The 72,089-nt window shown below is 43.4% G+C and overlaps 1 protein-coding gene and 1 long non-coding RNA gene across 9 annotated transcripts; one reads left to right on the top strand and one right to left on the bottom strand.

The window, feature by feature from the left end:
• Nucleotides 1–12,945: 12,945 nt before the first annotated feature.
• On the bottom strand, nt 12,946–68,668 carry SSTR2 (somatostatin receptor 2). 8 transcript variants are annotated; one of them, XM_061615678.1, is made up of 2 exons: nt 68,648–68,668; nt 12,946–15,906 (listed from the first exon to the last, which is right to left on the bottom strand). In XM_061615678.1, the coding sequence occupies exon 2, from the start codon at nt 15,802–15,804 to the stop codon at nt 14,686–14,688; it is 1,119 nt and encodes a 372-aa protein (XP_061471662.1). In that variant the 5' UTR covers nt 15,805–15,906; nt 68,648–68,668; the 3' UTR covers nt 12,946–14,685. The 8 variants fall into 8 exon arrangements, with proteins under 8 accessions (XP_061471662.1, XP_061471660.1, XP_061471656.1 ...); XM_061615676.1 differs by having other exon boundaries at nt 68,636–68,656; XM_061615672.1 differs by lacking the exon at nt 68,648–68,668 and adding an exon at nt 44,079–44,389.
• LOC133379770 (uncharacterized) lies at nt 43,018–46,708 on the top strand. Its single transcript, XR_009761259.1, has 3 exons — nt 43,018–43,136; nt 45,648–45,702; nt 46,596–46,708. It is a non-coding gene; the product is annotated as an uncharacterized LOC133379770 (long non-coding RNA).
• Nucleotides 68,669–72,089: the final 3,421 nt, after the last annotated feature.

The following is a 72,089-nucleotide window of genomic DNA, read 5'->3' as shown; positions in this document are numbered from 1 at the left end:
GGATTTGTACCCTGTCATAAAGCCAAAACTGGTGAACTCCAAAATATTAGTATCTTCCTTTACATTACAATCAGAACAACAGAAAGTCCAGTCTAAATGTGTACTATATGTTTCAGCAGCTCTCCTTTCAGGACATTGTACAATCATTACAACACAAATTTCCATTTTCTCCTTCTAAACACAGGAGGTGGACTTAAGGGACAGAAATGGAATAACTCCCAACTACTATGGGATTTTAGATGGAGTTTATGTTGTTTTCTGTCTCCACATGTTATTGCAAACTGTTAGTTGTGGTATTTTATATGATAGCAGATAATAAATAGATCCATACAGAAAGCTTGCTTCCTGAAGTGGTTAGAAATAAATGAGAGGGCAGGAACTGGTAGAAACGACAATAGGAAACATTGATGTGACCAGATGCAGATTTAAGACTATAATCTGATTTCTTTATGAACAGTTCACATTATAGTATGCTAGGACCAGGAGGGAACAAAGACAGACAGACCAAGGTGGTTAGAGGACAGCTACAGTTTTGTTTTCCCCCATTGTGTTGTCCATTGATCATCCAGTTACTCAAAGCAGTTTGCCACAGTGCCAGAGGCTGGAGGGAAGGTATACAATGTCTTACTATAGGAGCCTTGTTTAGGGTCTTTCCCACTATAACCCCAGCTCTGTGGGACCAGCTTCCTACAGGGCTTGTTTTCAAACCAGCCTATCTGTACTGACCTTTAGATGTGTTGTGAAAGTTCTTGCTAAGGCATTTGAATGTATTGCTTGAAGACCTTTTTTCCTGTTTTTTGCAGTTATTATGTTTACTTTAAATGCAATTTAATTCATATGATTTTTTCTGTTTATGACAAGCTACTGAGAGCTGATGTTAACATAAGGAGGATTAAAATAAATAAATAAATAAATGGCAACTCCTTGTCTCTCCACTCCCTGCAATAAGTCATTTGTATCAGGTGGAAGACTTGAGTATCATGGATCTTGTTCCCATTCCTCCAACTAGGTCATATCTACACCATACATTTAAAGCACTCTTATACCACATGGCTTCCCCCAAACAGTTCTGGGAATTGTAGTTTGTTAAGGGTGCTAAAAGTTGTTAAGAAACCCCTCACCAGAGCTACAATTCCCATGAAGCCATGAGTGTTAAAATGTTATAATGGTGCTTTAAATGTATGGTGTGGATGTGAGGCAAGAATACACACATCCTAGTCAGGAACTATCTTAGGTTACGGGACTTGGCAAATTTGGTAGATGCCATCATAGTAACCAGAATCACAAAGAGAAATAATTATTCACCACTCTGCACAATCAAAAGTAGCTATAAGATAAAACAGCTTCTGAACACAATAGTAAAATACAAAGTATGTTAAAAAAAAACAGAAGAGAATGTATTGTAACAACAACCTGTTTCTTATAAACAATGCTTTGTTGCCAAAGGCATTTCAACCATGCAGCCTTCTTCAATAGTACATATTTATAGGTAAATTCATTGTTCCACAGCAGAGAGAATCCACAAACACAGGCTTATTTATACTATGTGCTCATATAATTAATAAAAGTTCTGTTGGGGGGGGAACACCTTCAATCAACAGGAGGTACAAATGTAAAATGCTCTGAGAAGAATGTCCAAGCATCCACTATACATCACTGGTGTATCCATCCACCTTCAAATACAACATATCCACTGCCTATCCTACTGCCCTTCTAAAAGTGTTGTTTATTTGCATTAGGCATTGTCTTCTGTCTTTCAATGTACATTGCATTTTACTATTGTGTTCAGAAACTATTTTATTGTTATTTATTTTCAATCTCTTATATAATTAAATATTTGCAGGATTTTTTAAACATTTGTGGTTGAGTTTTTTAAAAATGACTTTTTACATTTTGTTTCTGTGTCATCATGGCACACCTGTGTCATTTTCAAAGTATCAGAGGTTGCGCTGGAGCCACCCTCGGGAATGGCTGCCTACCTGTTCAGAATTTTTCTTCCATGAGAAGAATCTTAAATATGCACTCATGGAAACACACACACATGCATGATGGAACAAGGTTCAATGGATGAAGTAACGCCAAAGACCAATTCACAGAACCCATTCTTTGCTTGCTTCAAACCAAGCAGATTTCTTTGTTTGTAAGCTGAGCCAGCATGAGGCAACTAGTCATGTGAATCTGACTGCCAGCAGGCCCTTCACTATTTGCATGCAGTAAGTTGCATAGCCATTGCTAGATGATGATGAGCCAATCATTTTTCACTGCTTTTTGGAAAGAAGCCTTGGATCCTTAGAAAGCCCGAGCACCCAGCATTGAGAACCAAACTGGCTCTCTCAGCTGCATGGACACAGCTTTTTCTTTTTTAACCTTCCACACCTTTCTAATTTGCATATGTAATGTTAATGAGAGCCTGGCTCAGCCTTATTCTACTGGGAGGCCTGCATTCCCTGTTACTTCTATGCCATGAATAGGGATGGACAAATCCGTCAATTCTAGTTTCTCTCAATTTCATATTTTTCCAGTATTCCACATTTCCACATCATGGGAAGTTTTCTTTTTTTTAAGGCCCCATTTTAGTGTGAAATTTCCCTAATATACACATTTTTGTGTCCTATTTTGCCTAACATACACACTTTTGCAAAGTGATTTCCCCTACTATGATGGGCTTTTGAATGATATATGCTTGTTTATGCACACTTTACCCTAGTATATGCAATTTTTTACACACTACTTGGCTGGCGAACTTCTTTGCAAAATTCAGAGAAGTGCAAATTTCAAAGAATGGCTGTGCTTTGGTTTGCGTGTTGTTTCAGAAAGTGCGAATTAGTAGGTTCACCTTGAAATGTGAACGGAACTGAGTTCCTCCCTCATCCCTCAACATGAACTACTACTACTAATTGATGTGTTATATATGCCGCCAACAAACAAGTGCTGTGCAGAAATGACACAGGGTCTGCCTGAGAGGCTGAACTACACAGGCAAAACAGGAACGTGGGAGAAATCAGGGACTGAAGCTATGGGATGGGCCAGGAATCAGATAGTAGCAGAGGAGAAGGAAAAAGGGTTAAGAAGTATGACATGGTAGGGAGCAGAGTTGATGAACACCCCTCCCATGGTAGAGAATAAACCATTCACTGAGGAGCAGAAAGAGATGAAATATTACTTTACTTACCGTGTTCCCTGTAACATGCCTTGAGCCAGATGCAGATCATAAACGCAAAGAAGCTGATTCCCACCCCTGCCCCCTGTGAAATGTGTATGCATCTTTGGGTAATACATGGTGTTGCCATGGATACACATTCCTCTGATCAGGCCATATAGTAACACACCCTTTTATATGCGGCATGCAGTGAGAAGCAATGTCAAAATGCAAAAAGCTAGCACTGCTTTTGAGATTACAGATCCCCTGTCTACCAAAATCTGTTACGTGCTGGTCTGCTCTGCTCTGCTCCAATCCAATCCAGCCAGTGGCCTTAAGGCTCTTTTTGCAGCATGTTGAGGCAGAGAGTCGTCTTATCCAACCCTCTGCCCAAACACAGAGCCAAAATTTTAGCTGTTGCCCAGTGGCAGAGCATTTGCTTCACATGCAGGAAGTCCCAGGTTCAATCCCTGGCATCTCCATGTATGTCCCCTGTCTGAAACCCTGGACAGCCATTGCCAGTCAGTGTAGACAGTACAGACCATGATGGACCATTGGTCTGACTCAATGTTAAGCAACTTCCTATATCCCTATACCCCAACAGATAAGCCAATGCTATCAATGACACAATCTGCAGCAAAGAGAAAGCAGGTGAGCTGTCTCAAGGCCAGAAGAGGCAAACAAAACCAAACAAGAACCTTATTAGACATGGTTGTTCAGCAAGGTGGTGTGCTTCCTGAGGCCAAAAAGAGGTGAGATTATCACCATTTTAATTTTAATTTTGTTGTTGTATGTCACCTGGGAGGGCTGGAAGCTGCAGGAACCTCCCTCGCATTGCCTGTGACTAGACTGGGCATTTGTCAGTGGGAGGGGTTATATATTTCAGTGGTGGAGTGCATGCAGAAGGCCCCAGGTTCAATCTCTGGCATTTCCAGTTTTTTTTTTTTAAAAAAGATCATTCAACAGCTGACATGGGAGCCCTCTGCCTGCAAACTGCTGCCATTCGGAACAGACCATAGTGGGCCAGATGTACAGATAGTCTGACCTCATGTATATTCTTTTCCCCATCCTGAGTGCTCTGGGAAAACATCAAGACCTAGATCCATTCATCTTCATTTTTCTTCTCCCCTCCCTCCAAATCACAAACATTATGGGTGAAAAGTTGCAAAAGTGTTTTGGGGAGGGTGGAGGGAGAGGGTTTGTAACTGATGTTATGGGCCAGGGACAACCAACATGGTGCCATCCAGATGTTGTTAGACACCAGCTCCCATCAGCTCCAGCCAGCACAGTGATGATCTGGGATGATGGGTGTTGTAGTCTAGCAACATCTGGAGATCATATTGGCTACCCCTGTAATAGCAAATAACAGCCCTCTACAGACAGCTTTTTCCTAATAAAGCTGTTCTAAAAAATGCTGAACTTTTTTTTGCCATAGCTTACCACATCAGAGTACAATGTGCACTTGTTTAAAGAGCAGCAGAAGCATGATCAAACTGTCTTTGCTGCTCTCAAAATGTTACATCTTTACCCTAATAGCTGCGTAGAAGAGGGCATCTGTTGGCAACTGGAAGGAAAGATGCTGCCAAAGTGAATCACTTTTAAGTCCTGTTGATTTTGGTGGGAGAGAGTTAAGCATGTGCTTAGCACTTGGCACTCAAATTGATATGTCTTAAAAGTGCTTATTTTTGGATGAATAAACTGAAATTATTCAAGGGGAAATATAAGTAGCCAAATGTTTTAAACAACACTGGGAGGTATCCCACAAATCAGAGCAGTCATTCTATAGTTTTCTTCTTTTCTTTCCAAACTTAGAAAAACAAAAACAGAAAACTAACCTGGAACCAGCAAATGTTTTATCTCCATGTGTCCCTTTTAGACTTACCTGGATGCACCAAACAATAGGTTTTCTTTAGAGTCAAAAAGGCAAATTCTGTCAAAATAAGCTGAAAGAAGTGGGTGTAAAAAAGAAGAAGGAGGGGACTCATTCATATAAGGCATCAGATAGCAGTTTTCAAATATATAAAAGGATCTCAGAAAAGAAGAAGTAAATCTGCTGCTCACTGTCCACCAAGGACAAGACAAAAACTACAGGAATGGACCATGGATGTTGAACAAGGGAGTTCTATTAGTTTCAAGGATGCTGAACTTCTTCCAAGATGAACAGGTAAGTGGTAGGATTTCTTTCTTTGAGGTTTTCAAGAAAAGGTTGGCCAAGAATCTAGTAGAGATGCTTCTTAAATATATTCTTAGACAGAATATAAATATATAGAATAAATATATATTCTCTTAAATATATTCTTACATAGAATATAACTATATAAAATAAATAGATTCTATATTCTTGTCCTGTTTGATAACAGATTGGATCAGAAAATCCACTGGGTATGATGAGACTATCATCTTAGAATTGTATAAAATACAAAAATAATCTAATCTATCATGAGGTATGGTTTTAATGTTAAGGGGTGACCAAATGCAATTTAGAGGACTGGGCTTCTGGACATGTAACAGTTGAGCTGATAAGGGCATTTTGACAGCTTCTGCAGCTTGTCATGTCTCACTGGTGCAAAGTTAAGACACACCAGCCAAAATTTTAAATATATATTAATAATAATGATTGACTATATATAATTATGCAGAAGCCTATCTGGGTTACACATGTTCTATTTTAAAACCTGCAAATAACCATAAATAAAAAAGTGCATACCTCTCATCACTCTCACACACAAGAACAAAGGTATTGCACAATGTCCCCACATCAACAAGCTTGAAACAAAACACAGTGACATGCCACCCCACATTAAACACACACACACACACACACACACACACAATCGGTCTACCTTCACCATCCCAGAACTTTTTATTGAGAGAATGCCTTTGGACTTATGCTTTATATACCTCTTCCCTAATGCCTGAGCGGCCACAATTCATTCCCAGAAATCAAGGAATACATAGGAGGTCATGCTTCTTGTTTAGAGAGCTGAGTTGTCAGCCAAGCTTGACTTTGTTGTACTAATTAACTAAAAGTTTTGTTTTATTCACTCTTTACCACTGGGGTGGGGACCTGTGGTTCTCCAAAAGTTGTTGGACTACAGTTCCCATCAGCCCCAGCCAGCATGGCCAGTGATTAGGGTTGATGGGAGCTACAATCCCAAAACAACTGGATGGCCACAGGTTCTCCATCCCTGGTTTAGGTTGCAGAGAGTGTTCCTTATGGAATGCCCAACATTCACCTGTGGTTGCACACTGTAGCAGAAGATCAGGAGTGGTGGGCATGTTATCTTCCAGGAACACTATCCTATCATTACTGATCTTCTAATTCAAGAACCCTGCCCTAACAAGCTTCATAAAACCCAAGGGTTCCCTGGAACACCATTTGGAAGCCACTGCCCTAAAGAAATGATAGATAGAACTAATAAACTGCTAAGTATTCTCTTTCTCATTCAGAGACTTAAAACTCTCAGGGGCTGTTACAAATGGATGAGATGAACAGGTAGGACAGTGAATTTTTCATTAGCTTCCTAAATCAACACTGAGAGCTGGCCTCCTTTTCCTGATGCTTCCAAAAAGATGTACACTTTCATGCCTTCCTCTTATGGGACTTCCAGCTGTTGTTATTTTCAGGTAGGAGGCAACTATATACTGGCAAATTCAGCTTGTGCAATTAAAGCTATTTTGAAGCTCTTGTGCAACAAACCTTCATCTCCAAAAGATTGGACTTTTTGCAATAAGGAAAGTCAAGGGAATCACACTGGAAAATGCGAAATAACACTTGCTTTGATGTAACATCATCTAACCTCCCTGCAAACAAATCAGAACAAATGCTCAATAAAAAGGTCGACTGGAAGTGGCTTTAGTTACATCCTAGCAAGCAGTGGCAAGATGAATATGCTGTGAAATGTAATAAGGGTGTTATTCTTCTCCACACAGCTTAGAGATACTAGAGATCTGAATGTGCTTAGGACAAACTTTTCTTAGTCATTACATGTTTCCAGGAGGGAAGAACTCTACTGGAAGCTGTTCAGGAGTAAGGTTCAAATGACTGCTACATAAAAGCAATAACCACTAAGGAATCCTTTACAGTAGGAAATGGGTGGACTGTAAAACCACTATTCTCAGTCCAAACAATTTAAAATACCACCAGCACAAAAAAAGCTTTCTGGGTATTTTCAGTACATTTAGCATCACTGAAAAATCTCTATAAGCAGTGAACACATAGTGGCTCCCTTTTAGTGCTGGTTCTTAATTGTTCCAAAATGGAGATCAGAATAAAAATTATGTCAGACTGCCACAGAACAATAGCTTGGGAGAATAAACCCAGTGATTCCCATTATTTCAACTGCCAGAGTTTAATAAAAAATCAAAAGATTCTTAAATTGATAGACCTGAAAACTTCCAATGGAAGTCTTCTGAGTATAGAGTCATAGCTTTAATTGTGCAAACTGAATTTGACTCAAGGTCATCTAGCAGGATCCCCCCAGATCAGATGTTGTTATCAGAATGGACAACATCATTGGTATAACTGTACCACACAAGCCAAGAACAGGAACCTATAAGAATCAATGTAGTGAAATGTACCTAGACTGGCCACCTGCACAAGTCACAAAGAACCTGAAGTTTCAAATGAGTTACAATACAAAAAACCAACATTTGCTATATGCAAGTAGCTGATTAAAATATTGGCAGGTTCTCTAGCAAAAGATTAAACTGGCATCCTTTCCTGACTTCTGAGCCTAGCAGCGCCTGCTCTTCCATCCAGCCTCGCTTGCCAAGGCCTCTTTCCTCTTCCAACTGAAAGACAAGCCAGCTGTACTTGCATGGCTCCATTGCTCCTGCCTCCACCCCATGCCTGTCATTGAACTCACCCCCCCTCCCTGGCCATCTAGGATGTTGCTTTTCGCTTATTCATCCCTGATATCTGGCCACACAAAATCAATTGCTCATCTTTCCATTGCTGCTGGTAATGGAATATTTGGCATATTGTTTCGGTGCCTCCCTCCAGCATGAGGTCCTCCATCTTTCTCTCATTCTAGGTGGCAAATGCAGACCAAGCAATTGTTGCATGCAATATAATATGAGATATCCAACACCCTAAGTAGGAGGGCATAGCTGTGTTATTTTGGTAATCAGACCAATATTGAAGCAAACCTCTCCTTCTCTCTCCCCCTGTCCAAAGACCCTCCAGTGTCATGCCATCCACTTCATACTAAGCCACTAAAGCCCTTCTGATGCAACTTTGCGGCCATAACATTGTACCATCATCATCTAATAAAAAGAAAGCACCTGGTTTTATCAGCATCTATCAGCTACAAGATGATTTTTCATCTTGATGTAACATGCTGCTCTCCCATTTAATCCTCAGTGGTGTATCTTACTACACGGTCCCCACAAAGGCTTAGTTAATATTTACTTCCTTCAATAATGAAGATATAAGGATGCATGTCCTCTATGAAACCAAAAGAGATACTCAGATGTTTCCACCATACAAGACACTAAATATTAGATGGAGATTGTACAGTGGATGGAGGCAAAAACCCGGTATTTTCTCTGTTTACAAGAGGAGGCTGCAATGATAGTATTCCAGCCGCAGCATCACTGAAGACTTGGATGCCAAACCAAATCTGTCCTCTTTAGGAGTAAAAGCTGCCTTCCAGCTGACAGCCTGAGCATAAGGTGTGGGTGGAGAAGAGAGTGGTGGCTGAAACAATAGGGCTTGCTGCCAGTCTTGCCTGGGGTTGAGGGCTAGGGCTCTGCTGGGGAACCTGGTGCCTTCCAGATATTGCTGGACTACAGCTTCCATCATCCCGGACTATTCTCCATGCTGGCTGGGACCTATAGGAGCTGGAGTCCAACAATATCTAGAGAGCCATAGGTTCCTCACCCCATTGGAGATCTACTTGTTGCCAAAGGGTTGTAATTGAATCACAAATCACAAGTTCTCTATTGGGCTCCAAAATATCTTTAAAATTTGTATCTAGAACAGGAATGCAGAGAGTTTTCACATGTGAAGCTTAAATCACAGTTGAGCTTCTCTTCTGCTAATCTATATCTGATTGTTGTTGGTGCAGAAGAGAAAGCAGAGGGGAGGAAATCATAACGCATATGAAAGCCCTGAACAAAGACATTTTTGGGGCTTTCCATTTTTACCGGGTCAGTCAGGATCTGATTTTAAAGCTTCCTTTTTTAAAGTCACAAAAAAGGAGGACATGGTTGTTATTATTTCCCATGTTACTTTTAAAATGCACACACACACCCCGGGAAGTCAGACCTTTGCCATATGTCATATTGTTAAAAATGAGGTTTAAATTGATGTCTCCATATTGTAGGCTACTGCAAACTGGTTGGAGTATGTGTTGGAGTTAAAATCTCTTCTGTCTACCCCAATTGCATAAGTTATAGAGCAATTGCTATTCATGTCTACTCAGAAGTAAGTACCACTGAGTTCAGAGGGGCTTAATCCCACGTAAGTCAGTATAGTAGAGCTGCAGCCTAAAACACAAGGGTGAACAGGAGCAGCAGCACCTTTGGTTGTAGGATCCATGAAGCATGATCCTGGTTATGTTTACTCAGAGGTAAGTACCAGTGTGTTCAGTGGGGCTAATTCCCAAGTACGTGTGCATGCATAGCATTGCAACCTAAGAGCTGGATGCTTAGAATGCACTCCTTACCCCAGATGCTGCCTGGTGGGGCTTAACAGAGCGGTGGAACCACCACTGCATCCACAGTTAGGCTAATATAAACATGTGAGGGGGCAGCAAGAATGAACACACTAGCTCCACCCTGCAAACTTGTGGAATGCAAACCTCTGTAGTGGGGAGCCTTTCATGGGGAAAAAACCTATTAGAGGCATACAGCCTTCAACAGTGGTGGCAGAACATAAGCATATGACTAGTAGCCACTGATGGCCTTATCCTTCATGTATTTGTCTAATCCTCTTTTACAGCCAGCCAAGTTGTTGGCCATCACTACTTTTTGTGGAAGTGGATTCCATAGTGTAACTATCCACTATGTGAAAAAACACTTTCTTTTGTCTGTCTTGAATCTTCCAACATTCAGCTTCATTGAATGGACCCAAGTTCGAGTGTTAGGGGAGAGAGGGGGGGAAAACTTCTCTCTCCCCACTTTTTCCACACCATGCATCATGTTATGCACCTCTATCACATCCCACCTTACTTTTTTTCTAAACTAAGAAGGTCCAAATGATGTAGCCTGTCCTCACAGGAGAACTGCAATATCCCTTTGATCATTGTGGCTGCCTTTCTCCGTGGTGTCTGCCCATGCATTTAAAAGCCCAGATTTTCCAGGGTTCTACAATGTGCCAGGAGCCTCCACTGATATCAAGGGCTGCCCACTGCAGATGTTCACATTCCAGAGTTGGAAGATGATGAGAACAGTAATGGGGGCCGGGGTGGCACAGCACGGGTGCTCCTCCCTGCTCCATCCACCCTCACATGTTTCTGTTGGCCTGAAGAGAGCTCTTGCTTCTCTTTTTTATTATCCAAATACTTGCAACAAATGAAATAATATCCTGTAAAGAAGTGAACTCTTAACTCCTACAGAGATTGTGTTTCATCAGGCCCCTCTGGTCATGGCTCCACTTCCCTATGATTAATAATGAAAATCACAGTACAAGACAGAGGTTGTGGGAGTCACTTGCCATCTGGAACCATGTCATAATCCACTTCCCTGAGCAAAGCCATTTTGAAATCTCCAAGGTCATAAAACCAAATCATCTATACTTAGCCACCCCAAAACGTACTAACAAATATTCAAACTGTCCTGCAGACAAGCTACGCTGCTGAGGGCCAAATGTGTGTGGGGATTGTGGTTCACACAAGCTGTGACAGGGCCTTTGACAGGGCATGTGATAAATATCATCACAATAAATGTGAGGACCAGAAGCTGGCTTGTTTAATCAAACAAGCTGGCTTCTGCAGCCAGGAAACCCAAAGACTTGAACTACTAGAATAAAAAGGTACAAGCTGGACATTTATATGCAAGTGTTTGCTTAATCTGTATACATTGTTCTGAATGCAAAACTTGGTGAAGTTATGCAGAGGCATGCAACTTCTGGTCAGGAATTTGGATGGAGGAGTAAAAGAAGGAATCTGTTGGGCACTGTGGAAATGGTGAACAATGAGAGGGAACTCAATGGAATGATGAAGTCCTGCTCCAGATTGCTTTCTGGAAAGCCAGCCCACCCCTTCTTTTTCCTGTCTTGAGATTGTATTATTTGTGACCACCCTGTTTTCAAGTAGGATCAAAATCCTACTTGAAATCCCATTCTTTCTCCTCTCAGCAAGTGCAAGTTAAGATCTTGAGAGATCTGCATAAGGTGATAGATTCTGAAACTGAAGCCACCCTTAAGAGCTTCTCCCACTCACAGTGTTCCTAAATCACTAAAGTCCTCTGGCAGTGGCAAACTCATCACTAAGGTATCTTCTAGGTATAGGGGAGGCTTAAAAAAGCTCCTTCCCAAAGAGGCCTGAGGTTACAACCTAGCTTTTGTTCGTTTTTCAGGGTTATATTCAACTAACTTTTACTCAGAGTAGACTAGCAATGGGCTTCGTTTCTGCAGTAATCGGAGTTGCCATTGGATTAATTATTATTTCTGATATTCTCTGTCTTTGCAGAGAGAATGTTGAAGTAGCAACTCCACCCCTGGTTTCCGATTCATTCTTCTTTTTTCAGACTCTTTTTTTAAAAATTCGCTTTGAATTCATTGATAGTGTGAGTGATACTTTTATTGATCTACAGTGGCCATGCTGGCTGGGGCTGATGGGAGCTATAGTTCAAAAAAGTAACTTTTCCAAGCTCTGGATCTACTTACTATGTGAGCTCTTCAAATGTGTATTCCCTTTCATTGATGTCAATGAGGTGTTGATTGTGCCTGACAGACAGAAAACAGCAGGGGGGAATGAGGTGTTGATTGTAAGCAGCAGGGTGGGAGACACTGACTAGATTATCTGCCTTAATCTGCTCTGCAGTGCACTTGAAAAGGAATGAAAACAGGCAATAATTACAGAGTTCAGAATAAAGTTTGATACTTGTGGAGATTCGTGAATAAATAGCAATTATAATATCAACAATTCTCTGCAAAGCAGTACATAGATATACATATACATATATATATATACATATAAGACAGTTTTGAAAGCAACAAACAGAACTTCACTCAAGCTTGCTCTGGATCCGTATAAGGATTCCGTTAATCACCTAAAATATATATAAACATAATTGTGATTAACCAAACAGAGGTTTTTATTATATTAACAAAATGTTTCAGCTTCCGCCTTCATCAGCTGCTAACATAGAAATGCTGCTACCAAGGTGGCAGTTATAGAGCTTTGAGGATGGAATGCTCAGAGGGGCTTCATTTGCAGAAGCTAAGTAGTGGTGGTACTGTCCTCCAGGTTCAGGCCATGTGGTGCCAATGTGTCCAGAGAGTATATCCAAAAGTTCTCCCTTTTAGTCAATGCTGCTGGATCTGCTGGCATCTCTATTGCTGTTATGGAAAAGTCCAACAGGCTGTGACCCTCGATGTTAAAATGCTTTGCAACTGGTTGAAGTTTTGGATATACTCTCTGGTCACATTAGCACCACATGGCCTGAACCTGGAGGACAGTACCACCACTACTTAGCTTCTGCAAATGAAGCCCCTCTGAGCATTCCATCCTCAAAGCTCTATAACTGCCACCTTGGTAACAGCATTTCTATGTTAGCAGCTGATGAAGGCGGAAGCTGAAACGTTTTGTTAATATAATAAAAAACTCTGGTTAATCACAATTACGTGTGTGTGTATATATATATATATATATATATATATATATATATATATATATAGGATCTCGGAAAAATAAAAAGATATTGGAAGAAAAAGGAGTCAAATCATTAACGGCCACCGGGGGCACACTTAAAAATGAAACATAAAAAAGGAGAGGATCCCATCCCTAGAATAGACGCATTGAAACTAATGGCCATGACTAAGTTAGGCCTATTAATTTCAAAGGGTCTATTCTGAGTAAAAATTAGTTGAATACAACCCTTAATGCCCAGGCCAGATTCTTTTTCCCCCTTTTTTTTATACTGGCTCCTGGTTAAAGAAAAGGTGGTAACCAGAAGCAATATTAAAGCTCCGCCTCTGCTATTTGATCTGTGATGGCTATTTCACACATGCAAGACCAACAAGTAGTGAACATGTATATGTTCTCATGCTTCTCGGATCCTGGTACAAAGACAAGGGATGACAGACAAATAAATGCTATCATGGCTTTTTTCATCCTGCCAGTAGATCAGGGCTGGGTCACAACAGAAAGAAGGAAAGATAAATTTGGACCCCATCCAGGATTGGCCACACTGACTCATTTGGCAAAAATTGGCAATTCATGTTGGCGCATTAAGAAAAAATCCAAAAGCCACAATGCAGTCATACCTTTATTAAAAATAACCAAAACTTCACTGTGAGCAAGATCCAGACTGATGCAGAGTTCTGGGGAATTCAAAAGCTTGTAGCTTTGTGATGTTTTGGTTGCAATATTGTGGCTTTTGGATTCACTTGACAGATACTAGAGGTTGGCTCTGAGACTCAGATGACATCTGTCCTGTCCATAAAAGATCTTTCACTGGGAAAACTATTACACTGGAGGCAAAGAGATGGAGGTAGGACAAAATGTCATCTCTGTAAAATCATAGTAAGGGAATCTCATTACAACTAGAGACAATTCTCTTAGTCCCCCTATCAGCATGCAATATACTTTCTATATTTAATTTAAGCCACGAAGATTCCTGATCCTGTCTCTGAAGGCCCATTTCTTTAGCTAGCCCATAAACAAGAACAAGAGAACACAGTTATCATGCATCCCTCCCTCCCTCCCTCCAAACATCCCATGACCGTTTGCATTTTTTAATTTGATATAAGATGCATGAATTTAATATTTTGTCCATTCAAAGAGCACATAGAGCTAAACTTTCAAAGCACCTGTAATTTGGAAGGGGTGGTGATGGTTCCAATTATCCTAGCTTGATTTTAAAAAAAACTTTTCAGAATGTGAACTTGTGCCATACTTATCATTTGGATCAAATCTAGTTCTTATTCTAGTGTTTATGTGTCAGCTACACATTCTTCTTCTTTTAATAATTTAAGTCACATATTGGAGATAGAGCTTTTGAAATTCTAGCCCTGTGTAGAATATCTGACCTGTGAAGGATTTTTTTAAAGTTCAGATTAACTCAAATGGATTTAGCACAGGGATACTGCCAGTGCTTGATCACCCAACGTATTCAAACACGCATATACAAGTGCACGTGCACACTTATATGTATTTCTAGTCGATTACCATCACATCGTACTTCTCCTTTTGATTAATACCCTTAAAACCAGCCTGTTTTTGGCTGAGAAGCAAGTCTGTTCCCTGAACCAATCCTTCATATGCATGTACCATTCCCTTGAAAGAAGGAACAAAGGCTGTTGACCTGATTTGCTATGGACTACTGCCTTCTGTGAAGAAGCATGAAGGAGATGAGTGGACAACTGCAGAGATCTTTCAGATGCTTGTCTGAAGGTCTCCGTTGAGCAATGTCCTCTGGGTTTCTGTGGCCTCATTTAGCCTAGACTTATCCTGCTTGCTATCACTCCTGTCAGTTTCGTCCATGCCACTGACTTTCACAAGGCAGAGGACATTTTGAAAGCTCTTCTTGAAGTTGTCAGACAAGAAGGCATAAAGGATGGGGTTGGCACAGCTATTGGCATAGGTGAGGACCACTACAAAATCAAACATGCCCTTGAGGACAGGTGTCGGCTCAATCATAACAGAGACTGACGAGACATTAAATAGATAGAAGGGCAGCCAGCTAAAGATGAAAACAGCAACAACAATGGAGACCATCCTGGTGACCTTCTTCTCTGATTTTTTTCTCTTGGAAGAGCCCACCCTGATGCCAGAGGATTTGACCTTGATGACGATAAACAGGTAACAAAGGCAGATGATAGTGAGGGGTACCAAGAAGCCCAGAATAAAGGTATAGATGATGAAGGCAGCATACCAAGCGACAGAGTCATCTGGCCAGATCATGGTACAACTACTGCGCCCATGGTTATAGCTCACTCCTGCATATATCATGATGGGCAGAATGACTAAAAGGGAGATGCCCCAGACAGCTACATTGACCATCTTTGCTGTTCTTGGCTGCCTCCACTTGGCAGATTTTATGGGATGTACTACAGCAAGGTACCTATCAATACTCATAACTGTGAGGCAGAAGATGCTGGTGAACTGATTGATCCCATCCACTGTCATGACGATCCGGCAGATGGCTTTCCCAAAGGGCCAGTGAACGAGAGCCACCTGCATAGCCAGGAAAGGCAACCCCAACATAAATAGTTCATCAGCTATTGCCAAGTTAAGTATGTAGATGTTGGTAATAGTCTTCATCTTGGCATAACGGAGAATGACATAGATGACCAGAGTGTTGCCACACAGGCCCACGATGCACACCACAAAGTAGATGAAAGTGAGGATAGCATTGCTAGTCAAGTCATAGTGGTGGCTTGTGTTGTTGACAGAGGCATTGGTGGCAGGAGTCTCTGGGGAGAAGCTGTCAAACTGAGACAGCGAAGGGAACCAGAAGGCTGTCGTGTTGGGCAACTCATTCTCTAGGCCCATGGTGCAACTGCTGTCACAGTTTACCAGGTGAACAATACTCTTCAGACAAAGAAAACTGTCATGTTGATTGCTTCAAGGTGGTCCAAGATGATGTAGGAGGATCTGAAATCCAAACAGAATAAAGAAGGAATAAAGGCCATTATACTAACTTCATAGGGTTTACTGCATCAACCCACCTTTCCCTAATCACAGATCAAAACCAAACTCTTCTGTCACTAGCACCACCATCTCCAAGGGTTCTTGGATTTTCCTTTTAGCACTATGGGTGGAATGGGTACATTGACTGAGAGAGTCTAAAAGCTTCAGGGGTACAGGAGATGTCACAGGACAATTCTCTTATCTTAATGGCTAGCCCAGAGACTAATAACTGGGTCCTGTGACTCTTGTGCAAACTAGTTCTAGTTTAGGTCCAAGCAGATAATTTGGCCCACTGAGCTGGTCCTAGGGAAGGGCCATAGTTCAGTGGTAGAGCACATGCTTTGCATGCAAAAGATCCTAGGTTCAATCCCCAGTGTCTCCAAGTAGGATTGAGAAACACTCCTGCTCAAAACCCTGGAGAGCCACCAGCAGTCAGTGTAGACAGTACTTGGCTAGATGGACCAATGATTTGACACAATATAAGCCAGCTTCCTGAAAACCATGGGGCACAGTCTGGCTGCTGGTTGCTGCACCAGTCCTCCATAGCCTTTAACCACACCATTACTTATTATTTGCTTAAGTGCTTTATGGATATTCCAAGCATTTCACAATACATTATCCTAGTAATTTTTGCAACAGTCCTCTAAGGTAGGTTAGCACTATTATCAATCTCATTTATATCCAACTCTTCCTCCAGGGAGTTCAATGTCACCATGTATTTGGGGTAGGGATGGGGGAGAAATTTAATCAGGTCACATTTAAAGCTGAATTTATGAAATCTGCACTTTCTGAAAGAATATGTGAACCAAAAGACAGCATTCCTTTGAAATTTGCACCTATCCAAATTTTGTGATGTGGTTCTCCAACCAAGCATTGTTTAGAAAAATGCATATATTAGGGGGAAAGTGTCTATAAAAGTATATCAGTGAAAACAACATACAAAAATGCATTATATTAGGATAAATTGCTTGCAAAAATACTCCACAAATTCATGGCTGAATGGGTCTCCTCAGTCCAAGTCGCACATTCCAACTAATGCACGGCACTGGCTCTTGTATTCTTCCCATCTGATAGATTGCTGGGATGAGGGAGATGCTATGAGACTGTAGCATGTATAAGGCCACTTAGTAAATTGATAGCTTAGGTGATATTTGAGCCTAGACCTTTCTGACACATACTGCTAGATTATATCAGCTCTTTACCTGGCAATACTACAGTGTACAAGGGTGACAGTGCCAATGTGGTGCTGTACTCTGACCAATGTGGGGAGGGCACATTCTTATTCCCTCCTCTCCCCCAGGGTAGCATTCAGAGGCTAAAGAATAAATGCCCGAAGAAGTGAAAATAAGAAAGGGAAGATGGTAATTCAGCTACACCAAGGGTGGGGAACCTTTAGCCCTCTAGATGTTGATGATCTACAACTCCCATCAGCCCTAGCAAGCATGGCCAATGGCTAGGGATGATGGGAGTTGTAGTTCAGTAACATCTGGAAGTCCAAAGGTTCCCCACATCTGAGTTATACCAACAAAACTTTACTAAAGTCACTGCTTTCAACCCTTAAGCCAATCCATAAGCCAATCTATTCCCTAGGATCTGAGTGTCAGGGAGCAGCCTTTAGCATTTCCTTCTCCCATAACCTTTTCTCTGGTACGTTTAAAAACTAAAATAAAAACACAGTTTTTATATTTTCTTTTTCCAAGTCATGAATGATTTCATGTGCAGCAAAACCTCACTGTATACGCATATGATAGCCATTAGTTGGTGCTGACCATAAATAGTGACTAAACACGGACTAAGACTATAACGTGTCCCCTGGGAGTAAGGCCCATTGAATTCAATGTTATCTTCTTCTGAGTAGACATGTATAGGATTGCACTGTAAAAAGTAGTTCTCCCAACCACACTTTAGTTATACTGGCCAACATTCATTCAAATCATTATGTTCTATATACGAGGAGTAGACCATCACATCACCTTTTGCTATCTGTTTTTAAAGCAGAAACTCCTAATCCTTTTAGGCTGCAATCCTACTTATATGTACCCTGGGGATAAGTCAATTTAACTCAATGAGGCTTAATTCTGAGTAGACATATGCAGAACTGTATTGTTAATCCCTTTCATAGAGAAGGCATTTTAAAAACTCTCTGCACTTTTTCTAATGAAAGTGAAATGGACTGCCTTCAAGTCGATCCCGACTTATGGCAACCCTATGAACAGGGTTTTCATGGGAAGCAGTATTCAGAGGGGGTTTACCATGGCTTTCCTCTGAGGCTGAAAGGCAGTGACTGGCCCAAGGTCACCCAGTGAGCTTCATGGCTGTGTGGGGATTCGAACCCTCGTCTCCCAGGTCGTAGTCCAACACCTTAATAACCACTACACCACACTGGCTCCCAACCTTTTGTATTTATTTTTGTTCATTCACTTATATCAATTTTAGGATGGCCAGGTGGAAAAAAATAAGATAAGACTCCTGGATCTTTTATAGTTGGTTAAAATGGATGCATAAAAGTGAATTTCAGCAGGTTCAGTTTCTTGTACAAAACTGTTAAAAGGTACAGAAGCCCTCTTTTGGAACTGGCTACTCTAATTTTTCAATAATCCCAAACATTCCATTTGTCTGTTTTTATGGGACTAATATATGTAATTAACATTTTTCAGGGATCTGGATCTTCTCTTGCTTGGATCTCAGCATACAATTGGATATGGTGAAGTTGTAATATTTCCTCCTTCATTTGATTTCTTCCATCACTTTGCTCTCATCAAAGAACGGCCAGTTCCCTTACAAACACAATCGAATATGGAGTAAAGCATATGTAAACCCATTCAAATCAGTGCCCATAACCGTGCTTCACGCTATGTTAAAGCACAATCTAAATCTTTCAGATTCTAGCTCAGCCATACTCCCAGATGACTACTCTGTCAAACAATCATGTCTGAATTTAACACAGTTGCTCTTTTTAACACACCCAGTTGTAAACTACAGGCTATTATCATCTGCCACAGATTGCAGGAAATTTCATTTAGGATAACGCACTCCAAACCACACTTTGTAAGTGGGTGGGGTGGGAGCTATGGGTGCCTCAAGAGCAAATCAATTTTACTGAATTTCTTTCCACCTTCGTCAGAACAACACTCCCCCTCCTGCAACTTCAATAGTTCTTTTGAACTGCCAAGTCTCACACCAGCCTTCCTAAATCTGCACACACTGTTCAATCCAAGCATCTTATTAGCCTTTAGCCTCTCTCTTTGCCAGCATATAGTTACTCAGATCTCCGCGGATGAGCTCCTGTTGCTGGCTGGTATTTGATGTATTAATTAGAGGAGAAACTACCTGTCCAATCTGTGACAAACAGCTCTTTTGGTCTTGCAGCCTCCAATCCCTCCCCCTCAGTTTTTTGGTGCATCACATCAAATCAAATTTTGAAAGAGAAAAATAAAATAATAGTGCTGGGGGGGGCAGAGAGAGAAAGAGGGATGGTTCTTTGATTCCTTGTAGATGAAACAGTTCTACTTCCAGTCACACACACATACACATTCCTTCTCTTACTTCCAGCACAGAGGCAGCAGCCAGTTTTGGATGCTGACAGAAGAGACAGGAAAGGAATGAAAATAAAATGACTTGGGTAGTAGAAGTGAAGATTTTGTATTATATCATTATTATTATTATTATATCACAGCTCACCTTCAAGGAGCAAACAGTGTTGTACACAGCTACCCTCTATTTATAGACACAACAGCCCTGTGAGGTAGTTTAGGCTGAGACATAGCAACAGGCCTAAAGTCACTCAGAGTGCCTCAGGATGCAATCCCAACCCCATTTGCCTGTGAGCAAGCCCCACTGAATTCTGCAGGACTTATTTCTGAATAAACATGGTTACGACTGCACTTGTAACATAAGAATTTGAACCTGGGACATCCCAGTCCTAGTCTGACACTCTAATCACTACCACCAGCTGGGACTGTGGCACTCACACCCTCTTTATACAGCTAACTTGATGCTGACCCCGGAGACATGCTGCCAAGCCCAGTTCAATACTATTTGCCTTGGAAAAATCTTCCCAGTAGTATTTTTAAAGTAGAAATTGATGATGATGACTGTAAATCATTCTGCACACAAAAATATTCTAAAGATATATCCACCATAGGAGCTGCTGATGCTAACTGAAAAATCATCTTTTCCATAATAACAACCACTATCACCTGCAGGGTGTTCGGAATGCTTCACACCTATTAATACAACCGCCCTGCAAGATTGGTCACTATCCCTCTATTGCAGATGTGAGAGTGAGGCAGAGATGGAGTGACTTACCCATGGCCACTCAGCATGCTTGTGGCAGAGGAGACATCTGAGCGAGGGATTTCCTGGCTCGCTGCACTAGCTCTCCGCTGCAAGGGAGTTAAACTGAGAAAGATGGAAGTGGGTTGGGTAGCAGATGGGGAAGGCAATGTGTTCGAGGAGGGGGAAGGCAATCCCAAAAATAAAAATAAAAAAGGGCCTCCTTCATTTTACAGATCACGTTTCAGAAATGCCCACTCTTTTTCGTAGGCATGTTAGGCACAACAGCAAAATCGCCACGGACTTTGAGGTAGATGTTCACAGGAAAGGAAATTTTTTCTACTGTAGGTTTTTAAAACAGACACACACAAACAAAAGGCAGCAGGAGCCCACCACAACGCTGCTGCTTGGGCACAAGGTTCTTTTACACTCTAAAGTTGGGGGGGGACATGCAACCCAATCCTGTGCCTATGTACGCAGAAGTCTCCGCGATTTCGTCGGGACCGACTCCCAAGCAGAATGCGCATGGAGTTGCAGTCTAGTCCCCAACTCAGAAATAAATCCCATTGAGTTCAATGGAACGGATTTCCATCAAGGTGCGCCTACGGCCGCAGCCTGAATTTTGCACCATCCCCCGCCCCGGTCCCCAAGCTAAGCAAGATGAGAGGCTGGCCTCTCCAGTCCCGGTCAAGAGATGCGCAACCTCCGGACCTCCAAGGGCTGCCCCTCTTGCAGCTCCAGCCTGCAAGCGGCAGAAGTTCTCCAGGACCTCCCTGGACTGTCGACCCGAGGAGGTCGTCCAGCCTTCTCGGCTTTCCCTTCAAAGGAAGTTTCCACCTGTAGCTCTCCTCGTCGTGCTCCTTCCCCCGGCCGCGCGTCGACACCCCTTCCCCGGGAGGCGAAGGGCAGCACTTACAATTTCTGCTTCTTTTGTCGAATTCTTCCCTCTCCCTCTCTCTCTCTGCTCTCCGCGGCAGATTCCAGCATGAGCGTGTGGGTGGATCGCCAGTAAAGAAAACCCAACGAGTCCTTATAGCCGAGCGGAGAGATGCCAGGCGAGGATCCCCCTTGAAGCGCGGGCGGGCTGGTGTGGTGTCAGACCTGCGCTTGGTGCGGCTGCTGCTTCGGGATGACTCTCCTCGATGGGGCAAGCCTGAGCCCCGAGGAAGCGCGGGCAGCAGATCCCAAGCTCGCACGCAGATGGAGCTCCAAGCGCAGGCGAAAGGGCGGCTGCTGCTCCGCTGTACCGACAAGGCAAGCGGAAGCAGAGAGGCGCTGCTCCTCCCCCCTCCTCCCCCTCCCCAGCTGCCCCCGGCAATTAATTGTCCCCGCCGCTCGGCACCAAGCCGTGCCACGCTCACGCTGGGTCCGCCGTGCAATCGGGGGAAGCGAACGTCCACCTTGCGTCAGGCTTTGGTTGGAAAGACTAGAAGGGGGAGGCTTGGGGGTGTGGAGGTGGGGGGAGGCTCAGAGCGGGATTTCAGCTGCCGAGTGCCCCAACCGGGTAGCGACCGAGACCCTGTTGCCGTATCATGCATGACGAAAGGGGGCGCGCTTGGCGTTTCAAACACAGCCTACGTCTTTCCAAGCAGATGGCTCCCCCCGAGGTCTGGGTTGTTCTACTCAACTAAGTTCTAGTCCGAGTAGACCCATTGAAATTACCCTGAGCAGGAGTAAGACTGGATGCACCCCAGGTGTCTCCTAGAGAAGGAGTGGCTTAGGAAAAGCTGGGGAGCTAGGAGAAGCTCCCGGGCTCCCTCTGGCTCCCTGGGGTAGGCCACCTGTCTTTACCATTCCCAAGCCAGAGCGGAAAGAGGAGTTGATAGGATTAAGTGGAGGCTGGAACTGTAGCCCCAGGATTTGAGAGTGGATCAGCTTGGGAGGTGGGAGGGAAGCATGACCCACTCCGCCCCACCCATTCTCTTTCCAACAAGTGACCCTCTAGCAAGACCAGCTGGCTGACCAAAAGGCTTTCTAGGAGGAAAAGAGAACCATGCTGCCATCTGTGTCCTTAAATATGTGTCTTGATCTCCCCACACATCCCAGGAACATCAGAAAGAGACAGTGCCTAGGCCCTGGTCTAGAATCTGCCTCCAGCTGCACACCAACCAGTTTCTCTTCAGGGAAAACATTCTTTTCTAAATAAGCAGGCCCCAAGGAGTTTGGTTACACAGGCCTCTACTGAGTGGAATCCTGACCCAGAACCCACTAAAACAACAAAATTAAAAAGACTCCCTTAGAGTCTCTCACTCAATTGTATCTCAGACCGTCTTTGCAGTCAGCCTGCTGGATCAGCCCACATTCCCAGATTCCTCCCCTCTGCACTATGTCTCCTCTGTTATGTTGCCTCTATGAAAGATGTTTAAAAAACTGCCAAAGAGCAATGGGATTGCTTTATTACCCAAAGGTGGAGACCACCTAGGTAGGGCAAGCATTTGCCCTATACAAGAAAAAGAAAAGCCAATAATCCAGGTTGGCCTCTTTGCTTCTGCACAAGATTAATATCAGTAAGGAAGCAAATATCATGTGCAGCTGCTGCTTCTCCACCTGTAGCACTGCAGAAGTCGGCACAGACTGTAACTGAGTCAATGTTGGGAATGTGGGCATAGCAAGGAGCGACTAAGGATTGTCTATATCACAACAGATAGGTTTGCCACAGTAGTTTTACAGCAAGACACCTCTGCTTTTGAAAGTTGCAGCCATTAAACAGGCACTGTTTCCCTCAGTATAGAGACGGAGAGACACTTGACCTGCCTATCATGCAGCTGTTGAAAACATAAGGTGGCAGCCCTAATAACTGATCAGCGTGTTAGATGCGCTTGTGGTTGAGAGAGAGAGAAAGAGAGGGGGAGAGGGGGAGAAAAGCAGAGGGGCGATTATTATGTATAGGGCACCAAAGTTTGTTCCAGTCAGCAGAAGCACAGTTACCAAGTTGGCAGATGCCCCTTCTAGCACATGCTCTTTCTGTCATAAGCACCAGTTCGCTTGCAGGAGTCATTTTAGAATTGCAGACTGGGATGTAGAAGTGGGCAGAATGTTCCTTTGGTGTCTTCACACATGGCTGCTTGAGTCCTTGGTGAGTCCTTATCATTCCCTTGATTTCTACAATCTGACTGGCTGCCCCTGACATCAACTGACCGGGAGCCCTATAAAACCTCTGGATCACATAGACAGTTATTCTCTAGGCAGCCTGTTTGCCAAGAAGGTCAGTGTCCCTTTTATGTTGGCCTACATCTGTTTGGCCCTGCTGATCAGTCCTTTTGCACTGTTCGCCTTCTTTCTCTCTGCCAAAGAATACAACTCCAGTGTAGACATAGTAATTGCTTAACCTCAGAAAAATTGTGCTTGATTTGTTATTTGGGTCCCGTTTCCAAACAAGTTTCCAAAGTGGCTAACGGGGAAAAAATCACATTAAAAATCAAATATAAAGCACAGCTGCATTAAACCCACAGAAACAATTGAAGAGAGCAAAATCCCATTAGAAGTGAACTAATTGTTCAAGTGTGAATCCTTATGAAGCCAAAATGAGGGAGGTATCAGCAGGCTGGGATAAACCCCAAGGTTTGCACAAGCAGAATAAATCTTCAGAGGACAAAAGCCTTGGGGGCGGGGACCTCCAAAAAAAGCTGATGAGGACTCAGCATGCTCCATGGGCCATGAAATGCTGATTGACTGGGGTGGATATTGTAGAAGAATATCGTAGCAGAGGGTATGGCTGGCTGAAACTTGGCACTACACCAGTGGAGAATGGCCCATTAGGGAAAATGGGGCACTGCCCCACCAGGCTCAGTCTGCCCTCAGCCAACCCCATCTGCTTGCCTTCTTACTTATATCCAGTCCAGATGATGGCAGCACTGGCTGTCAGCTTCTCCTCCTTAGTCTCAGTGTTGCCCTTGGCACAACTCAGCAGGGAGGAGGATGGGAAGAAAACTACAATTAGTCATCATTGGCTTTGGCTCCACCTGCGGTTGGCCCCTCTACCTTCCACCCCTCCAGTCACCACTGCACTACACACTGCAGTTTCTTTTTCTTTTTGCAGGTCCAAATTGTCACTTACAAAATGTCTTCTGGAATTAAATGATTTCAAAGTCCACCTGAAAACCAAAGTAAGGGACAGTGCTGAACCCCCCCATATCCTCAGAGCAGGGTGAAAAAATTGCAGAAAGGCAAGTCCAGTCCCATTTTTATGATGAACTACACAATGGGGAGGGGGGGGAGATAGGCAGTGGCTCAATGGTGTGAGTAAGTTGTCCTTACAACTCTCCCATATATGTTAGCCTTTTAAAGTACCAGGGCCTTTTCCGTCTAAGGGTCCTAATACAGAGGGACACAGCTTAATGGCTAACCTTAGGTTGCTCTTGTGATGCTGATCTCCTTAAGATCTTTTCTGTTCTAGAGCGAAACAAAATATATAGCCACATTATACCACTGTTACCTGAGAAAGCCACATGTCTTTAGATATTTGATTATATTATACTATTTAATATATTTATAGCCCATCCACTGATGACAAGAAAAGTACAGCATAAAATAAATTATAATCAACTATCAATAAAACCAACTCTGAAAAACACCAGCAAACAAAAACAGCTAAAAATAGCCAAGCAGAAAAGAGGGTAAAAACAGATACTAATTAAAAACCTAAAAAGCCTGAATAAACAGAGACATCTTCATTTGGCACCAAAATGACAACCTGATGCCTGATGTAACTGTAAGGAGAGGGCATTCAACAACAACAACAAGGCACTGCTGCAGAGAAGGCGGTATTCCACCTCACCGCTGAACAAGCCTTGGCTAGCAGTGGCACATGCAAGAAGAGCCCCTCTGCTGATCTTAAAGAACAGCCAGGCACAAGGAGAGGCGCTCCTTCAGGTATTTGCGTCCCAAGACATTGTCCATGAGGTACGGTTTCCTGCACCATGGAGGCCCCCTGCTCTAATGCACATATGAAGTTATCAGTGCATGGGCCACCAGATGCACACTGTAGGGAACCTCACCAGCATGCCTGCAGCTTCCTGCCACATACGTGTTTTAAACATATGTTTTAACTGTGTTTTTAAAAATTATATCGGTAGTAGATACAGGGGTGAAAACTCAATCCTATAAGGTAGCCCTTGCTGTTGTTTGTGCATATACACATACATATCCCAATTAGAATGTAGAGAGCTTCAGCCAGAGACAGGTAAACAGTGTACCATATTTAGGAGAACAGAACATTTCTGACTCATTAATCTGCTGTGTACTTCCCTTTCTGCACATGTGTTACAAATTTGGGACACTTCCAAGTCCTGCTTCAGTCCATGAAAATAATGATTTGGGGACTGCCCTTGCAAAACAATTGGCAACCCCTTAAAAAAAATCAGACCTGAGTGCATAAGTCCTTGTCACCCTAAAAAGTACAGAAACACACCTTAATTGAGGCAAAGGTTCTAGAACTGTAACAGACACTGTGTGGTCAGAAATAGTTCCACTGCCTTAACTATCGCAAAATAGTAATGAAGGCTGCAATTCTATGCATACTTAACTGATAGCAAGTCATCCTGAAGTCAGTGTGATAGATTTCCAAGTTGACATGCATAAAATCAGGAAATTCCTGTAGATCAGGAAAGGATTCCCTATCAGGGCTTTTACAGTGTAATCATATGTTTGTCTAATCAGAAGTAAGTCCCACTGAGGTAAAGGAGACTTATTCCCAGGCAAGTGTTTAAAGGATGCACTCTTTCTAACACCGGTGTTCAAAGTCTATGAAAACAACGAACAACACATGCAGTAACTGCAGGTAAGTCCCCAGATCAGCTGGCAGGGTAGAACTGTTGATTTTTAAAGAACTGCCTCCTCTTTCTTTTAAGAGCAGCTAACTTTGCAGATATTCACAGGTGATATACTTGTCACTGGGCTATCAAAAGCTTCACCTGCTGTTTTCTGCAGATCAAGTTGCTGGCCAAGATACAACAGTAGACTAAGCAGTAGTGGACACTGTGGTGGGGTGGTGCCACTCACCTGACCTCCAGTTGGTTGTGTTGCTGCTGTTTACCAGGACGTAGAGAGGGAGGGGTGAGATGGTGCTGAGAATAGTGTGGTGCAGACATAGTGGTGCAGACATAGTGGTGGAGCCAATCCAGTGGTCCAGCTGGTGCATTTGTATTTAACCAGCCTCCCCACTGCCTTGCCCCTTCCCTTCTACCTTCCACTAAACAGCAGCAGCAATGTGATCAACTGGAGGTCAGGTGGGTGGCAGCATCCTACTGCACTTTCTGCTTAATGGGACCAAGTAATTTTTTTCTGGTCAGTGGGCAAAACCTAAAGTGGAGTGTATATTTGCCAGCAGATCTGCTGGTGGGTAGGTGCTACAGAAATAGGGAAGTTGTGGGACTCCAGCTCTCCTTATCTCTGACCATTGCCCATGCTGTCTGGGGCTGATGGGATTTGAAGTCCACAGGTTCCCTGTCCCTGACCTCCTATGGGCTGCAAATAGTTTTGTACGTGAGAAAATGCCAGCTTGCAATGTTTATCCACATGGCATATTGCAGGGCTTCTCCAACAAGGGGGTACTGGCTTTTCATAAAAGCTAGGAGTGGCACCCTAGCCAGGGATTTAATGCAGGATGTTGTGAAGGCTGCTCCAACTCTACCCAACAGGCTGGTTCAGCCACACCCTTAGAAAAGCAGCCTTGCATTTTTATAACAAGGATTGTAGAAGCTGGAACCAGATATGTTTTCAGTGCATGAGATAACTGCGTCAAGAGAGTTAAAACTGACTACACACCCTATCTGTCAGCAAGAGTTAGTTACCAGGGGAGATTCAGGGTAGAAAGATGGACTCTTCACTGAACTCCTGTGAGATTTCAGAGGCAATTCAGTAGTAGTTTTTCATCTACTTTGCTTTGCTACTTATCTAAGAAGGAAACGAATGTTGTAAAGCAAGGGCAGGGTAGAATAAAGGCAAAAGAGTCTGGGCTAGTAATTAATGCTGGGAGAAAATTGTAAGGTTCAATTTGCATACTACAAATCCACGAGATTTCAAGATGCAGGATTTCAGGAGCTCAAGGGAATAATCACTAGCATAATAAATAACCCATAAGGGAGGGAAATGACCTTTCCCAAAGAAACAGATGAGAAATAAATATCCAAACAGGGTTCAATTTATAAAAAAGCCTATGATATCAGCACCACAGGAGAGCAGATGGTGTTGCCATGAGTGTCCTAGTGAATAGAATAGGTGTACCTCACTAGATTTACAGAGGCGGCTGGTACAGCCCTTAAGCACCTGACACAAACAGCCCCTCTGTGGAAAAGCCAAGGACAAGCAATGACATTTTCTCCAGGTAAAATACAAAAGTTTACATTTACTCAGCAACACCTCTGTTGCATGGACTTTATTTGAAATGGATTCTAGCCCTCATGAAATAAAAAAGGCCAATAGAAGCCATTGGATTAGGTCATATAATGAACAGGGGAAATGAGCCAAACTTAAAGAAGCTGGGGTAATAGATCATAAATGTTAGTCCACTAAAGGCCTTCAAAGTACGATGCAATATAAAAGATCACAGTATAACGTTCACTCAAAAACACAAATAAACAAACACAAATATGTATATACATACTAGGGTTGCCAAGTCAGAAGCATCCCAAACCCTAAGATTTCAGAGGCAGGTTCTAGTGATGTTATGTGATGGCCCCTAGTGATGTCACAGGGTGGGCCGTAATGACATCATTAAGCATCAAGCACAGTTGCTTGGAGCATACCACTCAAACAGCAACAAAAATCTGATTGGAAATTAAGATAGAAATCTTAGCTAAATGAGTGTGTTTCCAGGTCCAGCTGAAGTGATGGGATCGTTCCTTCTCACCTGCTTAGGGATCCTGGGTAGGGAATATTTAATCTAGCCTACTTGCTTCTGGCAAGAAGGGTTGAAATGCCCTCAGGCCAGTCATGTCACCAGAAGGCCGTTATAGGGAAAAAAGGAGCCTAGTGTTTATAGGAGGCTGGGCCCATAACCTATAGGATGTTGGGCCCAATGTCCTGTAGGACCCTACAGAGAGTTGCGTAGCAGAACGGAGAGTATTGAGCAAGCTTATGTGTGTGTGTTTGAATCTTTGCTAAGGTTCTACCTTCCCTACAAATTACTCAGACAGAGACTTTAAGCTTTAAAATAAGAAATAACTACTTTATTCTGGAAGTACATGCTTGATAGGAAAGAGTCCTATATCTAGCTAACTAGCTAAACTGGAGCAGCGAGCACTGCGCCCAGTACTCGCCCTCATGCTGGATGAGAGGAAAAGACAAAGGAAAGATGTCTGCTCCTCTCTCGAAAAAGAGGAAGACTGGAAGGAGGGAAGAAACTGAGATCATCATCCTCTGCATATCAGTCTAGCAGGAAGGAAGAGACAGCAGGAGATCAAAGGACAGGTATAGCCTAGCAACCAAGAGGTCTCCTCTCTAGCTACGCCTTTAGCCCCATGCAGCCTCAACCCACAAGTTGGAGTTGAACCCCATATATTCCAACAGTGTTGTGGGATGTTAGATGTAGCTTTCAGGAGTAAAGATGGATGCCCCTGAAAGCTGCAATTCTAAACACACTTACTAAGCAACTATGCCCCACAGAACTCAACAGGATGTACTTCTGAGTAGATATAGTTTGGATTTTGCTGTTGGTGAGGCTTGACTAGGGATCCTCTGCAAAGATATTGATATCAAAGTAGGGATGGCAACCCCCTCTCTGGAATGCCCTGCCTGCCTTTTAACGTGGCTACTCTATGTGGCCTCCTTACAGACTTCACCTTTCACTGCAGAGAGAGGTATGAGAAATGAGTAAGAGTAAGAAGATCCTCTACCCTTTCCTGCCTACTCTGTGGGCTGCTATAAACTGACAGCCAACCCAATTCCAGTGAGTAATAATTGACAGAGAGAACACAAACATGGTTTGGCTTAGCTTCACAGGCAGTAGCTTGGAAACAACAGCAACTGAAGCCACACTTCTCAGTATATGAATTCTCTTTTACCAATATTGGGCAAGAAACAAACTGTCATGCAAGCAACAAGGTGCATCATCAGTGAGTTTAAGGGGGTTAAGCTGAGCACATGGAACCACTGCTGTTCCTTCTATGGATATAAGGGAGTAATGTCAGAGGTAAATGAAATAAATGCAAACAGAAAAAGAGAAACAAAAGACAGTGAAGATTTCCTAAATGCAATACCATACCAACCACAACAAGATTCCTATGAGAAAGACAGAAAAATCAGCATCCCACAACCAGTCAGGGTTCCTAAAACTAAAAAAATCCTGGCAGTCAATCAGCCAAGCTCACAAAATCCCCACGCAGGACAACCTGATCCAGGGACTGGAGTTAGTGCAGAATTCTGCGGCATGATTGCTGACATGAGTGAGCGCATAATATCTCTGCTCTGAAGTCTGTTGTTGTTTCAGTAGGGCCCCGCTTTACAGCGCTTCGCTAATGCGGCGGTCTCAATTAGACGCAATTAGACTAAAGCCCCACTCATACGGCGCTTGTTCTGCTGTTACGGCAGTTTTCGGGCATCGCACACCATTCTATTCAATGACTTCCGCTTTTCAGCGGTTTTTGCTTTTCAGCGGGGGTCCAGAACGTAACCCGCCGTATAAGTGGGGTCCTACTGTGTATGCCTTCAAGTTAATTACAACTGAAGGTGACCCTATGAATCAGTGAGGTGTAGTGGTTAAGGTGTTGGACTAGGACCTGGGACACCAGGGTTTGAATCTCCACATAGCCAAGAAGCTCACTGGGTGACCTTGGGCCAGTCACTGCCTCTCAGCCTCATGAAAACCCTATTCACAGGGTACCATAAGTCGGAATCGACTTGAAAGCAGTACATGAATCAGCCACCTCCAATAGCATCTGTTATAAACCACCCTGTTCAGATCTTTTAAGTTCAGGTCTGTGGCTTCCTTGTGAAAAGGAAAACCTGTGAAGGTTTTCAAAACAGGCTATGAATTATTTATTTATTTATTACATTTATATACCACCTCATAGCCGAAGCTCTCTGGGTGGTTTACAGCAATTAAAAACATTAAAAACAAATATACAAATTTTAAAACACAAAAAACAATTTAAAAACACAATTTAAAAAAATTAAAAACAATTTAAAAACACATGCCAAAATGCCTGGGAGAAGAGGAAACTCTTGACCTGGTGCCAAAAAGATAATAGTGTTGGCGCCAGGCGCACCTCGTCAAAAGAATCATTCCATAATTTAGACAAATAAACTGTCCTCTTCAACAACCCAGGGAAATTTAAACAAGTTGCATGTATACTTCTTTTAAATTTATGTTCAAAAATTATTTGAAAGATAAAACTTATAATATGCTGTTTTTGCATATTTACGGCATATTTGCAGTAATTTAAAAATAACCCTGCATGTACTTTTTTTATAACTGAAATCATTTATAGTAAACAATTGCCTACCAAGATTCTGGTGTGATATTTTTTGTTCTGTATCTCCTGACCTGCACACAGAGAGAAAGCCATAAACCAGGAAAATACAAAAGTTTCCTGACCTTGCAATGGGTTCTAGCTATTGCCCAGAAGTTAACAAATTCCTTGTCAATCACAGCCCTGACTTCATCTGTTGTCTCAAACCTGAAAAGACAGAGTTAGAACAGCCACCGGAGACCTGAAGAGGACCTCCCAAAATCCAGAGTCTCCAGGTGAAAACACACACACACACACACACATTTAATGTGTATATATTTGTAAATTGATTTTTACAAATGAGACGAAATATGCACTCATGTCCTGCTTTCAGGCTTCCCAAAGACATCTGGTTGGGCACTATGAGAAAAGGATGCTCAACTGGATGGGCATTTGGCCTGTTCCAGCAGGCCTCTTCTTATGGTTCTCACGATGTATTTTGGTGGTCATGCCCAGGCTTTGGAATTCCATTCCCAGAGAGATCTCCCTCACCTTATGATGTTTGATCACTGCATTATGAAGACTTTCCTTTTTCAAGCAGGGCTGTGATTTTCATAAACTTTATTTTGGTTGATGGCTTTTTACTGCTGTTTCATGGTTCTATCTTTCTAGGTTTCACCGCTTTGTTTCTTGTTATATGTAATGGTGTTTTAATGCTTTATTCTATCTTTACTATATTCTTATTGCATTTCTAAACTATTCATATGTTGTATTTCTCCCCACCCTTTCTTTTGTTAGCTACCTTGAACTTTTTGGAAAAGTGGAATAGAAATGTTCTAAATAAATAACTATTCCCCCCCATCACCACAAAATAAATAAAATAAAAATCCTTGGTGGAAATCTTCCTTTCCTCCCTACTTTTGTTTGTTTGTGGATGACCAGGAAGGGGGCAGACCAGCAGAAGAGGAAACACTCTGTTTTAACATTATGCCTCAATATGGGTGATCCAGGTTTATGGCCATTATTGTGTTTTTATTGTTACAAATATGAGGGCTAGAAGCTACAATTCTCTTTTAAAGATTTAACCCGAGACTTGACAAATTGACAGGTTTTCTTTTTTAAAGGTTGGAAGCTGCCAATAATAAATCAAGATCTGTTCACTGCAAGCCAATATATTTGCATCGGTTATTGACTGATCATATCAGTTACCTTTGGCAGGAGTCCTCCTCTGACATGGATGATAACACTTACAGATCTGGATGAACTGGAATGCTAAATCTTCAGAGTTTATGACAAAACAATAAGTGCCGACTGGTGACCTCCCTGAACTGCCCATTTATTTTTAGGTTTGCCAGCATTTCACACCTCCTCCTAAACTTAGCAGGTTCTTTCCGCATCACTTTGGTTCATCTATTAAGTATATGTCTATCTGGCTGCTGTTAAAAGCATAGAAGCAAGTAAAAAGTTGGGAACTGTTTGGGTGGGTTTTTTTTGTAAATTATAGAAAAATACATTAGAAGGACAGCTTGTATGCAGGTGTATCTAATTATGTCTCCTCACTCACAGAACGCTCTTTGATCTAATGGAGGCTTGTGTGAATTGGGTATGTGATTATTTTTTTATTTTATTTTATTGCTAATTCTCCATTCTCTTTGCAGCCCTCTGTGCCATCCTCCCCCAAACTCTGCTCCAAAGGGTCATGGTACCCTCCAGGACAGCGTGGAAGGTAGCACAGAGGGTTGCAGGAAAAAAGGGTAATTTGTGTGTCACTTCTCTCCTCCTTCGTTGACTTTCCTGTAAGTGAGGAACACAGTTTGGTAAAACTGTGAGAGCTTGTGAGAGAGCAGATCATCCTGGAGATCATCTCTTGGGCTTGACATCCATGATAAGATCATCTTAACCTTTCCACCTCTTCACTGTACTCAGGCCAGATTTTGTTTTCAGGACCTTATAGTTACATGGCCACTGGTGATCTTCTTAGCTACAGATTCTGACCATTCAGAATCTGCTCTTATTTTATATACAGTTGCAGCTGCTGAAAAACTTGATGCATTTCAGATGGTGGCTCTAACATAGAAATGGGCAGAAGGTAGATCGGGATCTGCTGGTAAATCTTGGGGGGGGGGAATGTGCAGTAGTACAGCATAGGGTCTTGACACCCAATTGCTTAACAATAGCAACAACAAAAGTTTTCTCATCTCACTTAGGCTGATTAAATGAACAAAGCTAACTAGGAATGGGCTTTTATGTTAAAAGGACTATGAGTTTGGTTCAGTACTGATCAGTAGTGTAGTCGCAAATTCAGAAGTGCAGAGTCCCTTCATTATAGTCACAGCCCCACCCCTTCCCCCTTTTTTGCTGCTGGGTTGAGAATGAGATCTTTAGGAGTCAATCAGCATGAAAGGAGAAAGTGCTGGCTACTGAGAAGAGTCTTTTCAGTGGCTGACTCACCTCCTTTCACTCCAGTCAGCAGGAAAGGATAAGGAAGCATGTTAGAAGACTCTTCTCAGTGGCTAATACACTCCCCTTTCATGCTAATTGGCTCATAGGAGGCTGGAAACATAGGGACCCTGTTCCTAAAAAGGTAAAGGGTCTAAGACCCCCCAAGACCCTGGACAACTATACCCCTGGTTCTGATACTGAAAATAACTTTCAAGGTTCAGAATGTGTGCACTTGATTCTGGCTAGTAGATGGTAGATCATGGGGTTCTTTCATAAAACAAAATCGACAAACCTGAAGTCCGCCCACCCCTACTCTAACATCTGCATGGAATATACTGTATATCATTATTTTATGTGCCCCCCCCCACAAGACCTCTGATGCATGATTAAACCAAATCAATTGGCAGCTTATCTGCTGATTTGGGGTGTTGATTTAAACAGTGTTCATTTGGACTCAATGAATAAGGGCCCATGTATTGAGTTTTTCATCTGAGGTTGGAAGCAACATTCAAACATAACAAAATCAAAACTTGCTCCTGTATGTCCTGATAAATTTTAGAGGCAGATATGTGCTCAGCCTTGAAAAGAATGGTTGGATAAAAACTGGAAAAATAAAAATCAGGTAGCTGTGAGGTAGTAAGGTACTCTGTAGAATGGTAATATCCTAAAATAAGGGGGGAAACCATTTTAAAATAAGGATGTCTCTAAGTGTGATCTAGACTTCTACAGCGCAGAGGGCTACTATGGGGAAAAGGAGTTCAAATCCCAGTTCAGCCATGGATAATTATTTCCTAGTGACAGGGAGATCCCAGTGAAAGCTGAGTATACTTGTTGATTTTGGTTGCAAATTAGCGCCTATGATCCGACGGCCTTTATCCTAGTGCTTGGTTGTCCCTGATCATAGCTCAGGGGGAACAGGAGTGGGAAACCTTTTTCAGCCCAAGGGCCATGTTCCCTTCTGGCAAACCTTCAGAGGGCCACATGTCAGTGGTGGGCGCGACCAGAGGCAAAAGTGGGTGGAGCACAAAGTATAAATTTTATCTTTACAGAGTAGGCTAATTTCTTCACACTCACACATCCCTCTCTATCCTCCATCCAGGAAAGCAAGAGGAATTATCAGAGTTCAAGGACATATTCCAGCCAGCAAAAACACTTGGGTGCAAAGAGGGGCCAGTGAGGGGTGTGGCCTGTGAGAGGGGGTGTGGCCTGTGGAGGGTTCCAGAGGTCCTGCATATGGCCCCCAGGCCTGAACTTCTCTATCCCTGTCATTGTATATTACTGTTCCTAGATTAGGGATGACCAGCTCCTGTAGTCTCAGGGTCTGTTTTGTGCTCCATTGTCTAGTCTGAGTGTTGGAACAATCTGACTCCCAACTGTCTAACTCCATAATAAAGATGACCTCACCTACCCGGAAAGTCTTGGGGCACATGTACACTGGTGGCAGGAGCTCTTTGACTGCAGGTGATGAACTAATGTGTTTCCTGGGGGGAGGAGGGAATCCCCTCAAGGGGCAGATTGACAGTGATTCCTTGCTGTTCCAGAATCTGTGTGTGACAGTAGTACTATACACCAAGACCTATTCCTTCTTTTCCTTACAAGTGAGCCTTGAAGGCTCTAACATTTGAAAGGCCAAAATAAAATTGCTTTGAAGACCAGACTCAACCCAAGGGCCTTCGGTTGCTTAGCTAAAGAGCACAGAGTGGAAGACAGGCTTCCCCTACTGTATAGGGCAAATAATTGTAAAGGAGCCAGGTGAGACACTGAATGCAGCACAAAGTTAACAACTGGTGTCGGGAGGTACTAAAGGAAGGAGGAATTATTTTGAGAGAGGGGAAAGTGACTGAAAGTGATGGGGAGACAGGGCCTGGGAATGGCCAATGAGGGAACAAGGACGGTTTAGGCTAGGCAAGACATGTAGCAAATGTCAGTGGAACTAACAGAAGTCTTAACATGCCTCTTTCCATGCAAAGTGTGCCAAACATGCATAAATGCCCCAATCCAACTTGAGTCATATGTTTAAAAGATGCTGATATGTGATTTGTCTAGCCAAAATGGGGATGCACACATGAAGGGGCATGCCACATCAATTTGCACATAGTGATGCACATTGCATTTACACCTGTAGTTGCTGATCCAGTGAGTGACACATGCACAGAAGCCCATTTAGGGGTGCAGCTGAGGTGAAAGATTAGAACTGAAGCAAAGCTGACTCCCCATAAATTGCAATCTCTTGCTACCACCACCATAAGCTGTGGCATGATAAAGAAAAGGAGTTCTGGAAACTCAATACATTGCTTGGTTTCCCATGCAGCAGAAACACTGCTTCTCTGCTTTGCCTTCTCCTTGACATTGTTGGAAGTGTGGCAAGAGCGACTCCTGTTTGTTCTTTTTGAATACTTGAGGGGAGATAGAGAGAGGGTCCTCCAGCTGGCTAGGATTGCCTGTCTTTACCTGTGCTCTTCTCTACCTATCTTCCTTCTGTGTAAGCTGATACTCTCAGGGAAGCTGACCTCACTTCTGACCCTCCTTCCTCCTCTTCTCCGACTGTCCTAGGAGAGAGAAGACACCTTTGTCTTTGTTGTCTCTCCTGAAGCATGAGGGTAATGTCCATGCTTGGGCATTACACCTCCAACTTAGTTAGTTAGCTAGAACTATAATACTTCCCTATGTACTATGTATTTCTATAAAGTTGCTTTTCTTATTTTTACAAAGGTTTAAGTCGCAGGGCAAAAGCCTGCTTCTTGAGGTAAACACACACACAGAGGCACATGTAGCTCAGAACGCTGAACACCCAGCATATACACAACAGACATTTGGAACAAATTAGATCTAAATCCACACTGAATGGCCTTGATGGAATTACGTAAGAGTGAATTCCAACCTGGGGCTGAATAGCTTACCATCTGCATTTAACTCTGGTTTTTCTTATCACTATTTTTGTTGCCTCTATATCTGTTATAAAGTAAAAGTTACACTCCTAAGGGAAATTCTCTTGGATTGTTCTTATAACCTCAGAATGCTGCAGCTCAGGTAGTGAGTGGTACTCCTTATCAGGCATATATCACACCAGTGCTAAGGGATCTGCACTGGCTGCCTATTGGCCACTGAACCAGTTCTAAGGTCCTGCTGCTACTTGCATCTAAAGCCCTAAACAACTCTGGACTGTCTTCCCCTTCACTGCCTACTAAAGGCATTAAGATAAACAAATGGAACCCAGTTATTTTTGCCAGGGCCTGATGATGATCACCTTGTGGTAACAAGAAAGTGGGGCTTTTTCATCCATGGCACCAGTGTGCCCTCCCTGCTAAAATATAAGAGGCTCCATCCATACTGACATTCTGCCAGCTCTTGAAGACACCCCCATTTAGACTTTCTGATCGAATTGATTTAATTGATTTAAATCCCTGTACGGTTTCGGCCCAGTATACCTGATGGAGCACCTCCAACGTCATAAATTGTGCCGCCCTACAAGATCTGCCACTCAGGGCCTCCTCTCAGTCCCGTCAACTAAAGTGATTGGGTTGGTGAGGACTTGGGAGAGGGCCTTCTCTGTGGCGGCCCCCACGATTTGGAACTCCTTCCCAATAGATCTTCGACATGCCCCTTCCTTATATATATTTCGCCGAGGCCTGAAGACTTGGCTTTTCCATCAGGCCTTTATGAACTTGAGACTTCTAAGGTGAACTAGCTTCAGAATTGTATTACTGACAACTCTACTAAATATTGTAATTTTGCATTGTGCTGTACTGGTTATATTGTTTTTATTGTATCATATTTTACCATGTATTTTATCGTGCTTTATTGTACGCCGCCTAGAGTGGCCATTGGCCAGATAGGCGGCCTATAAATTAAAGTTTATTATTTATTATTATTATTAATTGTTCTCTTGTTTTTAATTGGGTTTGTTTTATATATTTTATACTTTTTAATGGGTTTATTTCATTGAATATTTTCATTATGGATGTTTGTAATGTTTTAATGGAATTGTTTTTATTGTGGATTTTAATTTTGTGTGGATTTATTAGATTTGATTTTATACTTGTACGCTCCTTAGTAGCCATTTTGGTACATAAGTGGTATATAAATTAATAAATAATAACAACCTGCACTCTTAATTGACTCTCTCCTTGATGTTCCTTAGGCCTGAGTGTTACATGCTAACAGGGTCTCACTCTTGTCAGCAACTTTGCTGCCGCATTCTGCACTAACTGCAGTTTCTGGGTTAAGCACAGGGGAAGCCCCACATAGATCACATTGCAGTAATCCAAGTCTTGAAGTCGCCAGTGCCTGAACTACTGTTGTCAAGCTCTCTCAGTCCAGGAATGGCCATAGGTGTCATATCAGCCATAGCTGGTAACACACACGTCTAGCCACTGAGGCTACCTGGGCCTCCAGTGACAAAGATTAATCCAGAAGCACCCCCAGACTGTGTTTCTGCTCCTTTAGGGTAGTGCAATCCCTTCCAGAGAAGGCAATAGATCAATTTCTTGAACATGGGAACTACTCACCCACAGTGCCTCTGTCTTACTAGGATTCAAGCTCAGCTTATTTTCCCTCATCCATCCCTCCATTGTATCCAGGCACCAGTCCAGGGCCTGCATGGCCTCTCCTGTTTCCGAAGTTATGGAGAAATAGAGGTGCGTGTCACCAGTGTACTGATGGCACCTTGCCCCCGCTAGCAGCTTTATAAATAATATTGGGGATAAAACAGTGCCCTATGGCATCCCATTGTGTCGCTGCCATGGGGCAAACAGCACTCTTTGAATGCTAGTCTCTTTACTTGGTCTTGTAGGTAGGACTGGAACCACACCCCCAATTCCCATTCCACCGAGCTGGTTCAGGAGGATAGCACAGTCTATAGTATCAAAAGCTGCAGAGAGATCAAGAAACAGGAGCAAGGTCCCACTCCCCCATCCCACATTCTGTAAAGGTCATCCATCAGGGCAACCAAGGCTGACTCAGTCTCGTTTCCAGGCCTGAACCCAGATCTAATCAATCCATGTCATCCAAGAATGCTTGCAAGCTGCCCCACTCCAACTCTTTCCACCACATTCCACAATAAGGGGGTATTTGCAACTGGTTAATAGTTGTTCCACTCCAAGGGGTCCAGGGCCAGTTTCTTTAGGAGTGGCTGCACCCCTGCTTCTTTCAAGGTAGCAGGAACCAACCCCTCACCTAATGAAGCATTAACCATGCTCTGGAGCCAACCAGTCAAACCCCCTCTGCTAGATTGAATAAGTCTGAGGGGCAGGCTTTTAACTAAGTCCAAGGGTACAGGGCTCAAAAGGACGTGGGTGGACATACAGCCACCAGCGCCGTGATAGACTGCATAAACCAAAACTGGTTCCACAACAAATCACCATGTTAGCATTGGGTACTTCATCTGGACCGGCAACAACTGCAGAGTCAAGGTCACTCCAGACTGAAGAGAATTTATCTTCGAAGTGTGTAACTAGCTGGTCACAATGGGTCCTCGAGTGTTCCAGAGGTTTTTCTCCCACAGTGGGAGTCAGTAACCTCCAGCCTGTCTAAAGTAACGCCACCAGCCGGCTACTAGATGATGCAATGCAAGCTGCAAAATGAGCCGCCTTTGTAGCCTGCACTGCCACATGGTCGGCAAAATTGTGTACACTAACCAGTGTTTGGTCGGCGGTGGAGCAAGATTTGCAGCACTTGTGCTCTAGTCTTTGTCGAGCTTGCTTCATAACCTGAAACTCCTCAGAATACGAAGGAGCCACTTGGGCTTCACAACGCCAGAGAGGACATTTGGGAGCAATCATGTCAACCACCCGTTTCATCTTGCCATTCCATAGCAAGATCAGGGCTTCTCAGCTGGAAAGTCCCCCAGAGCATTCAAGAACACATTGGGTTCTATCAGTCTTCAAGGGGGGCCATCCAAATGGGCCCATCACCTTCACAGGGGGGAACTGCCACTACCAGTCCAAACTTTACCAAGTAATGGTCTGACCATGAGAAAGAAGTGCATTGCACCCCCCCTATTTTTGGTTCATCCATGCTATCACTTGGGGTAAAAACTACATCAAGGATGTGTCCTACTTGATGTGTTGGACTGATGATGATTTGAGACAGCCCCATGGTTGTAATGGAGGCCATAAAGTCCCATGCCAGCCCAATGGCAGCCTCCATATGGCTATTGAGGTCACCTAGGACTATTGTCCAACACCACACTAGAGACCACATTGGCCAGCTTAGTCAGGGATACCACTGGGCAATAGGGTGGTCAACTGTGGACAATAGCAATATTCCTTCTTGACCCTCCAGTCTAACCTGGTCCTGTACCAAGTACACAGCTTGGTTAGGTCAGTCCCACCCAGGTCACCCATCCAAATCTTGGTAATATATGCCAGATCAGCCTCTTCATCCATGTTGTGGATGAGCATGGCCTTATTATGGACTGATCTGGCATTCAATAACAGCATCACCAAACCAGACGGCTCAATGGATAGGCTACCAGGAACTTCTGGAGAAGTAGGAGGGCTGAAACGGGACAAAGGCCAAACATCAGAGCCTCTGCCCCAGACGGTGGTCAGCCCCTCCACTCCAACTATACTTTCCTTTGCTCACCACCACTGAAATTGGGGCAGCATGTTCACAAATCCCTGGTACCTGCCATCCAGATAAATCCTAGCATCACAATCCAATATCACTAAATAGAGCTGGGAGATTAATAAACAAAAACCCAGTAGAAGGTACATCCCTGTCTCTCACTGAGGGGAAATCCCACCAAACCAAACTTCTCTTCCCCTAGGCTGTCACTCAGGGAAAGGTCACAGGCCCTTTCTCCCATGGTGCCTGGCCTACAAATCCCTATGCTTCTGACTGACATGGGAAGGGTGCCCCATACCTCAAAAGTGACAGCCCAAAGGGGAGGTTCCCTTCGGGGTTGACCCTGCTGCTTGCGTCAGAATCTGTTCTTATAGTACAGCAGGCTCTGGACCACACCCCCACCCCAGCGATATTCACTCAGCCAGCAATCAAACAATATCATACACTGTAACCAGCCAGAAAAATCTCTTACCTGCAGACAGGCAGCAATCACACAAGAAAGACACTATTCGACCATTTTTAGATTAGGGAAATGAAAGGGAAATTTAAACCAAGAGTAGGGATGTTGAATAATCAACAGGGAAACACACTGACTGACCGAGATGAAATAAAAGGAAGATGGAAGCAATACACTGAAGAACTCTATAAAGGAGATGCAAGGATGACAGATTCATTCACGGAGGAACCGTATTATGAAGAACCAGAAATTTTAGAATGTGAGGTGAAAGCTGCTCTTAAAATACTTGGAAGAAACAAATCACCAGGAATATATGGCATACCAATAGAGTTGCTACAAGCTACTGAGACTGAATCTGTCCAAATTTTGACAAAAATGTGTCAAGAAATATGGAAAACTAAACAATGGCCCACAGACTGGAAGCGTTCCATATACATCCCAATTCCAAAGAAACGGGATCCCAGAGAATGCAGTAATTATCGAACGATTGCCTTAATATCCCATGCAAGTAAAGTAATGCTCAAGATTCTACAACAAAGGCTCTTACCATATATGGAGTGAGAAATGCCAGACGTCCAAGCTGGATTTAGAAAGGGAAGAGTACCAGAGATCATATCGCAAACATATGTTGGATAATGGAACGGACCAAGGAATTTCAGAAGAAAATTACCCTGTGCTTTATAGATTACAGCAAAGCCTTTGACTGTGTAGATCATGAAAAACTATGGAATGCTTTAAAAGAAATGGGGGTGCCACAGCATCTGATTGTCCTGATGCCCAACCTATACTCCGGACAAGAGGCTACTGTAAGGACAGAATATGGAGAAACCAATTGGTTCCCCATCGGAAAGGGTCTGGTAGCCCCTTTCCCCACACCTCTCCCTCTGTTTCAGGGGTGGTGAACTTCAGGGCAGAAGTTGAATCTGGTCCTCCAGGCCTCTTGGGATTCTCCCCAGCCCTCCTGCACATCCCCTTTGAACATTTGTCCCTGCCTGGAATGTGTCCCAGAACCGTGATCAAACATCCTGAGAACGGAGGGTGGACGTAGTATCCCCAGACTTTGGCATAACTGGTTATATGTGCAAAAGGCCGAGTCACATCTGTTACTCTGACTGCTTTCATCTTTGGCCCCACCCACCACTGGCATGCGGCTCCTGGAAAGCTGTCCTTGAGTGTCCTTGGGCTGAAAAGGGTTCCCCAGTCCCCAGCCTCCTCTGTATCAGTCTTTAGATTGTAAACTCCACAGGGCAGGGACTTGTCTCCTGGTGTTATTCTCTGGAAGACTGTACACATATATACTATATATAAATATTTTATTCAGTCTTGGTTGTTGATAGAAAGGCAAGGGCTTTACAGATTTGCTGGCAGCCGTCCTTGCCAACCAGTTGACCTCTTACCTATCTACCTTAGACAATATGACATGTCATGTTTTGTAGGCAAAAACTACATAGAATCATAGAATCTTAGAGTTGGAAGGGGCCTATAAGGCTATCAAGTCCAACCCCCTGCTCAGTGCAGAAATCCAAATTAAAGCATACTTGACAGGTGGCTGTCCAGCTGCCTCTTGAAGGCCTCCAGGGTTGGAGAGCTCACCACTTGCCTAGGTCATTGGTTCCATTGTTGTATGGCTCTAACCGTCAGGAAGTTTTTCCTGATGTACAGCTGAAATCAGATGCAGGAATCAGGGCTGGCGTCAGGCGTGACTGGGCCCTTGGGTGCCAGCCCACCCCAGGCTCCCTGCTCCCAGCACCCCCCTACAGACCGTGCGGGACTGCTCCACCTACCTCTTCTCTCTTTCTGTGAATGCCCTGTGTGCGGGGCGTGCTACATGCACAGATCAGAAAAGCGCAAGGTCAAGCCAAGAAAGACACATTTGAACTTGCGTGGTTTCCCTTCGTTCAATTTATTAATGCCCATGATATACAGAGCCATCCTCCCAGTACACATGGCCATTTGTAGAGTCTACTTTGGGACAATGATTAATCTTTTGTTTGCCAGTTTCCAAATATCTAGCTCTTCTATTACTGGATCTGTTGCTTTCCTTGTTTTTTGTCTGTTGTTTGTATTTCTGTAAGTTATATAAAATGTTAATAATTTTTTTTAAAGAATCCCCACTTAACTGATAAGCATGAACATTTTGTTTATGGGAGAGAATGCAGAGTCAGACTTCTTGTTTTGTGAATATATTTGCACAAAACAATTACTCTTTTATGTTTCTTATAATATAGTATGGTGCAACTGGAAATCTACATATACATGTCTATCTCTTCCAGGCATAAACCAGCTTTCGTTTCATATTAGATATCAGTTTAGTTATGCACCTGGCCCAATAAGCATCCAGACTCTTATGATAGTTTGTTGTAATATGTATTTCCATTTTCCCTGTCAGTGCTGAGCTAGGCAAGCATCCCTGATGCCTCAGGCAAAAGCAAACATTGCTCCCTGAACAAACCAAAAAGCAATTCACTTACCAACTGGAAGCAAAATCCCGTTTCCATTTATCAACACTATTAGTGTTTTGGATAGACTGCTGCTGAACCATATCCTTCTCTCGTCTTTTAGCTCTCTGGCACACATGCAGATTGAGAGTCTTTTGGAACTCCCTATTTTCTGACAGAGGCATATTGTAAATGGCTAAAAGAGTGACAAGCAAATAGTGCTGAAACCTACTGGTGAAAAGACTCTGGGCCAGCTCCTATAAACCTGCCCTTGACCCTAGGCTTGCTGGCCCTGTTCCTGAGAAAGTGTTTCACTTATCTCACTCTGTAGCACTCTAGAGAAGAACAATGGCTCCACGGTGACAAATATCAAAACAATTACCATACTAGGCCCAAGTCATGTGAAAGCAAGACGTCTCAATGGTAGCCAATGAAAAATCATTTCCCCACAGCTTACTCCTACATCACCTCAATAACTTATGCAGTTTTCATCCTGTGGTCACCCTGATTATGCCAGTGATGTGTCCTTCTGTTACAGCCATTTTTGCTGGTTTGGGAAGGAGGGCCGTGATCCGCACTGCCCCACATGATCAGATGCTGCGGAGGCAATGTGGGACCAAAGCATGGGTAAGTGGATTTTCATCTAGCTGTTTCTGCAGTAATATATGATTGTGCCTCACTTTGTAAGCAGTAAAAAAGGGACAAAAAGTGCACTGCCAGCCTTAGAGGCCATCTGGCTTGATGTGGCGTGTAAGGCCCTGTAGGTCACACCTCCCATTCAAGGACATTAGCGATTATGTTTAAATGCCCATATTGCAGTTAACCTATTAGGCCCTTTCTGCATGATTTACTGAAGTGGCTGCACCAAGGCAAAGGATGTGGACTCAGCAAGCATGCCTGCTGTGGAAGAAATACTGTTTACCACTGCTCAGATCACTGAGTGAAGTTGCTGGTAAACTACAGGGGATGGTTGGCCTTGGCAAGTGCAATTTTCACAGGAGTTTTTCTCTGCCAGTGACCCTTGTAATAGTGGCATGGGCACCTACTGGATGCTGGGCACGACATAACGGCCCAGACTTTGGCCTTCTTGTAACAATTTGAATCCTTGATTTTTTAAAATTATAATTTAGTCCCCTTTGGAAGTTGCATGCCCACCCTGACCAGTTCTCAAGTACATATAAAAAGGGGAGGAGGAACTATCCCACACCACAGCAACACTAGACCTCTCCATTCCAGTTTCCAGTTTGTGAGGATGGCAAATTTGCTGGATTTGGCTAGTACTAGTAAAGTGTTAATGGCCAAAACTATTATTCCAGGAGCGTTTTGTCTGAAAAGGCCATTGACTTTTAGGATGCCACAGCAGCTACCCTTCCCTTCAGAAATCCACAGGGAGCCATAGCCATAACTACCTGAGAGGATTGCATCTCAAGAGGAATACCGTTAATATGTACTAATGCTTATCAAATGTGTTTCCTTTAATATGCCACTCAGGCCACTATCATTCTCTTAAAAAGTAATAAGAGAGAGAAGTGAACAAATAGATCCAATCCTAGAAGGAGAATGACTTACCTGTGAGGTGTTTGCGTCCTTAAACAATAAGATTCCAGCCCTCTCTAGACTCCATTGGTCTCCGGATACCTGGAGAGTGCCCTCTGTCCAGCACAATCCATTCTGTCAATCCATGCCCTAGTCTTGTTAATTATTGACAGCAGAAATGCCAATGGCAGCTTGTTGATCTTGAGCCGCTATGATTTTTAGGCGTTGTATTATTTAACAGCAGAACGTGGCATGCTGAGTTAGTCCATGTCCTAAATAAGGATCCATTTACAGTGCGAGGGATGCTGCTGCATCTTGGAGATGGTGCTCAAAGAGCAACTGGAACTAATAACATGTCACAGAGCAAGCTACGTTTCTTATCAAGTGGTCAGATGGTGAGGCAATTTGCCAAGCTCCACCTAAAAAGATCCCCAATCGCCGTGGGACACTCTATTTACACAAGATTGTGTAGATACTGAAAAATGACCCCTGAGCTGCATAGAAGACCTTATAGCTGCAATGCTAATGCTATGCATGTGTGTATGTGTACATGCATACATACAGCCACAGCACACATGCTGAAAAATGGATTGCCCCTGTGTTAAGGCTTACAATCAACTGGGCAGGAACCCATATTCATTTGGTTTGACCGCCACCCCCAAAGGCAGGGTCCTCTATGGATTATGTTACACAAGAGGTAGCCAACATGGTGCCCTCCAGATATTATGGATTACAGCTCCCATCATCCCTATCCATTGGCCATGTACACTGGGACTGATGGGAGTTATAGTCTCAAAACATCAGGAGGGCACTATGTTGAATATCCCTGTCTTACACCCAGAATACTACCACTTTTTTTACGGGCTAGCTCACACCATTTAGTAGATTGCAGTGTGCAGCAAGCACAGATGTGGAGTAGGCAATGTGCAAAATGCAACAAAGCTTTCAGAACAATAATCCAGATAGCTCAGGCAAATGAACAAAATCCCCTGTCACCAAGTAAGGGGTAAGGGGAATCATAATTGACAAGCTTTGTCATTCTTGTCTTGCCCAGGAGGATACTGGGATGGCTACTCCACTGAGAATTTCCCAGGAGTGTGGATGTTAACAGGCTTTAGATGTGTCACAAGTCATTTTAGCATGTAAATTGCTTAATTGGTGCCAATGGGAGTTTTTTCCCCCTATTACTAATTGTAGTGGAAAGCAGTTTTTGCTTTGCACCAGGATTGCAGCTGGGGAAGGAAGGGTTCAGCTTTTTCAGCCCCACACACTGCAGTCCCAATGGAAGCCCACCACCACAAATGCTTAAAATTACATTTTTAAAAAATCCACTGTGACATGATTGGGAACCTCTCGCCCCTCTAATTTCAAGCACAGGCTGGATCCCTGCACTTTAGAAAATATAGCACTGTCTTTCTGCAGGTCGCACTGAAGGTGATGTCCGTTTTTGCCTCTTACAGATAGGGAACCTTGTTTCCATTGATTGTATATGGACAGTCCACAACATATCTCTATATTATTTTAACTTTTGAAGGACGATTCTGCTGCAATTCCCAGTTCAAAGGCAATAGCATAATATGCATTCTATTCCACACCTAACAGGTGCATGAGGCTGGCTGAGCTACTGTTCTGAAAAAGGAGAAAGACTGGGAAAGAGGTGAAGCTGGAGAGTTGTTTACTTATGTTTTATTCCTAAGTGGATAGAGCTAAAATTGCTGAATGTCCAGCTGTTCCCTAATTCAAAACATAGACTCTCTAAAAAATGAGCTACTTGTAAGAGCAGCACAGGTCACAAAATGGCAAGTACCAGGGAATTATCATCACTGATGTCTTGAACACTTCAGAATGTCACTCTTCTTTTCTTTTTTAATGGCCCTGTTTCTGTGCTTTTAACAGCATACCATTACAGGGCAGTTCAGCAGGATATTTTCTCTTCCTACATATCCATGCCAGGAAAAGTTCTCCAGCAAAATGTATATGAGGAGCCACTCAATCCTGCGCGCATTTCCTTGAAAGCGAGTCCTGCTGTATTCAGTGGGGCTTCCTCCCAGGTAACTGTGTAAATCAGCCTTTCCCCAACCTGGTATACTTCAAATATTTTGGACTAGAACTCCCATCAGCCCCAGCCAGCACTGATGATTGGAGCTGTTCTCTGAAACATCAGGAGGATGCCAGATTGGGGAAGGCTGGTGTAGAGAATAGCTACAAGCTCACTGGGAAAATTATTTTCTATAAAACACAGGCTGTGTGGTTTGAGTACTCTGAAAATGCAATCCCCCCCCAAAAAAACCCCCAGTACTACCTTTAAGGAAGATATCCGAATCCCATCACACAACAAAATAAGTCAGAACTGTCTATTCTTCCACTATAAACCTACAATCTGAAAAAGCTTGCAACACATGGTGCCCTTAATGCAACTCTCTGCCCCTGCCTTACTTTTATTTCTAAAAATAAACCTGTTTTCCAAGTGCAAGGGAGCAATAGTATTTAATTATGTGATTGGAAAGGGTTAGAAACTTTGCATTTACTCATTTTCTTAATGGCTTGCAGCGCTGAATCACCACCAGACCTCCTTGGACACAAACAGAGTTAATCTCTTTCCTGGAGCCTATCAAGCCAAGAATTACGTGAGCATTTAATTGCTACTCAGAAGCTATTTCCTATTAAAGACCTATCATACACATTACCACGGCTTACATTAATGTGTAATGTCCACAATGGCTACAAAGTGTTTACTTAGTGGTGTCTCGGCACATTTAACCTCAGAATTAGGCACACTGTTTGGTCATAAAATGTCACCCAACCCAATGAGATGCAGGTGAAAGAAAGAAAGAGACATTTTGTTCAAAAAATGCTATGGAACACAAAGTGCCTTTGGCGGCAGCAACTGCTCCTATAACTGTTTCTCATTAAGTGGGGTTGTCAACTGACCAGATACAAAAGTAGCTTGGCCTTTAATAGCAGCTCATCTGCATAAATCAACAGGTGTTGCTTAATCACCTTAATCACCGCATGGAGATAATCATCACCTGCTAACATCTGCACATCCTGCTGCTCAGGGAGGGGGCCATAGCTCAGTGGTAGATAGAGCATGTGATTTGCATACAGAAGTCCCTGGCACCTCCAGTTAAAATAGGATCAGGTAGTAAGTAATGGGAAAAACCTCTATCTCAGATCCTGGAGAGAGCTGATGCCAACTACAGTAGATAACACTGGGCTAGATGGACCGTTATGCTGACTTCAATCATTGGCATCGTTCACAGATCACTGCAGGGCAGTGGCCTGAATAAGTTCAGATTTTATCCATAATGACAGGAGACATGATTACAGCCCCACTTCTTAAAAAAGCGCTGTATGGGGACAATTTGTTTATTGGATATTCATCCCAATTTGTTTGCACAAAGTGTACATGGAGGTTAGATGCCTGGTCTTTATTGAGCATTTGTTCTGATTTTTAGAGGGGCAGGTTTTTTTGGTCCGTTCATCCTGCACTCATCCTGTTTTGCTTGCAGCATGCTTATATATCTTCCCATTAATCATTTGTTCATTTCACACTTTCAATGCATTTCTCCACTTTCCTAACCACAAACATCCATTTATTGTTTTTAGTGGATTTGTTGTGCTAGGATGTCAGTTTAATTTTGCAAACTTAAATTGCCTAGTATGTCCTTCAGTCCTTCCCCAAAATTACTACCAATCTGGAAGTGCCCAGATATGGTACAGGTAAAGAAGTTAGAGAATATATGTATTTCCATAAACCTCTACTGATTTCTATTTCTTAAATTTTCACCCACCCAAAAGATGGATGGGTAGGGAAAACCAATCCTAAAGATAGAGACACACTCACTGTTCTGCCGGTTCCAGTGCGTCTCCACCTCCTTTTCTGAAAACGGGGGCACAAGTGTTGACTAGTGTTAAACCCCACCCTTTTTTACTGTAAAACCTGGTGGTAGCAGCTTGAATTAGTTTTTTTTTTTAATTCAGCTTCACAAAGATTTCACAACTGATCAGCAGATCAACCTGTTGCCTCTCCAGGTGTGGCCAATGGAAATGCTTTGCTGTAGGCGTCTAGTGTACTCACAGTCATAGTTACACAACTTGAATACTGTCCAGGTGTCAGTCAACCAATATTTGATCACCCAGTACTTTCAATAAAAGAAAAAATAAAAGACTTCTGTCTTCTGTTCTTGACTTCTTTAGATATATTGGAAGCTGCCTCATACCAAATCAGATCAATTGATTTGTGTATCTAGCTCAGTATTGTCTACTTTGACCAGCAGTGATGTTCCAGGGTTTCAGTCAGGGAGTCTTTCCCAGCCCTGCCTGGAGATGCTGGGGACTGAACCTGGGATCTTCTGCATGCAGAGTGGATGCTCTACTACCACTATTTATTTATTTAATTTAATTTATATACCGCCCTAAGCCAAAAAGGCTCTCTGGGCGGTGTACATAGAAGATAAGCAAGAAAATATATGAATAGAACAAATATAAGAAAATCAAAAAGCAAAACAAACAAAGAACAGAAACCAAACAACATCAGAACATACCAGCAATGAAACACTGTTTTAAAATACACTACAAAACAATTTCTTTAAAAAGAATATTTAAAATTTTTAAAATTTTTAAAATGCCTGGGAGTATAAAAAGGTTTTCACCTGGCGCCGAAAAGATAGCAGCATCGGCGCCAGGCGTACCTCATCGGGGAGACTATTCCACAATTTGGGGGCCACCACCGAAAAGGCCCTGGATCTAGTCACCGCCCTCCGAGCTTCTCGATGTGATGGCACTCGGAGGAGGGCCTTAGATGTCGAGCGCAGTGTACGGGTAGTTTCATATTGGGAGAGGCGTTCCACCAGGTATTGCGGTCCCATGCCGTGTAGGGCTTTATAGGTCAAAACCAGCACTTTGAATTTAGCCTGGAAACAAATAGGAAGCCAGTGCAGACGGGCCAGAACAGGTGTTATATGAGCGGACCGTCTGGTCCGCGTCAATAGTCTGGCCGCTGCATTCTGGACTAACTGTAGTTTCCGAACTATCTTCAAGGGCAGCCCAACGTAGAGCGCATTGCAGTAGTCCAACCTAGAAGTTACCAGAGCGTGAACAACTGAGGCGAGGTCATCACTGTCCAGATAGGGACGTAGCTGGGCTACCAATCGAAGATGGTAGAAAGCGTTCCATGCCACCGAGGCCACCTTGGCCTCGAGAGACAAGGAAGGATCGAAAAGAACTCCCAAGCTACGAACCTGTTCCTTCAAGGGGAGTGTAACCCCATCAAGAACAGGATGAACATCCTCCATCTAGGCCCTTTTTCCTCTCTGCAAGCATAGGTTTGTCTACATATGCAGCAGAATAAGGTAGTAAAATCCTAAGATAGTAGAGTGGACTGTGGAAGTGGATGCAGTTCTCTGCAAGCAACCATCAGCAAAACAGCACATTGGGGAGAAATAGTCTCTCTCTTTCTCTGGTGTGCTAGTTGTCTATTTGGAGGAAAGGTTTGTTTATTTGTTGTTTTCACACAGCTATAACTTGAAGTGGAACAGTCTATTCCATCACTTCATTCTGTGCAGACCAGGTTTACGTCCTTCTTCTCCCCAGAAGCTTTGCCAAAATTCTTCAGTGCTCTCCAGTATCCATTCACAGTCCCTTGGTCTTCTATCCTTGAGATCAGTCACCTCCAGAAATCCTAATGTCTACATCAAGTATAATTCTAATTCCGCACCAGAGTTGTTCTAATAAGGTTTTAACCTTTGTTCTTGTTTTCTTGTTGCTGATCAAAGGTTTGTGCATGCTATCCAATAGCCTATACGTGTGTGATTTTGGTTTACCGGTCTGGCCCCTCCTTTGTATTTGAAGGCTTACCCTATGAATTGCCTCCAAAAATGTGAACTTTGCCCTTATATAGCAATGGACTATCCTCAGCCAAACACAGCAGTCCTGAAGGATGTTCTGGCTTTTATCTTGTGAACCTCTTGTTTGCTGATCAGTCATCCTTTTTAAAAAAACTTTCTGTTTGTTTATAATCTCGTGAGGAGTTGCGCACAAAATCTACTCAGAAATATCACTACAAAAATGTGAAATGGTTCAAAACAAATTTAAAAACACACACCCTAGCATCTTGTGGGGGGGGAGCCTTTGGACCGCCAGAAGTTACAGAACTATAACTCCCATCAATCTGGACATTGGTCTTGCTTGCTGGGGCTGATGGGAGTTGTAGTTCAGCCACATCCAAAGGACCAAATCTTCCCCACATCTGCCCTAGGTGAAAAATGGCCATATTCAGTGCACAAACACACTCTTTGCACCAGGGCTGGCTATCCTTCTTTTGGCCCAAGGAGCTGCATTCACACTTGGGTAGCCCTGCAGGGGCCAAGCACACTACGCACTTAAGAACACAAGTCTACCACACACAATTTTTATGACAATAACATATTACATATGCCCAACTGTGTTCCTGAAAGGGCAACAGGATACAAAGGCAAGCTCTGATGAAATTTTAACAAGTGAATTAAAAAAGCGAGTCCCTCCCATTGCATATCAGACACAGGTGCCATCTCTACTATCTTTCTGATGCCTACTGAGGACCTTTCCTTTCCAACAGGCCTTTTAAGTGATGTTTATTCCAGTTTGTATCTGTATTGGATTTCGAATGTTTTTTATATATATAAAATTGTTTTATTTATTGCTGATATTTTTTACTGTTAAATCACTTTGAGATATTTTATAGGAAGTGATTCATAAATGGAAATAAAGAAATGGATCTACTTCCATGATGGTGTGCAAGTCAAAGTATGAGGAAATCTACCACACTAGCTCTTGTACAGACTTTGCTGGATTGTGGTCTCAGACCAGACCATTTAGGCTGAGGAGGGGGGCTTTGTGGAGGAGAGCGTTATCTCCCCCTGCCAACTCTTCAGATGATCAATCACCTGATGCATGGGGAGGGGATAAACCCACAAAGATAGATGAGCTCAGCAATCACCTGACAACCAATGATGGCTGTGCACAGGATGGTCAGGGATACAACCTGGTTTACTTCCAGTACAGATGAAGACACTCTTTATAATGATATAATTGATACTCCACAAAATTAGTAATCATCTGGAATCTGTTCCACAAGCTGCTCACCCCTGCTATAGGTTTAAGTTTAACAAAAACATTTTATTTGTGTGTTTATTTAACAAAAGTTATGTACTGCTTATTTGAACAAAAGACCTCTAAAGCAGTTTATCAAAAAATCTAAAATATTCATTAAAATATAGATTAAAAACAAACATATCCAAATCTTTCTATGACTGTGAGCCATCAGATTAGGATGGCCATGTGTCTTACCTTACAGAGGACAGTCCTCTGTTTGAAGGAGTCTTCTATTTGAAGGACTATCTGGTCCAAGTTTAATTTAAAGACAAAGAACGCTAAGAAGTGAGAGCTGCAAGGCCTTGAAGCTGTCCATCCGCAGTTAAAGCGCCTGGACAGCAGACTGAGCAGGCATACACATCACCTGGTGACTTCCCTTCTATGAGTTGTATGTTGTTTTTCTGTTTAAATTATAGTAATTCTTTCTAAATTTGCATCTTTACACATAAATTAGCATATGCAAATATGATGCCATTCTGCATCCTTCTTTGTCCTCTTTTTGGGTCATGTACCTCCTCTTTTTTGGCAATGTGTTAAGTGGCTACCCTTCATTAGATCCCTTCCTGCTGTTGTCTTTTAGGTCCTCCTTAGCCAACATTGAGGATCCATGGATAGCCAAAAGACCCATCTGCACACATTTAAAGCATGATTATACCCAGAGCTTGGAAGATTACTTTTAAAAAGTAATAAATTACAGTTACAATTGCATGGCCCAAAAAAGTAGTAATTACTGTTACAATTACAACTGCTCTGAAAGTAACTGATTACTTTTTCTCAAAAGTAATCACTACAATTACATTTTAGTTACTTTTTTTAAAAAAATTGCCTACAAGGTGCTGGCCTTGGCTGCTGCACATCTAATTAGCCTAAAACAACATTAAAAATAAGCACACACACACACACACACACACACACACACAGGGTAGTAGAATAATTTTTTTATCTGTAAGATTAACAGAATGGCATAACAGAATCTCACATCCCCCTACCCCACCCCCAGCAATGATGATACCCCAAGCAGGGCCGGATTATCCATCAGGCTTAGTAGGCTGAAGCCTAGGGGCCTGGAGTTCCTGGGAGCCTGAGATCTGCGGAAGCAGGACAGGAGCCACGGATCACGGGACAAGAGCTTCTGAACCACCCGCCATTCCCCCGCCTCACTTACCTTTCTCTCCTCTGTTTTTTGCGGTTTGCCATCAATCAAGATGGCAGCCGAGGTTCCCCTAAGGGGCGGAAGCCTCTGCCACCATCTTAGTTGATGGCATGCATGCGTGCTACACGTGCACATTGCACATGGGATGGACGGTGGCGGCTCAGAATCAGCCTAGGGGCCCTCCTCAGCTTAATCCGGCCCTGACCCCAACACACATATAATTCACTTGAAATCAAATTTTACACTTGAAATGCTGCTTTTACAATACATTTCTGATATGTCTCAGAAGAACAGGATGCTCAAAGAGCATGTCAGACAAGGAATGTCTTTTTACAGATTACGTTGCCACCAGTACTGAACAGGTGTTCTACTGCGGCACTTGAAGGCCTGCCTGTGTTGTGCTGCAAAAAAATAATGCAGCACCTCTTTCAATTAAAACACATTTTGATCAATATGGCAATCCCCTATCAAAGAAAAATGCAAACTTCAGTACTTTACTAGTTGCCTTTGTAATTTTTTTTGTCAACAGTATAACTTAGCAGTAACTTAATCCTGTACATACTTACCAGGAAGTAAGTCCCATTGAACTCATTGGGTAGACATGTATGCACAATTGAACTGTCAGAAGTAGAATTTAATGAGACATAATGTAGGTAAACAGAAAATGCACATATCAAAAGTAATCCACCAGCATAAACGTTATCCTTTCCCCTGCAATTAAAAATGTGGTCTTGCCCAGCATATAGTGAAACTATGGAATTTACAAGATGCAGTGATGGGCACCAACTTGGATGGCTTTAAAAGAGGATTAGACAAATTCATGGAGGATAAAGCTATCAGCGGCACCTAGCAATGATGGCTATGTTCTACTTCCACTCTGCTTCTGAATATCAGTTGCTGAGAATACAAGTGAGGAGAGTGCTGCTCATGCACACAGGTCCTTGCTTATGGGCTTCCCTTTAGGGCATCTGATTGGCCACTGTGAGAACAGGATGCTAGGCTAGATGGGCCACTGGTTGGATCCAGCAGGCTCTTCTTATGTTCTTGTATGTATTGCAATAAAAAAATGAAAGTACTTGTGGGGCCTTACAGATCAGGGATAGCTGATGTGGTGCCCTCCAGATATTATAGGACTACAGTTTCCATCATCCCTGATAATTGGTTATGTTGTCACGACGCTGAAGTTGGTTCCTAGTTCCCAGTTCCTTATTTACTTGGAAGTTCAAAACACTAAAAAACAAGAAAAGTTCACAGCTACAGCAACTCCATAAGAAAGTTAACATGTCTCTGAACCCCAAAATATATGTTGGGGTACCCCATATCATAAATCGCTGTGATCTGGGGACTCTCCCCATCAAGAATAACAAATTTATTTAATCAAAATTATCATGCTTCTGAAATGCTCATAAATGCATAATGATGTCATAAAATCATAAAAAAGTAATTGAGTGTACCCACCCCAAAATCTGCTCTGGGCTGGGGCAAATCATGCACCCCAGGAAAGAGGAGGGTGTCCTCTACGAGATGCCAGTACCTCCCACCTGGTCCACAACATTTGCTGGGCGCAGGGGAGGGATAAGGGCATCTATGCACAACCAAAGAGACAAAAAGCAAAGCAAAGAATAAATATCTGGGGATGTTCACCACAGAATCTTCTCTGGGCCAAGACAAATCAGGCACCCCAGAAAATGATAGCGTGTCCTCTATCCTATGCCAGTGCTTACGGTCAGTGCTTATGATCTATGCGGATTTTTAAAATTTTTGTATTGGTCTTCTCTGTTACTTTGTTATAACTCAATTGTTATTTTTTAAAAGCCATTGATGTTGGTGACAGAACGACTGGTGGCAGGATCAACAAACAAAGATTTCTAGATGTAATTTCATAGATGACACTCCAAAGTATGCATGGATGGCATCTCATAGAATACACTCTCCCAGATGCATGGAAGTATGATATGTGGTGCCCCAAATCATATTTTAGGATGGGCACCCCAGTTTCTTATTTTCTTTCCTCTACATATTCGCTATTTTTCTAACACATATATGCCCTTGTCTCTACCATACATACAAAAGAAGCTCTGAACTGGGTGGGAAACCTCTCCTGCATGAATGGATGTATAACTTGTAGTGCCCAAAGCATGTCATGGGGTGGGAACCCGCAGTTCCTTACAAACGTTCTTCATTGCTTGTTGTGCCTAGATGCACATATCCGTTTCGTGTGTCCACAAGAAAGTCCATTCCAGGCAGGATGCAGTGGCATCTCATTGAGGATGCTCTCCCCTTTGCTCAGGTGAATGATGTTTCATGGCCCATAGCAGATTTTGGAGCGGTCACCCCAAATTACATATTTTTCTTTACTTACTCTTCATTACTTTAGTTCTGCACAGATGACCTTATGCCCTGTGCCCAGCAGAAACTATAGGCCAGGTGGGAAGTACTAGCATCTTATAGAGGCCACCCTCCCCCTTCCTGGGATGTATGATTTGTCCTGGCACCAGGGGTATAGTTGTCCAGAGGCTCAGGGAGTCCTAGACCCCTTACTGTTTGGGGAGCAGGGTCCCTATGTCTCCATCATCATATGAGCTGATCGGCATGAAAGGGGAGTATGTTAGCCACTGAGAAGAGTATTCTAATATGCTTCCTTGTCCTTTCCTGCTGCTTGGAGCCAATCAGAGTGAAAGGAGGTGCCACCCACTGAGAAGACTCTTTTCAGTCGCTAATACTCTCCCCTGTCATACTGATAGTTTCTTAGGGACATCAGTTGTTGTGGGAGAAGGCATTAACAAGGACCCCATTCTCAACCCAGGAGCAAAATAAGGGGGGAGGGGGGTCTGGCTGTGGCTGAGACTATCATGAAGAGACCCTGCACTTCTGAATTTTGTACTACACTACTGCCTGGCACAGTGCAGATTTTTGGGTGGGCACCCCCAGTTTCTTATTGTTTTCTGCATATTTTTGTTGCTTCGGTTGTGCATAGATGCCCTTATCCCTTCCCTGCACCCAGCAAAAGCTCTGGGCCAGGTGGGACACACTGGCATCTCGTAGAGGACACCCTTCCCTTCCCCGGGGTGTATGAGTTGTTCTGGCCCAGAACAGACTGTAGGGTAGGCACACCCATTTACTTATTTTTTATCATTTTATGACATCATTATGTATTTATGAGCATTTCAGAAGCCTGATAATTTTGATGCAATAAATTTGTTGTTATTCTTGAACGGGAAGAGTCCCGAGATCACAGCGATATATGATACGGGGTACTCCAACATGTATTTTGGGGTTCAGAGACATGCTAACTTTGGCTTTGAGTTACTGTAGCTGTGAACTTTTCTTGTTTTTTTAGTGTTTTTCACTTTCAAGCAAATAAGGAACTGGGAACTAGGAACCAACTTCAGCATCGTTATGTTATCTCAGACTGATGGGAGTTGTAGTCCAACAACATCTGGAGGGCACTATGTTGAAGACCCAATTAGATTAACACAACTCCCCACCTACCCATGTATTTCAAACTATTAGGTATTGTAAACCGCCCAGAGAGCTTCGGCTATGGGGCGGTATACAAGTTTAATAAATAAATAAATAAATAAACACATTCAGAAAAGTATGTCTCTTAAATTCTATGTCTGACAGTGCTTTCCTTCCAGAGGTAAAAATTAATCTGCAATCCTATATACTTATCCATTTAACTTAATGAGGCTTAAGTAGACATATATAGGACTGGACTCCACCAGAATACATTTCAGCATTTCAGGAGCTATACTTTATTAATGCTGTACCAACTACAACTACCAACTGCCGCCTATGTATATATATTGTCTCGGCCTAAGCTACCTCACAGGGTTGTTGCAAAGATAACGGGGGAGGGAATAGCAATGGTCATGGCATTCACAAATCAAAATAAATCTGGGGAGGGGGGCACACACAAGTAATAACATGCCTGACAGATAGAATGTTAACAGGTGAAGCTTTCCCCATAATTGTATTTTCATACAATAAAGGCTTACTCCATTTAATTTCTACCTGCCCCACAGCTGTCCATAAGAGTCTGATCTCCTGCAATATCACCCCTAAACCATGCAAAGATCCCAAGTAAAAAAACCAACAACCACAGAATTTGGGCAGTTTTTTTTTTTAAAAAAAACAATATCTGTAACAGTATGAAATACAACATTTTCAGTCAAAAGGAAGTTATGAGACAGTAATTATATCCTATACCCAGTTTGATTTACCTGGGAGTAAGCTCCATTAAACATAAGGAGAGTTGCTTCTGGGTAGACTTGTATATATTGTAAGTCAGCTATACAATCATTTTTTTCAAGTGCCTGGATAAGTGCCTGTTTGAAACTCTTTGCATTTGCTATGGGGAGCAGGATTTGCAGAAAACAGCTTCCAGGGAATATCTTCCTCACGAGAAAGGAAGGGCAGGAAAGAAAACTGGAAGCAGCAGCTGTTTAGGACCCTGGTGCGCGCACGTGCGCACACACACACACATTTCATGTCCATTTTTCTGCTGCCTCCTTGCCCTCCGGCTCCTTTCTCCCTCCACTCCCGTCCATTTTTAAACACTTGTTTTCTCCACTCCACCCCGTCTCGCTTTCCACTCCTCCCTCATTGCCTCCTAAGCACCCATAGGGCACAAGGGAAGAGCAACGCTGCACAGAAGCCAAGTTTGAAGCACATGATTTTTATCTACAAATCAGAGGAGCAGAAGACTTCCCCTACTCTCCCCCAAGTAACGCCCAAAAGTAACTCTGGAAACATTACAGTTACAGCTCAAAAGTAATGAAGTTACTACTCATTCTATTACCAGCAAAATCTAATGAAGTTACCCATTCGTTACTCAAAAAAGTAATAAATTACAAGTATCTCGTTATTTGTAACTAGTTACTTCCAAGCTCTGATTATACCACTTTAAATAGCCATGGCTTTCCCCTTCCCAAATCTGGAAACTGTAGCTTGTTAGAAGACTCCTACTGTCCCCACAGGGTGACAGTTCTCAGAGTGGCTTAACAATAAATCCCTGTTCCCAGTGAACTCTAGGCACTTTAGCTCTGTGAGGGGAATAGGGGTCTCGTAACAACTTTCAGCAGCCTTAGCAAGCTACAGTTCCCAGAATCATTGGGGGGGGGGAAGCACCTGAACTCTTTAAAGTGGCATGATGCTGCTTTCAATGCATGGCGCAGATGTGGCTCTTGTAAACTGTCACTTTTTCTCCTGGGCACCTACAGTTTCAGTATATGACTGGAACTGCATATGGAGGGTGGAGGGTAAGGGTAGGGCACAAGTCGTCTATAGGCTTCTTTGGGAATTTTCTTTTATCTATTCTGCAGTGTCTCAGGAGTAACATGCAGATTAGTCCTCCTGATAGAAGCAGCTGCTTATGCCAGACAAAAACTGGCAAAGAGTTGCATATATGTCAATGATTAACAGTATTGCCCGCATTATAACTAAGCACTGCCATCCTCTTACAGGAGATAAAAAGGGGACTTGTGTTAATCAGTATGTGCTTTTCTCACAATTTGGCAACCTGATATTTCTTGGATTTCCTAGGAGTTCTTTCATGCTAGGGATCAGCACCTGGTTGGTCCGTGGGCCAAATCTGGACCCTTAAGGGACACTGCCCAACCCTGTGATGGCAGAGACAAACAGGGGAGTGGCCACTTTAGCTTCTGGAAAACTGCTGACCATGTCTGAAGATCTGATGAGCCTATGGACAGTGCTGGTTCTATGTTTTCATGGTTCCTTGGTCAAGATGCTCTCAGTAGGCCTCCCTCCCTGAGTGGGCCCACCTCCTCTGACCTAACCAAGATCGCCTCTGTCCTCTGTCTCTCTGTCTCTCTGTCTGTCTGTCTCTCAGCAACCAGCAGCATCCCCAAAGAAAGGCTAAGTTATACCGATCTCCCTTGCTCCTTGCTCACTTGTTGGAAGGGTAGATAAACAGGTAGCTGCAGCAGCAGCAGCAAGAGCTATAGCAAAGAGAGACAGGACCTGGAGCTCCAGGAATTGGCCGTGGGCCATAGCAATTGCCTAACAAGACTGACCTATCATGCTACCCTTGCCCATTATCACAGTGGAGATGGAAAGGCAGACCCATGAGAGCCTCACAGAAAAAACAAAGAGTACTGAAGCCGACAGGTTAGTCAGTTTTACAACACATATCGGTATTAGCAAGGAATAGCAGCTTTCATTATTTACATCTTTGTAAGAGAACCTAATTTGTTTTGCTGACAAGAATCTCCCCCTCCTCTCTTTTATAGATTTAAGCACAATAAAATTGCAAATCAGATGGCAAGATTCAATTTCTTGTTGCACATTCATCAAGGAAAGAATTTAATTTAGATTTGCAGTATGCTATATTTCAGCCAGCTTTGGATTTGTTTAAAGTGACACCACCAAAACACTTGGGGCAAGAGAGTTCCACTGAAATAAAAGGAACTGTTTTTAACAGGAAAATGACTGCATGGGGGAAGATTGCAGGAGTCTCTCAACACCGCATTTATTTCCTCTCGGAGTCAAACTCCCAGCCTAACCACACTTCAATAGAATTTGAGCACAGTGAAGAAGACAGGGCCACCAGAGAAGAGGCTGTGTGGAGGTAAGCTATGGTAGGATGGAAAGTCTCTGTCATTCTCACTTGAATGCCCCTTTTGGTGTTTATTAAAATTACCCTCCCTGGCACACACATGTGTGTGTACACAAACATCCACACCCACACCCTTTACCCATGGTTGGGGCCTATAAACACACAGATCTGCCACCACCATGACTAGTAAACCTGTTTAGCATTCAGATGCCAGTTTGCCACTGCAATGAGCCACCATTGTACTGACCCTCTGAACTTGTTTTACTCATGTGCCTGTATTTCAATACCCAGTTGATTATTTCGTAATTATCCAATTAATATTATAAATCACTCAATCCGAAGGGCTGTCAGCTGGTTACATACATTGTTTTTTTGGCCAAACTATATGTTACTATAAATGTAAGGTTTATTATTTATTTATTTATTTATTTTGTATCCCACCCTTCCTCCCAGCAGGAGCCCAGGGTGGCAAACAAAGCACTAAAACACTTTAAAACATCATAAAAACAGATCTTAAAATACATTAAAACAAAACAGCATTAAAAACATTTTTTTAAAAAAAAACTTTAAAAAAGGGTTAAAAACATTATTAAAAACATATTAAACAATTCTGACACAGATGCAGACTGGGATAGGTCTCAAATGAAAAGGCTTGTTGAAAGAGGAAAGTCTTCAAAAGGTGCCAAAAAGATAGCAGAGATGGTGCCTGCATAATATTCAAAGGGAGGGAATTCCACAGGGTAGGTGCTGCCACACTAAAGGTCCATTTCCTATATTGTGCAGAACGAACCTCCTGATAAGATGGTATCTGCAGGAGGCCCTCACCTGCAGAGCGCAGTGATCGACTGGGTATGTAAGGGGTAAGACGGTCTTTCAGATATTCTGGTCCCAAGCTGTATAGGGCTTTGTATACCAAAACTAGAACCTTGAACCTGGCCCAGTAGCAAATGGGCAGCCAGTGCAATTCTTTTAGCAGTGGGGTGACATGTTGGTGATACCCTGCTCCAGTGAGCAGTCTCGCCGCTGCATTTTGCACCAGCTGCAGCTTCCGGACCAACCTCAAGGGCAGCCCCACATAGAGTGCATTACAGTAATCCAGCCTAGAGGTTACCAGTGTGTGGACCACTGATGCCTATCTCCCAGGTTACATTTAGGGCTTCTCCAGACAATCTGTTTATTAAGCATTTATCCTGATTTGCTTGTGCAAAGCTTATGCAGTGGTTAGACCATCCAGTTTTTATGGAGCATTCATTCAGATTAGTTTATGGGGTGGTTAAATGACAATAACTTTCATTCTGCATCCATCTTAATTTGCTTGTTGGGTGATTACTCATCTTCTTGTTTATTATTTGTTCATCTCACACTTTTAAAAATAAATGTTTTATTTCCAAAATACAAATAAGTGTTGCTTCGTGTAATTACTAACAGAAGCCATACATTCACACTTTTAAATGTATTTCCCTGGCACTTTCCAAACTGTAAAAAGTCCTTTCTTTTAAAAAGTGGATTTTTTTGCACCAGAATGATGGAGTGCATTAGTCCACTCTAATGTGCAAACTGAATACTCTGGTATGTGCTTGTATCCCTCCTGCAAAATACTGACAGTACGGATGCACCCCTAACTTAAAGAAAATGTGTAACAAGATGACATTACCACAACCAGCATTTTCCTGTTCCCTGTAGTAGGATGGCAGCCAATAATATGGGATAGGAAAACACCAATCAGTGATGATACCATATTATGTATATGCTTTAACTAAAATACTACTGAAGAGTCACAAGAAGAGACATGGGAATGTAGGCAACCATCAGATTATGTTTGGCCTGAAAGTTGAAACTATGTACGAATAGGTTTCCCCTAATGAGACAAACAGCAGGGTTTTTTTTGGTGGTGGTGGGGAGGGGATTTCACTGAAAAACAGTGAGGTAGAAGGGTTAACATAGTCACCTACCCCCAGTCAGTTTTTGCAAAGCTTTATACAGATAGGAAATGTGATCACAGATCTACACAGTCCTTCCTGGTTGCCCTTTTCTCCCTTAGTAATTAATCTTACAGCTTCCATGGATAATCAATTGTTTTATCCCCCATCCTTTTGTATAAATATCACCAGGTTTACAATTATACAGCCACAAGAGTGGCTGTGTACTATATCCAGTGTGGATTTTTCACATTCCGCAACGTTAAATTGAAAATACCCCCATGCCATTCTGAAGCTTCCCATCAGCTCATTTCAAAACAAAACCTTACAAAACGTATAGTCCTAAACTCAGAAATGCTTGCTTAACAACCCTCTAAATTTTCATGGCAATACACAAAACAGTCAGAGAGAATAGAGAATTCAACGTCTAAAAAGAGAGGAAAAAACGCCAGAGCCCTTTTGGACTTTTTTCTATCAAAGTTCTCATAATCTGTTGAAAATCATTAAAAATCAGTCATGTTGCCATAATACCTGTAATCCTATTACTGACCTTGCCCCATACTCTGACCTTCAACTTCTGCAGTTTAAAAGTTAAAAAAAATGCTTAGCTGATTTTTAATTAATTTTAGGAAATTTTGCATTGAACTGAATGATAGCGTACAGTATGCTCAGTAAGAACCATCAGTGTTCTAAAAGCCAGACTCACAGCTACTGGGCTTGCCTAATCTGGGGGCCACACCCACACCAGTCTTTGATTTCACTTTAGACAGTCATGGCTTCCCTCAGAGAATCCTGGGAAATGTAGTTTGTGAATGCTGCTGAGAGGAGACTCCTATTCCCCTGACAGAGCTCCAGTGGCCAGACTGGTTTAACAGTCACTCTGATTGAAGGTCTGTGAGGGGAACAGGGTGTCTCCTAGCAACTCTCAGCACCCTTCACTAACTATACTTCCCAGGATTCTTTGAGAGAAGCCATGACTGTCCAAAGTGAAATAAAGGCCTGGTGTGGATGTGGCCAGGGTCAGCTTTGGTTTAAATTTGGGTGGGAGGCTACATGTGCCTGCTGTAGAATAAAAGGGTGGGGGAAACGCTGACAAGCAATGATACTGTTCACAATGTTTTCCATTTGGAAAGGAAAGACTTTTCCCCTCTGCCCAGTGCCCACCCACCCAATCTCCTCCTCTCCCCCTCCTCTTACCCTCCCTGCTCCTCCCCCAAGGTCAGTGTTGGACTATGACTTGGTAGAGCAGGGTTCAAATCGCTGCACAGCCATGAAGCTGACTGGGTGACCTTGGGCCAGTCATTGCCTCTCAGCTTCAGAGGAAGGCAATGGTAAAACCACTTCTGAATACAGTTTACCATGAAAACCCTATTCATAGGGTTGCCATAAGTCAGGATCAACTTGAAGGCAGTCAATTTCCATTTTCAAACATGATTGCACAGAAATAAACCCTATTGAACTCAAAAAGTATGCAACTGATGAAACTTACCCTCCCTTCTCCTCCTATCCCCTTGTCAGACCCCTACTCAAGATCTGGTCTTGTAATGGATCTCTCACACTGGCCCCAGCACAGGTCTCTCATGATCCCACTACTAGGTACCACCACCTGACACTGTGTAACGCAATACTGCCCTGAGTCTGTGCCTTCCTCCAAAGATTGCTACGTAGTGTCTGGGTGCACTTACAGGCCACACCCCCCCGGTATCTTTCTGCCTTTAAAGATTACAGTCCTGGGTTGCTTTGGATACCTGCTGCTATTACACTATCCCTTCACCGCTGCCACCATTGATACTGTTCCCAGCTTTGGTATTTGCTCTGCCCACCCTTCTGGTCTGTAATATCCCAGCCAATGATCAGTCATGTTGTTAAACCAAAACTATTTATTTATTAACACAAGGAATAAAGAAGATTACTTTAAGTAAGCTAATCACAGCACATACTACCATCATTCCCAATCTCAGATAAGCCATAGAGGCTTCTGTGACAGGGCTATGGCTTAGGGCAGGCCAGAACAATTAGTAACTATTGTTTATGTCAAGTGCATGTAAGGTGGCCCACCGGAGACTAAACAAACTATTTTTGCTAAGGCTGCAAAATTGGGGCAAGGGCGTCAAGCACTTGGTATGCCACAATACATGGCTAGTGGACTTCTAAGGTTGCAATCTTTTTTAAAATAGTCCTTCTCCTGTGGCTTTAGGGGCAGCCTAATATAAACAGAAATTTGGCTGATGAAGCTCTTCTTGGTGTGAAGATAAGTTGTGGAAAAAGCTTTGCCTGCTAAATTTCTGTGTGCCAGACTGTTGTGAAAGGCACGGGAGCAGGATGGTACCATGCTCGCCCTGACCTGCCAAGCTGAATGCTTTATGAAACAATAACTCTGTTAGCCTTTAATGTTACAACACTCTTTTTGTGTGTGTGTTTGCTGTAACAGCAGGCTAACACAGTTCCGCTATGGAAACTGTAGCAATATATTGTGACATGATAGGTGCTTGATAATCTCACTCCCTTCTGTTTTGCAGTCTCAGCCCCAAACAACTAAATGTTATATGTATCTCTACATGTCACGTACAGTTTAACACTTTCCTCCCTCAATGCAGTCCTAAAATAAATCCCTCTTCTGAAAATTCCCCACGAGCACCTGTGTGTGTATGAAATTCCTCCTAATGCAAATTGTACTTTGTGAGGAAGGTTTTTCTTCAGGACTGTAACAGGTTGTGACAAATTCTAATATTTGTTCATTAAAATGTTTAATAACAACTGCAATTGCCACTTCCCCTTGAGTGAGGTCAAGGCCATTTGAAATATCCCTAACTGATGATTTAATCTATGCCCTCTCTAATTGCTTTCACTCTTCATTAGTTCTATTAACATACAAGCTGCAGGGAGAGTTAAAGCTGGGAGAAGATTTTAAATTTCATAGCACTTGCCTCCTTTCATTTAGTCCAGGGACAGTCAATGTGGTGCCCTCCAGATGCAATTGGACTCTAACTCACATCATCCCTGACCATTGGCTATGCTGGTTGGGACTGATGGGAGATAGAGACCACCATGTTGGCTACCCCTGAACTTAAAGGCCTCTAAGTTAGTTACCTGCCTCCTGTTACAAATTCATCCATCAAGCAGAAACAGCTACTTGTGAATATTATTGCACATGTGATGTGAGCTTGGATTTCTGACTGGGATTTACTTCAGCACTGTTGCCATTTTAGTCCTTGCTTTTACGTTTGGAGCTGGAACAACAATGATACAGCAAAGCTGCACGTTTGGTTGCTGATCCAGGGGCATGGAGTTTGTTTAGGTTAGAGCTGACAGCCAGATCACATGAGTTACAGGCAAAAAGGATGTTACTACCACAAACATCCAATTATCAAGCTGAGTTATTGACTCTCTGGGCCAAGCGGCTCACCAGGGTTGGCTATTCCACCTTCCCCTTAATTGTGAGCAAATGAGCAATCGATAAGTGTGGCCTTCTGCTAAGTGACAGGCCATTAATGCTGCCTGTTAACAGAACAGGCAATGCTGTGAAGCACTCACACAACAAGAGAATTATGGGTGAGAGTACCTTTGCCAATGAGTCTTGTGCTTGGGCAGAACCAAAGAGGATTCTAAACCATTGATGAATCTTTTTACCATAACAGACTAACACAGTTAATTCTCTAGACCAGTAGTTCCCCATCTTTGAGTATGGGATCCCCTTTGTAAGCTCAAAAAATGTCGTGACCCCCCCCAATTGTAATTTTAGTCTCTGTTAATTGAAAAAAATAGTGCGCAGCAAAATCACATCTTCAAATATCCCTTTCCATAAAAAGCTCCCCACAGGCAGGGAGGGGTTGCTTTCTTTTCTTAATGCAAAGGTCCAATCAAATTGGGATCCCCCACAACAGTCTGAAGATGTACAGTCCTGTCTCCTCCCAACACCAGTAGTTTACAATATTGGTCTAAGATCCAGGTTCAAAACCCCACCCAGTCATGAAGCCCAAAGACACAGTCTCTCAGCCTGACCTATCTCACAGGGCTGGTGCAGGGATAAATTGGAAGGAAGGGAACATGTACACTACCTTGAGCAACTTGGAGGAAAGGTGGGATATAAATGCAACAATAATTAATTAAATAAATACATTTCAGCTGCAGTATGTGTACCCCAGCCTCAGCCAATCTGCTGAGCTTTTTAAAAATCATCATGATCATCAAGAAGCACAGTAATGTGGTAGTGGTGGGGATGCTAGATTGCGAAGACGAAAGGGTGCACAGATTGAGGAGGGGATTAGTACTTTTAGGCCTTGGGATTATCATCAGAACTGATAACTTGGTTAGCGTACACTTGGGGAATGAGAGTGGAGCAGAAGACAAATCAGCGCATGCACGCGCACACACAAGCACATCTGCCCCTCCTGTAAGCTTCTGGTGTGCATGCATTTGGGGATGTGGGAGGGGGAACCCTCAACTGCTGCAGCATCTTGGAGAGAGAGATTGGGGGGCAGAATGTAGGTGGAAGAAAGGGGGAACACTGGCACACACACTTAGCCTCAGAGATGTGGGGTGAGCAAGTCCTGAGCTTCCTTGCCTCCGTCTGGGCTGAATTTGAGATCTGGGTGGCCTTGCAAATAAGAATGATTTTTTAAAGGAGGTGGCAGCGAAGCAGGAGTCAAGAAAGGTAGGCAGGCTGGCTGTCAGGAAGGAAGGGGGAAACAGCCTTTACTTGCAGCCTTACTTCATTTTGCTTCACAAAAAGCCCTCTCCTCTGAGTAAGGGTGTCGTCAGCAGTGGCAGTGCGAGGAGACGGGAGTCAGGCTAGTAATCCCCACTTCTTCCTGGTAGCACCTCCCTCAGTCACCTTTGGTATCTGCAATGTGTGGTATAAGCAGATGCCTGCCCTCAGTATGCCTGAAAGATGCTCTGGCGTTTCAGTAAAGGCCTCGCCTCTCATTTGGAGCAAGGTGGAGGTGACAGCGTCCAGGTAGTGGAGACTTTAAAAAATAATAATTTCTTTACTGTTCATTGCCCCCTCTATAATAATAATATAATAATATTTAATTTGTGTGTCACCTATCTGGCAGATAGCCACTCTAGGCGACGTACATTAAAATGGGATAAAATTCAATAGTATCAAATGCAGTCACATTAATCTCAATAAATAAAATACTGGACAGTCATCAGTACATTTATAAAAACATTTACATATACAGCATATAATAGATGACAAAATCATGGAGATTAACCCATCCCAAAGATCTCAAAGGCCTGTTGAAATAGCCACGTCTTCAGGGCCTTGCAGAATACATCCAGGGAAGGGGCATGTCAGAGATCAAACGGGAGGGAGTTCCAGACAGTGGGGGCCACCACAGAAAAAGCCCTCTCCCTAGTACCCACCAACCTAGCTGTTTTGGTTGGTGGGATTGAGAGAAGGCCTTGCGTGGCTGATCTGGTTGGGCGGAATAATTGGTGGCGGTGGAGGCGCTCTTTCAGGTAAACTGGGCCGAAACCGTACAGGGTTTTAAAGGCTAATACCAACACCTTGAATCGGGCCCGGAAAACAACCGGCAGCCAGTGTAGATCAAATAACACCGGCGTAATGTGATCACGGCGGTGGCTGTTGGTAAGTAAGCGCGCCGCTGCATTCTGTATAAGTTGCAATTTCCGGGTCGTTTTCAAGGGTAACCCCACGTAGAGCGCATTACAGTAGTCCAATCGAGAGGTGACCAGGGCATGTATTACGAGTGTGAGCTGTTGAACAGGGAGGTAGGGTTGTAGCCCACATATAAGGTGTAACTGATACCAAGCTGCCCGGCTCACGGCCGAAATCTGAGCCTCCATGGACAGCTTGGAATCAAGAATGACTCCAAGGCTACGGACCTGGTCCTGTAGGGGCAGCCTCATCCCGCCAAACACCAGGTCAACATCTCCCAACCTTCCCTTGTCTCCCACAAGTAGTACCTCAGTCTTGTCAGGGTTCAGCTTCAGCCTGTTCCTGCCCATCCATCCACTCACGGATTCCAGGCACTTGGATACGGTCTCCACAGCCCTCTCCGGTGAAGATTTGAATGAGAGATAGAGCTGAGTGTCATCCGCATATTGGTGGCACTGCAGCCCAAATCTCCTGATGATCGCTCCCAGCGGCTTTACATAGATGTTAAATAGCATGGGAGAGAGGATAGAACCCTGTGGCACACCACAATTGAGAGGCCAAGGGTCTGAAACCTCATCACCCAATGCTACCTGTTGACACCTATCGGAGAGAAAGGAATGGAACCACCGTAAAACCGTGCCTCCCAATCCCAAACTCTCCAGGCGATCTAAAAGGATACCGTGGTCGACGGTATCAAAAGCCGCTGAGAGATCTAGGAGGACAAGGAAGGTGAATTCTCCCCTATCCAATGCCCTCCTCATATCATCTACCAGAGCGACCAAGGCTGTTTCAGTTCCATGTCCAGTCCTGAAACCCGATTGGTATGGATCTAGATAATCCGTTTCATCCAAGTGTGTCTGCAGCTGATTAGCCACCACTCGCTCAATGACCTTGCCCAAGAATGGTAGATTCGAAATTGGGCGAAAGTTGTTTAATATTGGGGGATCCAAGTAGGACTTCTTTAAGATGGGCTTTATAATAGCCTCCTTGAGGGCTAGTGGCATAACACCCTCTTGCAAGGATGCATTGACCATTGCCTTGATCCCCTCGCCCAATCTCTCTTTGCAGCTCATGAGGAGCCACGACGGGCAAGGATCAAGTAGACAAGTGGTAGGCCTTACAGATGAGAGCACCTTGTCCACAGCCTCTAGATTACTTTGTGGCCTCCCAGGGGGGCCACAGCCCCCAGGTTGGGAACCATTGCTCTAGACCACCCTCCTCTGCTCCTTGTCTAATTTGCACAGGCCTTTCCTATGGATGTTTATAAATGAAAACCCCCATTGAGGTTTGGACATATTTCCAGATAAATGTGCTTAGGAATGTAGTTTTAAAAGATCATTGCTTATTCTGGGAGCTCCCTGGCTCTCTTTAAAATAAACAGTTTTAGTCCCACAGTGTTCTTTGCATATAGCAAAAATTGTGAAGAGGCAAGTGAAGTTCATAGGGATCAGAAAGCCTACTGTTTTGTTTGTGATGGGATCAACATCAACAAGAGATCCAGGGAAGACTGTTGCTTCCCTTCTAGATACAAAATCAGCACTGGATAAAGAAATTCAACAGGTGCCACTTCAGTAGCTTGGTAACGCAGTGGTGAGGAAAGCTGTACCTACTGAGTTTCTTGCTGTTGTGCTGTTCTTACAAGCACATTCTTGAAGAAGAAGAAAAAGGCAACTTTGAGAACACACAAGTGGTCTGATGCCTGGGTGGGTCCACTAGCATCATATACAACCACAAATTGGCTTTCTGTGTATTAATCTGGGCAGGTTTTCCAGTTCTGCAAGCTAATCTTTTGTGGCAACATTTAAAGACTGGAAGTAGCTGTCTAGGGTATCAGAGCTTTATTCTTTCCCCAATGAACTAGTTTCCCATTTGGCAAAAACCTACAGCAAGGGAGCACACTCTCTCGTTAGTCATTCTTATTAGCAATTTCCACAATATAAACCATGTATCACAACTAAATTGACTTACATGAAGCCCTTTCCCTTCCTGCACATGGAAAGAGAAAAGGTACACCTGCTGAAATGCCCTCTTCTACACAATCATTAAAGATAAAAGATTCCTGTGTTTTCTTGAATCTGGTTATTCAATCCCCCTTTTCCCCTAAATAGTGGAGGCTTGTCCATTAGGGCACTGCCCCACCAACCTCGGTCTGCCCTTGGCCACCCTCCGCCTGCTTACCTTCTTACTTACAAGCCGTACAGGAGATGGCCCTGGCTGTCAGCTTTCTCCTCCTCCTTGGAGTCAGTGTTTCTCAGCAGGGAGGAGGATGGTGGTGAAACTAGACTTAGTTGGCTCTGCCTGTCATTGACTCTAGCTCCACCTGTTGTTGGACTCTCTGCCTTCTGCCGCACCAGTCCCACCGGCTGCTACTGCCTTTAAGTAAAAACTACTTCCAGTACAAGCAGAGAGCATTACATAGACTGGTCAGATGCAAAAGAGAACAAGGCTCTTGCACCTTTAATGTTTATGCAGAAGGAGGAGTTTTAGTATGTATGGTAGTTTACAATTGTTAAAGGTACAGAACCCCTATTCTTCTCTGCACCTTCTGTACTGTAGAGAGAAACCTGAGAACCCCCAAAAGATTATATTTTATTTTTTATAGTTTAAAAACTATTGATAGTCATAATTGTCACAAATGATAAGGGGGCTCAGCCCTTTACACCTTGTTAAATTTGAGGAGGAGCGAGATGGGAGGTGTATCACACCTTCTATACATCCCTTGTAAAAAATAAATCTACGCAAAGGGCTGCCAGATTATATGATTTCTCAAAGGCATCTTTTAAAGGATTTATCTCTTGGGTTCTTTGGAGTGCTAAGGCTTGGTCTGAGAATCTCTGTTTCAGGCACAGGGATTCTACCAAGAAGTTAATGTTCTATTCTGATCCCTGCCACATTGCAGAGCTGATAGGCACCACCGTGGTGCAACTTTTATTTGCATTACAATGGAAATAGCAGAGCTTGGAAAAGTTACTTTTTTGAACTACAACTCCCATCAGCCCCAGCCAGCATGGCCACTGGATTGGGCTGATGGGAGTTGTAGTTCAAAAAAAGTAACTTTTCCAAGCTCTGGGAAATAGCATAACCTCATTGAATATCTGCCTGCTTTGCAGCTGTTAAAGATACAAAAGCTGTGCCAGGAGGCACAGGTATATGCTTAATAGCAAGGCAGAGTTATCATACAGGTTTGGATCAGGATATCTAAAAGATTGCCTCATCTCCTATATCTCTAACCAATCACTGAGTTCTGCAGGAGAGGGCATTGTGAAGATGCCATCCTATCAGGAGGTTCATCTCCCACAATGAGAAGCTAAATGATTTTTTTTGCATCTGTCTTCACAGTGGAAGATATAGGGCAGATCCCTGAACCTGAACTAACATTTGCAGGAAGGGATTCTGAGGAACTGAGACAAATAGTGGTAATGAGAGAGGAAATTCTTGGCTTAATAGACAATATAAAAACTGACAAATCACTGGGCCTGGATGGCATCCACCCGAGAGTTCTCAAAGACCTCAAATGTGAAATTGCTGATCTGCTAACTAAAATATGTAACTTGTCCCTCAGGTCCTCCTCCGTGCCTGATGACTGGAAAGTGGCAAATGTAATGCCAATCTTCAAAAAGGGATCCAGGGGGGATCCTGGAAATTACAGTCCAGTTAGCTTAACTTCTGTCCCTGGAAAACTGGTAGAAAGTATTATTAAAGCTAGATTAACTAAGCACATAGAAGAACAAGCCTTGCTGAAGCAGAGCCAGCATGGCTTCTGCAAGGGAAAGTCCTGTCTCAGTAGCTGTTCCATCCAGAGCCAAAAGAATGAGGCTGGAGTGTGTGTGCGAGTAAATCTCATTTTATTAGAGTAATGGATACATCAAAGGCATTGCGCTTCATAGGAAACCTCATGCTAACTCACTAAAGCCCCTGACTATACTCTAGACATGCTCTGCAGCGTGCGAAGGAAGTTGACTCAACGACCCCCCCACTGGGAGCGGCAGACTTATATAGGAAATGTTTTTGAACGTAATCTCTGGCTCCTTCGTAATTCCTGTCTTTGCCATGTCCGTTTCTCGCGCCGGCGGGAACGAGGAGACAGGGGACGCGCATCCAACGCCTCATCTGAAGACACCTGCTCCCGAGCAACAGGCTCGAGGTCAGGGGGCGGTGCCACACTGGAATCCTCCTGGGAACTGCTTGGAAAAGGAGGAGCTGGCACTGACTCTGAAACTTCCCCCCACCTGTTCTCTGCATCAACTGGAGGTGGTGCGCTCGGCTCCTCAGGAAGGGCGTTACTCGTGGGAACTGGCTGAAGAGCAGGCTGCCCTCCTCCCGTTCGCTCCTGCTCAGACACAACAATCCCCAACTCTGCTTCTTCTGGCTGCGGAGGTGCCTGAAACTCATGCCTCCCCCCTTCCTGTCCCTTCTGAGTTGGCTGCAGTGTAACATCATCCCCCCTCCATGCTTTTACCTTTCCCACCCCCGAGGTCTAGGTTTCTCTGGATAAGCCTCATGGAATTCTCTCACCAGAGTTGGAGCGTGCACATTCTCCTCTGTTTCCCAGGAACGTTCAGTTGGATCGTACCCCTTCCAATGAATCAGGTACTGAAGACGCCCTCGGCGTTTTCACGAGTCCAAAATCTGTTCTACTTTGTATTCCTCCTCCACCTCTACCAACAACGGTGGCACGGGCTCCACTCGCGGACGGTGAGGGTCGGGGGCAGCGTCTTTGGTCAACAATGCCCTGTGGAAGACTGGGTGCATCTTGAAGGTGGGTGGCAATTTTAGTCTGTAAGCCTCGGGGTTAATCTGAGCCTCCACCTCAAAGGGCCCTATCCGACGATCTTGCAGTTTACGACACCGGCCAGGCATAGCTAGGAAATGTGTAGAGATCCAGACCTGGTGTCCTACTCGTATGAGGTCTCCCTCTCTCCGATGCTGGTCAGCTGCACATTTGTAATCCGCTTTGGCCTGTTCAAGTTGCTCTTGGAGTAGCTGTTGCATAGCGTGAAGTTCTTGCAAGTAATCCTCAGCGGCTGGGACTGAGAGACTGTCTTTTGGGGCAGGGAAGGCTCGGGGGTGGTAGCCAAAATTGGCGAAGAAAGGAGTCTGTTGTGTGTGTGAATGCACAGCATTATTATAGGCAAATTCTGCTAAATGCAGGTAGGACATCCAGTTGTCCTGCTGATACCCCACAAAACAACATAAATATTGTTGCAACACTGCGTCGACCCTCTCGGACTGCCCATCCGTTTGGGGATGATGGGCAGACGACAGTCTTAACTCACTTTGCAGCAACTTCCACAACGCTTGCCAAAAATGCAAGGTGAATTATGTGCCCTGATCGGACACCAGGCTGTCTGGCAGACCGTGCAGCCGATACACATTTTGCACGTACAACTTGGTGGTGTCTTGAGCGTTTGGGAGCCCTGCGCACGGAATGAAGTGAGCCATTTTCGAGTAGGCATCAACGACCACCAAAACTGTGGTTTTCCCCTGCGAAGGTGGAAGGTCTGTTATAAAATCCATAGTAATCATTCGCCAAGGTCCTCCTGGAGTAGGGAGGGGTTCCAGTAGCCCCGGTGGCTTCCCAGTGGCATGTTTAGCCCTCATGCAAGTGGGGCAAGAGCGAACGAAATGCTCT

The sequence above is a fragment of the Rhineura floridana genome, chromosome 3 (genome assembly GCF_030035675.1).
Source record: "Rhineura floridana isolate rRhiFlo1 chromosome 3, rRhiFlo1.hap2, whole genome shotgun sequence".
Taxonomy (NCBI): domain Eukaryota; kingdom Metazoa; phylum Chordata; class Lepidosauria; order Squamata; family Rhineuridae; genus Rhineura; species Rhineura floridana.
The sequence above is the reverse complement of the archived record's forward strand: the minus strand, read 5'-3'. Positions and strand labels throughout refer to the sequence as shown.

What these genes read in the sequence shown, in the direction of transcription:
- SSTR2 (XM_061615678.1), bottom strand. Translation starts at nt 15,804, where the DNA reads ATGGGCCTAGAGAATGAGTTGCCCAACACGACAGCCTTCTGGTTCCCT.